The 72,089-nt window shown below is 30.0% G+C and overlaps 1 protein-coding gene across 1 annotated transcript; it reads left to right on the top strand.

Moving 5' to 3' along the window:
• Window positions 1-24,880: 24,880 nt before the first annotated feature.
• LOC142326595 (jouberin-like) lies at window positions 24,881-67,751 on the top strand. Its single transcript, XM_075369182.1, has 12 exons — window positions 24,881-25,597; window positions 30,636-30,805; window positions 32,061-32,274; window positions 34,914-35,202; window positions 39,943-40,188; window positions 43,503-43,737; window positions 45,221-45,330; window positions 51,368-51,621; window positions 55,079-55,244; window positions 61,045-61,304; window positions 64,530-64,986; window positions 67,695-67,751. The coding sequence occupies exons 1-12, from the start codon at window positions 24,933-24,935 to the stop codon at window positions 67,749-67,751; spliced, it is 3,123 nt and encodes a 1,040-aa protein (XP_075225297.1). The 5' UTR covers window positions 24,881-24,932.
• The last annotated feature ends 4,338 nt before the right edge of the window (window positions 67,752-72,089 follow it).

Below are 72,089 nucleotides of genomic sequence, written 5' to 3'. Positions count from 1 at the left end.
AATTTAAGAGAGCATTAAAAGATTTAAATGGCAGAAAGGCTCCTGGAATAGACGGAATACCTGTAGAATTACTGCGCAGTGCAGGTGAGGAAGCGATTGATAGATTATACAAACTGGTGTGTAATATTTATGAAAATGGGGAATTTCCATCAGACTTCAAAAAAAGTGTTATAGTTATGATACCAAAGAAAGCAGGGGCAGATAAATGTGAAGAATACAGAACAATTAGTTTAACTAGTCATGCATCAAAAATCTTAACTAGAATTTTATACAGAAGAATTGAGAGGAGAGTGGAAGAAGTGTTAGGAGAAGACCAATTTGGTTTCAGGAAAAGTATAGGGACAAGGGAAGCAATTTTAGGCCTCAGATTAATAGTAGAAGGAAGATTAAAGAAAAACAAACCAACATACTTGGCGTTTATAGACCTAGAAAAGGCTTTCGATAACGTAGACTGGAATAAAATGTTCAGCATTTTAAAAAAATTAGGGTTCAAATACAGAGATAGAAGAACAATTGCTAACATGTACAGGAACCAAACAGCAACAATAACAATTCAAGAACATAAGAAAGAAGCCCTAATAAGAAAGGGAGTCCGACAAGGATGTTCCCTATCTCCGTTACTTTTTAATCTTTACATGGAACTAGCAGTTAATGATGTTAAAGAACAATTTAGATTCGGAGTAACAGTACAAGGTGAAAAGATAAAGATGCTACGATTTGCTGATGATATAGTAATTCTAGCCGAGAGTAAAAAGGATTTGGAAGAAACAATGAACGGCATAGATGAAGTCCTACGCAAGAACTATCACATGAAAATAAACAAGAACAAAACAAAAGTAATGAAATGTAGTAGAAATAACAAAGGTGGACCGCTGAATGTGAAAATAGGAGGAGAAAAGATTATGGAGGTAGAAGAATTTTGTTATTTGGGAAGTAAAATTACTAAAGATGGACGAAGCAGGAGCGATATAAAATGCCGAATAGCACAAGCTAAACGAGCCTTCAGTAAGAAATATAATTTGTTTACATCAAAAATTAATTTAAATGTCAGGAAAAGATTTTTGAAAGTGTATGTTTGGAGTGTCGCTTTATATGGAAGTGAAACTTGGACAATCGGAGTATCTGAGAAGAAAAGATTAGAAGCTTTTGAAATGTGGTGCTATAGGAGAATGTTAAAAATCAGATGGGTGGATAAAGTGACAAATGAAGAGGTATTGCGGCAAATAGATGAAGAAAGAAGCATTTGGAAAAATATAGTTAAAAGAAGAGACAGACTTATAGGCCACATACTAAGGCATCCTGGAATAGTCGCTTTAATATTGGAAGGACAGGTAGAAGGGAAAAATTGTGTAGGCAGGCCACGTTTGGAGTATGTAAAACAAATTGTTGGGGATGTAGGATGTAGAGGGTATACTGAAATGAAACGACTAGCACTAGATAGGGAATCTTGGAGAGCTGCATCAAACCAGTCAAATGACTGAAGACAAAAAAAAAAAAGACAGGAGGATGGTTTAAATTCAAAACATTGAAATAAAAAAAAATATTTATACAAGTGATTCAATGTTATTTCCATTTGTAAGAATTTTGTTTACAGATTTTTCATACAAAAGTAAGTAAAAATAAATATTTCTAATAAATTAAAATATTTATCTATATATATAAAAATCAATGTTTGTTTGTCTGTCTGTTCCAACTTAACTCGAGATTTACCGGATAGATTTGTCTAAAATTTTGCACTCCTACACTTTGATGCCCTGCAGTGAACATAGGCTAATGTTTTTGGTCCTCCAACATAACGGTTGCGAGTTACTGGCGTTAAAGTTACTTTTTTCCATTTTAACAACATTGGATTCATTTGTTTGCATGCTTTAAAAGTTACATTTCATGTGATTTTAGTTTGTAACATCAATTTTCCAAATTAAGTTATTTAAATTAAATGTAAAATTATAAAAGCGTTTAAATTGAGTCCCCATGTTTTCAGTTACAAAATCTAGGTTGAAAATTTATTACAAAGAATAGCTGAGTAAAAATGAACCCTAACTAAGAAAAGTATTGTATTTATTTAAAAGTGATTCATGTAAAAAAGTTGAAGTTATTTTTCCAGACTGTATGCAAACATTAGAAGGTGGGGGGTTGAGAGGGGTTTCCCCCTCAGTTAAAAAAAAATTAACTTGGAGTAAAGTTGATAACATCAAAAATTTTCCAGTTGAATAAAGAACTTTGGAAACCTGGAAAGCCAAAGCGCCGAGCGAAGCGAGGCCTGGCTGGGAGGTCCGGCAAGGCCGGACCGAGCGGATAGTTTATAATAAATTTTATTTTATAATTTATTATTTAAACAAATTTTATTTTATTTATACAATAAATATTTTAGAAAACCTTGGGGAAATTTTGAACCCCTTCAAAAATCAATATTTTTTAGTTTTTTTAAGTCTCTTACAGCAGAACATGTTTTGAAATAGATCCATTAAAATATTGCAATATTTAACTTTTTTTCTCGTTTTTATCTTGGAGTGGTAAACAGAATTTCGGGGCTATTTTAAAATCTAGTAATGTCTACCCCTTAACCCAAAAAATCAAATCCTAAACTTTCATAGGCTGTTTTATTACAATTATATTTTATTATTTTTATATTATTATAAAGCGATATGAAACGGAGGAGAGATACGTGGAGTAATGTAATTTGGATATAGCCGATTAAACTCAGGGAGAAGCAAGTTTTTGAACAGTGAAACATCAGTAAAGTACTTGCCGAAATTATTAGGGATAGATCAACAAATAATTCTATGTCGGTATAATAATATATAGATTTCTTTTATTAAGACAGGAGACATGAAAAATATTTTAATCTGTAAAATTAACTTATAAGAAATAAGACCACTTCACTATGTCATTATCTACATAAAAAATCATCAGATGTTTTCAAAAGTTTAATACAATCAATCCTCCAAAGATGCAAATAACCTAATTTCATGATTTTAAGCTAATTAATTTCTAAAATATAACGCTAAGTTTATGCTAAATTTTTATATTGTTTACTACTTAAAACTGAATAGCTATACAAAAGTATTAGATATTAATAAAGCCAATAGTGAAAGATAATTTAATTCTGTACAACAGTATTCATAAGTAGTGTAGAGATAGTCAATGACCTTTAAAAGTATTATAATGGACATGTAACGACAATTTAAACCTGACATTAAAAACAAAACATAATGTCATAAGAAATAAAAAGACAAAAAATTATTTAAGCGTCTTGAATGCTTTTTACTACGGCTCATGATCACTATTTTATCTACCCGTAATGATTTCTAGTAAAAAATTCTAAATCACTGAGCATAGCTTCATCACTTCTACACATAATTAACAAGATCAATTTCACGTATAGTATAAATCTTAAAAAAAAATTTTAACATATATTATACAGAAAAATTTACATATCCGTATGAAAAATGTAGACATATTGAAAAGTACTTACTTGAAAAACCGTTGGTGTATTTTTAATAAACAGATCACATCACAATATAATACAAACAACACAAAAAAATGACAAACCAGCACAGTGTCAGACAGCACGTGAAGGGATGACGGTTCAACTGTAGTAATAACAATATCAAAGTAGTGTCTATTTTTTCCTCTTCTTTTTTTTTATTTAATGTAATCAAAAAAATATTTTCAAAAACTCTTATATAAATATATATTTTTAATTTATTAAATATGTAAATATATTAATTGTTTTATTTTATATGTAAAAATATTATTAAACAGATATTTATTTGATTACTTAGTACCTATTTGAAAAAAATATTCTCCACAAAATTCGGTAGGAAGAAGCTACATGTTTACTTGTAATGAAAGTAAACAAGTAAACTGCGTAGCGTATAGCATGTACATTATTAGGTTATACAGAGGGGGGAGTTTATTTATTTATTTGTCCGCTGTAATCTCAAACACTTCTCAATCAACATAAAATATTATTAACTGCTTAAAAATAAATTTCATCCTGAGTGACATAATGTAATTAATTATTTTGTCATCCCATTTGCATTTTCTAATTTTTTCTTTACCCTTTCTTGATAATATGATTAATTATAAATAAATAATTTAAACCTTGAAAATTAAAAAAACTCATTAGCCACATATGCAGCAAAATGTAGAATAATTTTTCAGGCCAATAAAAGCGAATCATTATTAGTTACGGTAGAATCCAAACAATCGTAAATCACCTTCAGAAGCTCCGAGATTAACAAGAGAAAAAATGAAGTAACACAATATTTGAACCAGTCTTTTTCAAATTATTTATAATTTAAGAGACAAGTAAAATACATTTTACCTCCAAATGGTTCAGGCGTTCCGTTCTCAAGCTCTCTAGTCGCTTCAATAAAAACAAAAAACACTAACTATTGTGACTCGCAATAATTATTTTAAGAGTAAAAAAAAAAACTGTATGTCAGGACCCGATTGTTTTTCCAGGCTCGATAAACCTAGATCCCAATTTCCCCTTAATTTAACAAATTAAAATATTGTGAAGTTCAGACTGTCCTTCAAAAGATAATCTGAACGGGCTAAAGCCAGGGACTAGCCATTCCCGCAGATAACAGAAGTTAAAATAATTCTAATTTTGGTTTCACTGCATGCTGCTAGCATTTATTAAATAAATACCATAGCAATCGATGTTACTTTTAGAGAAAAAATTTTAATTTTTATTAATTTTTTAAACTTCTTAAAAGACAATTTTTTTTTTTAAATTTTTATATAAGAAAAAATTAATTCCATATCTTTGATAAAGGCTGAAAAATATTTCCAACCTGATAAAGTTTCCATTTTGAACAAAATTTTTAAAAATATTGCAAGTTTATCAGTCGTAGCAATCAATTTTTGTAAAACTTTATAAAGTTCAATTATTTAATGTTTTCTGTATTAATTACGGTTGAACCATAAAACATGTATCCGTAATATTTTCATTATGTTCATCAGTCTTCAATATCCCTACCATCTTATTACAATCTTTTTCAAACATACAACACAATCTATCTCGCTAACATTCAAACTGTCCCGCTGGCCTCCGTGGCGGAAGTGGCAGCATCTCGGCCTTTCATCCGGAAGTCCCGGGTTCGAATCCCGGTCATGCATGGGATTTTCACACGCTACAAAATTTCCATCTTATTCTCTGAAGCAATACGTATCCGTGGTTCCGGAGGCTATAAAATACATTAAAAAAAAATCAATCCCACACTAAATTTCATGAATTTTAAACCGTCTCTGAATTTCTTGAATGAATTTTAAATCATTCCTAAGGTAAAAAGCTTAATATACGCCAATCTACTTGTTGTGTGGTCGAAGCATATCGTGTAGCCGGAACGGAGGAATATAAACAATATATTGCATGCCATTTAATTCGTTATACTCCTCTCCTTGTCTATCAAACACATTTACATACTAGTATATACGGAATTTTACAATAAAAATATTACTATTTTAAGATTTATCGGAGCTTAAAAAATGTTGAGAATCGTAAAAAATGGAACATTTTATTTTTTGACCGTTGCAATGAAACTCAGAATAAATTATAACTTGATGTATGAGTTACAAAGCAATAAGGTACAACGTACAAGATATGTATTTAGTAATTTTTATGCTACAGATACATTTTTATACAAAAAGATACACAAAGTAAATTACCTGTTTGGTTATTTGTTAGGATAACATTTTAATTTGGTTTTCGGCCTTTCTGAATGAAATTTCTGTTTGAAAAAATTCTTAGTACAGTATTATGAAAAAACTACATTCTATAACATTAAATATTTGTTTTACAAATACTGAAACTAAAAGAAACCATGGTGAATTTATGTTATTTTTTAAAAATAATTTTAAATATTAATGGCGTAAATAAGTCTTATGAATTATCTATCTCAAGAAAAAAGGTGCGAACACGATTTTGATTAAACAAAATCATGATTTACTTGCGTCACAAATCTAAAGATGACACACTAAAAGAAATTATGAGAGTATATCATTTTAAACATGAAGCATATAAGATTTGGGTGAAACTAATATTGTACCTCCCCCAACGTTCTTCATGCGCTTCATAAGTTACTCTTGGTTTTCATTATATTTCGCTATGTCACTTTTTAAACCAGAGATATGAGCAAATACGGTTGTTCGATTGCAATAAATTTTGCATCAAACTACAGGAAAACTGAAAACTAAAAAACAAAAAAAAATATTGTGATATAAAATCCGTTTTGTGTAGTATTTTATAAAAAAGAGTGTTTTGGTTTCTCAGAATATCATGTCTACGCGACACTCAGAAATAAAGGAAACGTTCAGAGGAGAACAGATCACCAAACGAATCAAGCGACAAGTGCCGCTTCCTCAACTGAAGGAGTGTAAGAACGTTTGGTTGGAGAAAGAAACTGCGCGCCATCGAGCGTCCGAATTTGAACGCTTGGCGAGATACCCTTCATTTCATACCGATGTCAGTTGACATCGAACACAGAAATTATGTAAAAATATTAAATTTGTCTGTACTAGTCAATGAGAGAATAATTGATCATGAATTTAATATTAAATATAATAGGAATTCCTAAAATGTGTCCTTGTATAAAGATTTGGCCAGACAAGTAATGGTTGTGATCGTGTATGGCTTCCCAGACATTTATTTATTTCTTATGAATATTCCAGAAGTCTCCAGATATTTCATGTAGTATTCTGGATTCAGAACACGTAGACAGCCATGTCCCTTGTTCGTGACATGCGAGTGAGGTGTAGTCTTGCACAGATATACCTGAGACGTGTAGTTAATTGAAAAAAAAAACCACCAAAGAACAACGGAATCCACGATCTAGTATTCAAATCCGAATAAAAGCAACTACATTTATTAAGATTCGAATCTAAAAAACGTTTGACTACGAAATCAACTGATTTACGATGACGAGTTTTAGCAATAGACCAACCTCTCGGGTTTGTCTCGGAGATGGAAAACCATTAACAACTTTATCTGCGTTGATTTTACCAGAAATATTTCTAAATCTGGAAATATAGCAGGGAAAAATTCATAATTGACTTTTAACTTTTGTTTTAATTCAACAACATTCATGCATTCAAACATCATACGTCATGCACAACGTATTCTCACAAATATTTGCGGCTATTCTCACAAATAGCCTATCTCTATTTTTCATTTACTTTCCCGTCTAGATAACGCTATAGCAGAACAATAGTTCTAGAAGTGAAAGTATTATAATCGGTTCAATGTGGGCATATGCGGTATTCACCGGATCTTTGATATTTTGACACCAAATAACCGGATGGAAATTGTCTGGATGTTAATTTACGTATGTACGTTTGTTCGGTGTTGGCCTCTAAATCACCTTGTACCTCTAGAACTGCTGGACCGATTTTTACCAAACTTGGTCAGATTACTTCTATATATGGGGCATTGATGCCATTAAATTTTCAACTTAAAAGGTCAAGGGGGTGAGGCAGTTGAGTAAAGTCCCCGTCAGTATCTCAAGATTTCGCCTAATTAAGGACATATTTTTCTTAGGCACGTTTGTTAACAATTAAAAAATAAAAATATTTATAAAAATAATTTTTGCAAAATCGCACCTCACCAGAAAAAATGCTACTGTAGTTGTCTGCTATATTGTGACGTCATAGGTGAGCTGTAGAATTAAATAAATGAATAATATTTATAATGTAAAAAAGTAATTCGGTCAGGCTAGGTGTGAAACTTGATCGCCTGGTTAACTCGGTACATGGTGCGTTAAGCCTCGAGGCTACACCAGCTGCCGATCGTACAAGAGAAATTTGTTCTACGTAAATTGTGAAATTACATTGGTTTAGTTAGTGTCGACCGTTACCGCTGGTACTGCACACCCACGCGAATTAAATACAATATGCACGCGCGCTTAATTTTAGAATCATTGAATTAAATAAACGAAAAATATTATATTTAAATAAGATGATAAATATTTTAAATTAAGTTGTGTGTGTAAGTCGTGCATCAGAAAGGCAACTGTGTTTTCAATTTTTTTCTAAGTAATATATTTACTTATTATATACCAGTATATTTATTGTTCGATATAGTTTAATAGTTAGATTTATCTGGATGTATACGGCAGGTAACGAGTTCTATTTTTAGGTTTTTATTGCTATTTTATACAACTATATTTTTTCACTTGAATGTCATTACATTAAAAATTATTTAAACTAATATTTGCATGCTTGCATAGATTTATTAGAATTTCAAAAATTCCTTTGCCAAAATATAAATAAAAATTATTCTTCATAGAAAAGAAATAAAATTAGAAACTGATTATTATCGAATTGCCGGAAAGGAATAATTTCAGTTAAGCAAATTTATTTAAATTATTAATGCATTGTAGTATGCATTAAAAAAATTTTAAATCTGTCCTTGAAGAGTTATATCTTAAGAACGTGACGTTTAACTATTTTAACAATTTTTTTGATGGTTGATTTTAAGATGACAGCCATTAAAAAAGGAATTATTATTTCGGCTCCAATGAAGATGGAAAATATTTTTTGCCAGTTTTAACAATATTATGAACATAGTTCCATAATTTAAATTTACTATGTAGTGGAAAAAGAACTACGTAAAAAAAACAATTGAAATACAATATAAAACAACTATTTTTCTGACGAGAGAAAACTAAGGAAGTAAAAAATAACTCTTCAGATAAGCTTTTTCTAACGTGACTCATACAATAACACTGTGATTGGATAAATTAAGACAGAATGTAAAACTAGACACAACATTAAAAAAAAAACACATTGAATAAAATGTTCACGTTTTTTTATCTTCTTCAGAAATAAATAACAGATTTATAATGAATTGTAAACTCAGCAATCTCTCTCTTATTTGCTACAAGGTTACTTACGCATTTTCTTGATGTATAAGGTTGTATTCTCTTTGATTTAGCGTACATACCGACTTTTGTATATGTAACTTTAGTTTGCATTGCTCTTGATTTAGTATGCTATTTTTCATTTCTTTTACACTACTTTATGTTTCTACTATCTGTAAATATAATGAACTAGTACTTCAGTGCTTACTAACGTACGCACTTATAAAACTGAATAGAATAAAGGGTATCATTTCTGTATCTATTTCTATTGTTTATCGAATTGTATGATTTCACTTCTTTTTTTTCACCGCACCAACTATACGATTCGTAATAAAAAATAATTATGAGATTTTTACTCCATATCATTAGCTCTTATTTTCTACCCATAAATTTTTTTTCAATTCAGGATCTTTTATGAATACAAAAATGAGTTCTTTTTGGAGTTAGATTCGACTTCGTTCATTTTTATCAATTACTTTAAAAAAAATATAAATCTCCTCTTTCGTGGATTTCAGAATTGGATTGCGTTAAAAGTATTAGTGGGTCAAATATGATAGCCGATTTAAATTTTCAGTTTGAGAGTGGATTTTGTAAAAATTTTAATAGATTGTACCCAAAGATTTTGAACCTACAGGTTTAATTGGGCCAACGTTTTTTTTAAAAGGTATGTCATTTCGTAAAGAAATTCGTTTTTAGAAAAAGTTAGCCTAACTCTAAGATTCTTGGCAAGCAGTATTAAAAAAAAAAAAAAACTAAACTTTGTTCACACTTCTCTTCAAACTTTACTTTTAACATGTTGCCAACATATTATTTTCATCTACTGACCCTTCCTATTTATTAACCCACCTTTTCCACTTCCATACTTTTTTCCAACTTCATTCTTTTATTCCTTAGAGCCGATAGAAGATCTTTCAAACTTTCAGATCTTTCTTTCAACAAGATCTTTCTTTCAAAGATCTTTTTTTTCAACAACTCTCCACTGTTCCTTTTTTGTTTCAGTTTCGGAGCATATCTCCCTCCAAACATCTGATAAAAAATTTATTGAGATGATTTTGATGTTTTAGATTCTAAAGTAGTTATTTTCTTTTATAACATTTAATTAAACTGATTACTTTTTCTTTGGTCCAGACCATAATTTTGCAGTAAGGTGATACAAAACAATAATTATAAACAAAAGGAAAAAGTCGAGTCACAAGAAACAAAAAATTAAACTCTCAAGCAATAAGACACACTCATTTTATTGTATCACAATGTCACAGAGAATTATAAGATGAAAATACAGATTTAATTATTTCACGTTTTTTTAAGGTCTTTTCCGTTGTGGATGCTTTAAAATTAATTTTTTTAAATTTATTTATTACTTTTTAAAGATTAGTAGGCCTGTGCTCAACAGTGGGATGTTTATAGGTTGAGATGATGATGATGAAAGTTCAGTATACTTGACCAGCGCAAATTATTTAATAATCCACAAAATAATGTAACCTTGCTGGAGTTAGAAAGACTTCGAAACAATTAAAAGCGTTTTAGAGAAACACATCTACTGCAGCGGTCCCTGATGGCCTATAACCGTAAAACATGTCTGTGAACCTTCCCTGAAGTGATACCAATGTAATACAAACAACCGCGTCGAAATCGGTTCAGTAGTTTTTGAGGAAAATGGTAACAGACATACACACATACAACCTCTTAACCAAACGCATATACCATCTCCGTTCCGTCGTGGTTAAAAATGTCACCAAAGAAAATCAAAACTGGTTTTTGCGCGATATCCTCCCACCTCCTTAACGAATTTTGAAAAATGTATGATCAATGCCCCATACGAGTATAAAGAAATATTTGAACCAAATATGAAAAAAATTGGTTTGGTTAATCTAGATATATAAGGCCAAAAGTAGTACGACACAATATATACAACATACATACATGCTTTTTTTGTCTAGATGAACCAGTTGGACCCTAAAACGTAAATTAAAAAAAAAAAAAAAAAAAATTGATACCCGATTATGATCAACATATTTTCCCCTTTAATGTTATATTGTATAATAGCAGATTACCCGTCGCGGCCTCGCCCACGCGATACTTGAATTTTAAACATACTCGTATATATTGAATGTTTTGAAGTGATGCTTTTGCTTATTATGTCGCTATATTTAAAAGATGCTGTCAGAAATAGATAATAGAACTTCTGTTCTTATCACTCATAATCATCATTCATCATCATAGTTACTTGCAGGTTCCCAAAAAAATAAGGCTACCCTTTTTTCTATCCGAGCCCTCACTAAAAACTTCTAAATACTAAAAATACTTCTAATATTAAATATTAAAAACTTCTTAATCGCATGTTATTTACAAAATTTATTTTAATAAATATTTAAATAAATTCTATAAATAATATGCACTTTTTACGGGCAATTGTCAGTACCAAATTTCCAATAAAGATTGCAGTTGTAATAAACTTCAAATAAAAATGGAAAAAGCTTACCAGCTGCAACTAATTCGCGATAATCACCGTAGACTGAATGAATTGACATTTCGCGTACATATTCCTCACAAGTTGGAAAGATGTCACCATTTGAAGATTTGTAAGACATATGAGCAAAGTCAATCCAATGATCAGCCACGTACTAAACGACTGTGTTTCGTACCTTCTGGCATCGTTCTTCATCACTGAATAAGTGAAAAGCAAGTGCTCGGAACAGGCATGCACCATCTCCTTTGATAGGTTTAACTGTTTGGGTTATTAACGTGTCGTTGACAGTTATCTTTTCAATCGACATGTTTATTCACTTTTTGAAACACTACACTAACCTTTTGACTCATAAAAAATCATATGACTTCTTTTTTCTTCAACGTTTATAAACGATCGGTAGGAAGATGCAATACCAACAAATAAAGAGCCAGAAGAAAGAACATGCTTACATGATGATAGATGCCCGTCAAAAATCATAAGATTTATTTTTAAATGTTTATAAACAATAAATAACAGCAAAAACATATTTTTTTTTTTTAAATAAATAAACATTTAAAAATAAATTTAAATTAAATTATTAATAAATTTTACTACCGTAATCCATTCATTCAATATCGATTGATCTTAAAACACAAATATTTTTGACACAAATAAATCGATATTGAAAATACTATCGTTTATACATTAGAACCCTTTTTTTTTGTTTAACCTCCGGGTCCGCAGTTAAGCATTTTTTCCACAGAGGATGAGATGAATGTTTTGTAGCGTGTGTTAAATGTCATGCCTGACCGAGATTCGAACCCAGGACCTCTGGGTGAAAGGCCTAGACGGTACCACTTGCGCCACGGAGGCCGGCGTGAATCCCTTAATTTTAGTGTTAATCGAGAGCGATTTTTTGTTGTAAATATTTTTGGTTACTTGTAGCACTTTAAATAATTTATTAAGTCTTTCAATCCAATTTTGTTTTTCGTTACAATTACAAGTAATGATCTCTCCAAGATATTTAAATTTTTCTACAAGTTCTACTTTGTTTCCATTAATATTCATAGAATTAGTAACTAAAGGATCTATAGCCATCATTTTAGTCTTTACATTCTCTTTTATATATATAGATTATACATGCATTTTATTGATTAGAAATTATTAAATAGATTTGCATTTTGTATATTCACCGGGAAAGTAAAATGAAGTGAGATACAGCATTTGTCTGTACGAAGTTTTTTTTTTTATTTTAATGTCTTGAATGACCTAAGTCTGACTAACACCTTTCGGGACTCTATATATTTATTATTGTACGTACTTGAAATCAACTTAAGATGCTTTACATTTAGCGTAAATTGAAAACACCCACTATTTTTTATCCAAATTAATATATAAATTTAAAAAAATTATTTTTACTAGTAAGGTATCAACATATTTATTTAAGTCTTCTGAATAATATCGGGTAATTACAATCTAAATAACTTATTACTTCACAATGTAAATAACTTACTGTTATAAAAAAATTTTAAAAGTGTTTAATGTAGCAGAAGATTCTGTAGTAATTTTCCAGGCTAATGATTCCTACGATCAGAACGGCAATTTTATTTTTCTTCTTGTTCTTATTAGAAAAAATATATTTATTTACTCTTTGTTTCAGCCTACCAGATTGGTCTATTGGTTAACGCGTCGTCGCAAATCAGTTGTTTAATAGCTGACTTTCTAAGTCGAAGGTTCTGAAGTTCAAATCTTAATAAAAGTTCCGTTTTTATTAGGATTTGAATACTAGACAGTGGATACCGGTGAACTTTAATGGTCGGGGTTCCTTAAATCACACGCCTCAGGAATGGTCGGCCTGGAACTGTACTGACTACACCTCATTTACATACCATACATATCATCTCATTGTGCCGTGGAGGAGGAGTTATTTATTGTTAAGTAATTGAACAGATTGCAGCGTAAACGATAAGAAAATAAAAATATTTACTCTTCTAATAATGCGTTATCATATTCGTAATTCAATTAGGACGGATTGTAATGTTTATGTTTGAGTTAATTATCATTTTACTACATAAAAATTAACATTTTATCGTTAAAATATGTTTATAAAAAGCACATCTAACATCATAGTATTCTATTTATTTATATATATCAGTTACAAACAATGTACCGTCATCAGTATTTTAGACAAAACAGCTGTTACGCCTTCGGTAACTGTTTCGACCTTGTCGATAATACTACTATGTTCTCGATTATTTTATACGTTCGATTCAGTTAATTATGTTATGCGAATCGATACAAAATATATTTTTTTTGTTTTCTTTTTTCGACTGATTATAATTATCTTTTCATTATTATGTAGGCTGTACAATGATATTAGTGCATTATAAGAGTTATGATCGATGCTTAATAAAGTCCAAATTCTTTGCAAATCGAATAAAATTCGTCTTTTTATTGTAAATCTCATCCTTTGTATTTTTACCGACTTTTCAAAGAAAGAATGGTGTTAGTTTCGGTCGCATGGTGGGATTGGGAGATGTAATTGAATTTTCTTAATGTTATGAGGTATGAGGAGAGCACAAATACGATTCACTAAAAATGTAATATACGACGGACGATCAGAAATTAACTTACATCCCCTCTATGAAACAAATACATATTTATAAGACAATTTTTTTTATTGAACAAAAAACTAAATATTTTTATCTATTTTTCGACATATCATCAAATTTCTCTAAACACGTTTCATACCTTGTGACAAGTTTTTTAGTTCCACTCTCATAAAAATTTCGTCCAATTTCCTTCAACCAATTAAGAACCGCTTCCTTCAGTTCATCCTCATTAGCGAAACGCTCCCTTCCCAGGTCTCGCTTGAGAGAACCAAAGAGGTGGTAGTAGCAGGGTGCTAGATCAGGGCTGTAAGTGTGTGTTTCACGTGTTTAGCATACGACAAGCCCAAATACAATTCCAGTAACATTTTGGTCATCCCTTGCCGTAAGGTTAGTAATATCAAAAATTATTGAAGACAAAGGTTTTAGGTAATGTTTAGAGGACTAACTACCACTTTAAACCGACTCGATATTGTGCCTATTAAGGGAGGTATGATTCTTTTTTATCTTCAAAACCCCATTTTTCACCCCGCTGGGTCAATGGTTGGTGATATTAAAAAACTTTACTTAAATAAGTTTTAGACCCTTATCCAAAGAATAGTAGGAACGTTAAACGAATTACGATATTTTTCTTAATAAGAAAGTTATAGCGATTTTTTTTTTTCGAAAAAGCCCCCCATTTTCACCTCCATGGTCCGATTTTGGCCGTTAAAGAACTCGATTGAGATTTTGAAACGATTTATTTTTAAGCAACAATTTGAAAGTGATTAGCGCAAAATTACGGCATTTATCGTGTCCACAAGAAAGTGAAATTATATATATATATATATATATATATTAAACTTTTGAGCTGACGGAGGTTTTGAGGTCTGGGGATGTGAAATGCGAAGATATGTCGAAATTTTCCGGAAGTCGAATCATAGTACTCATTATAATTGGTAACTTTTTTTATGAAATCTATCTAAGAGAAGATAAACGAAATACGGTCATCTCCTTCCTCATGGTGTTGGGTAACGCTAACAACCATGCAAAATACTTTTTTATCCGTACGAAGAGCGGGTAAACAGCTGCAACTACTACTTTTAAGATGGGAGGACTATTTCGAGTTCTGTGCTAACCAAATTGTTCCTCTGATGAAATTACATTACACTGATAGTTTTTATAAATCGAACAGGCTTTAATTATTATTTATCAGTTTTATTCTCACAAGTATGCGGTTAATGAATGCAGTGAGAGGTACTGATCTCTATGTAACTGGATAGGGGACATATGGTTTAAAATACATTTAAGCGTTCAATGTTGAAGCATACTCCAGCGCCGCAGAATGAGCGGCCGGGAACTAAATAAAACCATTGCACACTTGCGCAACTATAATCGTGGTGGTAGGGATGTTTATTTTACTCAAGTCAGATAACCGAATTGGAACTCACCGGGTTGCTCTAATGGTAACCGCGTCTTCCGAAATCAGCTGATTTGGAAGTCGAGAGTTCCAGTGTTCAAGTCCTAATAAAGGCAGTTTCTTTTATTGGGTTTTGAATACTAGAACGTGGATACCGGTGTTCTTTGGTGGTTGGGTTTCAATTAACCACACATCTCGGGAATAGTCGAACTGAGACTGTACAAGACTACACTTCATTTATACTCATACATACCATCCTCTGAAGTAATACCTGAACGGTAATTCCCGGAGACTAAACAGGAAAAAGAAAGAAAGATAACCGAATTGGCAATAGTTTTACGTCTGCTGTATATATATAATACATTTTTTTTATTATTTATGTAAAACGACTTATTATGAATTCATAATAATTACGCAAGTTTTGCAATTCATACATTGTTATAACCTCAAATCTTACGTTGTAGTTACTTAAAGAAAGATACATTGTCCAATTTCGTAGCTTTTGTTTTACAAAACACACACTTCCGTTTGATTTTTACTCAAAAATTTATTTTCAATTTACAAGCACATTACAATCACAATCAATTGTTTTTTAATGCAATAAAAAGAGGTCACTGTACTCAGAATACAAAATCAGAACACATCTACTGTGTCGGTTTAAAAGTGGTTTTATCCCTACTCTAACAATTATCTCTGCGCATGCGCTGTTTCATTTTATTTAGTTCTACCACTCATTTAGTGGCGCTAGTTTATGCTTCAAATTTTACCAGTTCCAATACATGGGGATCCCCTTTCCAGTTATATAGAGTTATCTTTTTTTTTTCATTAAGTTTCCGAAGCTAATGAAAGCTGAAAATTTTTCTTTAAAGTTGTCAGTTTTGAGTTCGAAGAACAAACATAACTTGCCTGAAGAAGGTTTTGCTGTTCTGAAAAGTTCTATGGAATAAAATATTCCAGTATTCTGCGAAAAATATTTAACTATTTAAAGTTTAACACTTTTAATAAATACAGATATTTATACCTGTATAAATAAAATAGATACAGTGAATCATTTTTTATCTGAAGTCACCAATATCATTTTCTTAAGATTTTAGCATACGAATTTTATTTTTCGAAAAAAAAAGCCATTTTTAATGAAATCATTTAGCGGTTTCTCATATCCCTAACAAAACTAGCAATGATCACCTTCTCCAACTTATTGCAATGAGTTTAACAGATTTTTCTAAACGTCGCTGGACACATTAATGAACAGACAAATGAATTTAATATTTTTGTATATTATTAATATTTTATATTATTTAATAGGCGGGCCTCCGGGGCGCGAGTGGTAGGGTCTAGGTCTTTCATCTGGAGGTCCCGGATTCGAATCCCGGTCAGGCATGGCATTTTTACACGCTACAAAAATCGTCATTCGTCTCATTCATCCTCTGAAGAAATACTTAAACGTGGCCCCGGAGGGAAAAAATGAATTTAATATAATAACGTAATAATATATCTTGCTCAAATTTTTTCATAGTTATATAATGTTTTTTCATTTATAATATACTAAATAAAAAATATTTATCAAAAAGTATAGATTTAAAAAAAATTACTTTCCTTTTACTTTTAGTAATTTTTTGATTAAATATTATTTCCAATATTATGGGTGATAAAAATCCACTAAAAACAGAAAATGGTATTAAAAAAAAATTTAAGTCCAAAAAAAATTATTAGTTAAAAAAATAAATTCCGACGATTAAAACCGCTCATTTAATTTATTACTATAATTCCTTTGCGGTGATGGTAACAGCTGAAGAAAGAACTACTGTTTGTCATTGGACTAGAGTTGTCATGACAACCGTATTAACACGCGATGTTGAACGTTGGTACTGTTTATTTACTACTATATACAGTACTAAGCGCAGAATGTTTTGTTTTTTAACGTCAATGTTGTTGCTAATTTGTATGCAACCTTGTTTTTAAATGTTAATTACTTTATTTTAAGATCATTTTAACTTGTTTATTTTATACTAAGATAATATTAATTATATTTTAAACTTACACGTATAATATATTTAATTTTGTACATATATAATTTTAAAATGGGAAAACGAAATGAGGAGGAAATACCATTGACTCAGGAAGGACCTAGTATTACGCAAGAAACTAAAGCAAAATTTGAATTGTTGCTTAATGCAGCTTTAAAAAATGAAGTTTTTAAAGATCCAGTGAGTAATATATTTAATTAATTTTTACTATTATTGTGTGAGCGCCCGGGTGTGTATATATAAAAATAATTATTATTTACTAGGAAGTAAACAAGTTTGTTTATGTTGTAAAAAGAGCCTAAATACTTAAATTTAGAGAATGTATGTGAGAATTTTATAGTACATGATATTAAAAGTGTGACTATTTTGTATACTCCTGACTGTCACAAAAAGTAAATCTAACCTATTATGTTTATACTTATCGCTTGACAAAAATATCTATTTTGTTCTTTGAACAATTCGAGAGTTATATCTACTTGATATTTTAATAAGTTTCAATTTAAAAATAAAATCTTCTTACTCATACAAATATACCAATGTACTTTATTTCTCAACAGAATGTCAAAAGCCTATTTGTACTGCTTGTTTATTTAGAGTATATTTTTGTTTCAATGAAACTGCAGTGGTGACATTTGTATATCTTCAATTATGCAACAAAAAAATTATGGCAGAACACAAAAAAAAAATATTTTTTTTTCTATTATCATCAAAAATGAATGTTTAAAATTTTTTGATATAAAGATTTTTATGTGACTATAACTGATCTCATAATTGTGTGATCTTGACCAAGTTTAAATCCGATAAAAGGTTACTTTTAATTAAATTTCAAACTCCATATTACCAGTGTACCTTAATAATTGGATCATTAGGGAATATAAAACAGCTCTGTCTTTAGTATGATTAATATAAAATAGCATGAGATCACATAGAAGACTAATTTTGAAACTTTTTATTAGGAAGCAGAATAGAAGTAAAAGAAATCTGTTTCAATTTACATATATTTTATTTATTTATATTTAGTATGTTTTGGTTTTAGCTACTAAGGATATTAACCAGAAAAAATAATAACGTTTTTTTCATTAACTAAGTTAAGAGTTCATTAACTAAGTGCAGTCTGATAAAAAAGTAACAATGAAACATCTTCAGTCATTGTATAAATTAAATTTTCACTTGCCAACAATTTAAAAAGTGTAAATCTAGTACATTCAGAGCTGTTCTAATAGTCTGTCATCAAGAATAAAATTAATTTGTACATCAATAAGACAGTAACGTCTATAAATATACAGTAACATCTATAAAATATTTATTATATAATTTGTTTATAAAGAATATCATTATCAAATCTGACCTGTTCATTCATTAATTTATTATTATTTAAATGTATGATAAATATAGATTGTATCTAAGATATTAGTTTTACCAGTATCTTAGAAAATTTTCATATATATTTAAATAATAATAATTTGAATTAATTATTAATAGTTTGGTATAATTTCATCTAATATTAAATCTTATTTTATAATAGTCGCAAACATCTTACAAACATGACGTTACTGTCTTATTTATGTACAAATTAATTTTATTCTTGACAACTGATTATTATAAACATAACAGTTTAATTTTATTAATGATTATTGATTTAAATTTAAATTAACATCGCTGAAAATCCCTGAAGATGGAGTTACAGCTCTGAAAGAACTAGGATTTACACTCTTTAAATTGTTGCTAAGTAGAAATTTAATTTATACAATTGTATTAATACCAACTGTGCCAAATGCTTAGTAAATTAAATCTTTAGTCATATTTTACTTTTTTTAAATAAATAATCTATTATACATTTTCATCTCAATACTGAGGTTTTTAATTGTGATCTGAAAACCTTTTATTTTTATTGCGATATTATAAATAAACAACCAATTTTATTCAGATTTGTACAGTGTATGTTATATAGATCAAGTAAGGAATGTGCTTGTGTGTTACATAATAGATAACAGGAATTACAACTGTGGGAAACTGTGGTAAAACCTTGATCAGAGTAGTGTTAAAATATATAAAAAATTATCTAATTTCATACAAATATTGAAAAATAATACAGATATGAAATATTGGTAAAGTAAATACTAGAAAGCAAAAAATAAATAAAAAAGTGCAACAAAATAAGAATTTAGAAGCCGTTAATAAAAGTTATTAAATCACATACTTCTTAAACCAAGTTGTAGAAAATTTGAGGGTTTCTTAAAATTTGTTTAAAACAAATCAACAAAATAACAATGGTTATATAAAATTAAATCTTTTAGTTTTATTTAAAATAAAATGGTAGAGCCATTTTTTAGTTTTTAAATGAAATAGTAATTTTTTAAAGATGGCAACAGAACTTTTATAAGGGCCTTTCTTGTACACCAAAGTATTCTATTGACTTGAAAAGTAGAAACATGGGGAAGTAAGTTTTCATCAGTTATCAATAAGTGATGTCTAGTATCCGTTACACATGCTAATACACGTAAAGATTATTTCTGCATTGGATAAACCTTTCACAATCAATTAATTATGACTACAAATTCTACTTTGTATTCAATTTCAATTTTCACTGTTTTAAGTCTGTTTTCTTGTAGTTCAAGCTCATAAATTAAGCCCAATTTGAGGAAGGTTCTACTGTTCATAGAACTATTCATGAAATATTAATTTAAAAACATTGTCTTCGATCAGAACAGCTACAAAAATATACTATTTACAGTTTAATGATATATTATGATTAATTTTTTTTTTATCCTTCATCCTAACAATTGTTGATTTTATTCTAAATCATCTCTGATTATTTGTTTATTTTTTCACAACTTATAATTTCTCAAAAATATTTCAGATTCCAGCTTGTTTGCCAACTTTTTAACATTTTTCTTTATCTACATCATTACTAAACTTGATTTTAATTAATTTACATTAACTTGTGAACTTATAAAAACCTACAGATTAACTAAAAATCTGGTGATGTAACTCTTTATCAGAAGAAGCTAAAACTAGATTACATTTTTGATTGAGTGTTATTAATATTTTTTTCTTCTGTTGAAGTTAAGAATAGATGACTAGATTAATGGGTGAGAATAATGTACTGAGTAGTATAAATGAAAGAATTGTTCTGAATTTTCATTAGGCCAGTAAAAATTGTGAAATAGTAATTTCTTTATGGAATAAAGAAGTAGTATAATTTGAATTTGGTTTTGAATGATATTACTTCATAGTAGCTGTAAAATTTAGTCTATGTATCAGACACAACTTATCATATTTTTTATCTCAGGAAAGTCATTCTTGAAGGTATATTTATTAGTTCCAATAGCGAAACTGCCAATTATATTTATAATTTTATCTGAATTTCTATGCTTAAACTGTTTTTTATGTGTTGTAGAATTGTAGATTGATGATTACACTATTTAACATAATGATGTTTTAAACAGTTGTGCAGTAAAATTGTACACTTAAGTTTTTTCTTATAATGTGCTTAGTTTTGTGATTTATATATTTTTGATAGGATTTTAAACATGTGCTGATGTTTTTGTGTGGTCTGCTACTTTTGTACTGCTGCATTATCAAACCTTATATTTATAACATGCTTATTTCTTTTTTCTTTTTTTTTATTAACATATATTGTTTTTATTTCATAACTTTTACATTTAACCATCTTTAGATATTCTTCATATCACTTAAAGATCTTTCTTTACTCCATTTGGTCAAACTAACTTTGGGTTTTCCTACCAGGTGATTGTTTTTGGTATCCCCTTAAACTTTCCTACAATCCTTTTTCATGAATCATTTCTTACATAAAATATATATCCAAATATTGCTTTAATGAATGTTCCTGTTTGTTCTACCATTCTGCATTTCCATACATATTTTAAACATTTTACATATCTCCATCACTCTTTGTTCCACAAAATTATACATACAGTTGACTTTGAAATAATATGAAACCAGCTGTTTCAGTTGTGGATATACAATGTGTTTCCAATGAATTAGGATAAATTTTTTCCATAGAAGGAAAAATTCTGACTGATTAACTGTACAAATGTAACAGCAATTTTCTCACTAGATAATAAATCCCAAATTTTGAGTTTTAGAAGAATTTACTAAAGATAAATCAGATAATTAGCTGCTCTATCTGTATTGTAATATATATTGTCAATTGTAAATTGTTATAAATTGAAAGATAAGGTTAATTAATTTGGAATAGAAAATATACAACAATCATGGAAGAAGACTAATTAAGAGTTGCATGCTGCATTACATAGTACAAACTTCAATCCCTGTTGTTATTTCCAGTTCAGTATTGATATTTTAATAGCCCATTAAGTGAGGTATTTCACTGCAGATCTTGATTTTGAAATTAGCACCCATTTTGTAAAATTTATTACAAAATTAAATGACCTTATGCTAATGGATATGTACGAAAAAGGAAAAGATGTGCAAAAGGAATTGACCATACTCTATAATTCTGCAATAACTCTATCTAATGTTATCATGGTTTTGTAAGGAAAGCCTTGACAATATTAGTCTCGAGTTAAATCAAACAAGTTTTTAAGAAGAAATTTAAACATATATATCATAATTAAAAGATTTTGCATTAAATTTTGTTTTGTTATTACAGACTCAAGCACGTTTACCAAGACCTAGGACTAAGAAAATGAAAAGGAAGAAATTGACACATATCTCTGGTAATATAACGCCAAGCGAAGATGAATCACAGTCAACAAAGTCAACCACATCTGAAGATTTTAGCCAATCTTCTCTTAATAAACATCGGTAAATATAAACATTTGATATTTGTTTGTTCAATCATATGGTTTTTGTTGTTTCATATGTACATGATTACATTGAAGGATTTATTTTTTTTTATTTTTTAACTTTTGGAATGTTTCTCTACTTCATCTGAATTGTTAAAAAAAATTAAATGAGTAATGAAATTTACAGGTTGATTTTATTTTTTTTTAAGACCTTCTGCCCTTCTTGGTGAAAAATAGCAGGTTTTAGTATATTTTCTCACTAAGAATGAGCTTTAAAGAACAATCTTTTGAGAGCAATAATTAAAGCTCAACATTTGAAACTACTTATCTAAACCTTACTTTAAAATTCTAAATGGAGTTCAGTCTATAAAAAATACAAAGAGCAACATTCATGAACAATGCAACCTTCTCTTGAAATATAAACTGAACATAAAATACTACAGTTTCCTTTAAATGTTTTATTTAAATCTATTAGTAATTCTCACATAGAAAAACAACTATATCTATGTGTAATTGTTACATGTGTGTAAGAGATACATGCATACAGTACTTCTTTCCATCTTTCAAATTAATAAAATCAACTGTTTTGATCAAAAATTTTTGTTTTTCCCAAAAAATGTTATTCATTGATCAATATTGATTTTGTCACCATCAAATTATTCCTTTTCAGATATAATATATTTGCTCTAGTGCTACCTTTGAAGCATCTCTTGAACGCAATTTCTGGTATGTCATTTAGCTGCTTCAGCAGTTCTGTCTTTATCTCTTCAATGTTAGCAAAACTTCATCTTTCATGGTTCTTTCCAACTTGGAGAAAAGAAAGAAGTCACAGGGGGCAATTTCCAGCGAATACGAAGGCTGTGGAATCATAACGGTGTTGTTTTTGGCCAAAAATTCACAAACAGGCAGTGAAGTGTGAACAGGTGCATTATCATGGTGCAATTGCCATGAATTATTTTGTCAAAAATCCGGGCATTTTCTTCAGATTGCTTCATGCAAATGATGTAGAACTTCCAGTTAGTAATCCTTATTGACTTTGTGATAGTGATACAGCAATTTTCCCTAATCATTTTCTTTACTTTTTTAACGTTGTCATCAGATGTTGATGTGTTGGGATGTTCAGGTACTCATCATCTTCAATGTCTTCACAGTCCTCTTAGAAATGTTTGTACCATGCTTATTATTTGCCCATTAACACTTGTTTTATTTATAGAAGAATCATCAAAAGAATTACCAATGGAGAGCTGCACTTTATTCCATTCTTAAAGAAAAATTTAATTCAAATTCTTTGATCCATTTTTTCCACAAGTTAAAAATCACTGACCATATCAAAACGTGTGTAACATTTTCGACAGCCAACAATAAACTAAGCTATCAATATGAGTTACCAATGTAAACATATGTCAGGGAAAAGTGTACCAACATAACAAAAAAAATTGTGATAGTTGGATTTATACAGCCTGGGAAATTTAAAGATTCCGTGTATTTTTTATAAAACCTAATATATGAGATGTAGGTGTCTGTATCTTGACTTTTTGACTTGTTTAATGTTTTATTCATGAGAATCACAAAATACAAACCTGTCTAAAATAGAATCATATCTATGTTTAGGCTTATATAAAAGAGCATTACATCCATGACCAAACAAATTTTTGTTGAAAAAAGAAGCTCTAAAATCAGTATGTTAAATGTTTACTATGTTAAATGTCATATAGCCATTAGACTTATTTTAGCCATTGAACAAGAAACACAGCTGCCAGAAAGGGTCCACAGGGAACCAGGTCACACCCAGGATGCACTAGCTTTATAAGTTCCTATATGCACCTAATAACATCTCTTACCTACAAATACTGAATCAGATCCCCAATCTGAAAAGGAATCAAGAATAAATAAATGGATGGATGGTGAGAAAGATCATTTATTCATGGAAAAACTGAAATATTAGACCAAAAACTCCCTCAGATGATTTTTTTGTCCAGCTTGATTGCTTGATCTCCAGAATCTAAAGCCAGATGAAATCAGGCCTAACCTTTCTAAAGGAGCAATTTTGTTTATTTTTAGAGATGCATAGCATATGGAAAACAACTTTTGGGGATAATTCTTAATAAATTCAAAGTTGTAATTATGGTAATCATGTGAAAACTTTTATTTTAATATAGCCTCTCTATTCCAAACATTCTTCTTTAAAAATGTTCTCTGCATATTTTGCCAGGTATCATTTCCAAAATTCTACTCTAATGGAGATCATCAGAATTGAGAGCATGAACTGATATGAGAATAATAAATTTCTAATTGAAATTTGTTATTCCAATTAGTATTCTAATTTGTTGTTGAAATGTTTGGTTCTCAAATTTATGTAGCAGTGAATTGACAACATGAAATTGAGTTTGCTTTGTTGCAATATTTGCTCCTCAAATTCCTGTTGTTTAAGTCCTTCTTGAAGACTGATGATAAGTTTTGAGCATCTTATTACTCTTTAGAGAATTTTATAGTCTCCTGGAATGATTTACATAAATGACTTAAAACGTTCTATGTCCAACTTTCACTAATGGTCAATTACATTGATAGATTGTTTTGAAATTTCCTTTCAAACAGTCATTGATCATCATTTATGTTTTTAAATTTCCATTATAACTTTAGTACCCTTTATCTCATGTTCCTTACAGAAAATTTAAAAATTTAGAAATATTTTGTGAATATCTAAATAATTAGTCTTTTTTTATGTTGATTTTACAGGAATCAGATAGTATTTTCAGCAGAAGTACATAACACAAATAATAGTAATAATAAAAATGACATTAATGATAATATGAATTCATCAAAACAGTGTTTGATTGATGCTGATAATGATGAATTACAGAATATTGGTACAACAAGTGAAGATGATGTATTGACTGTCAAAAGTAAAGTTAAACCTCCTGTCATAATACCTAGAAAAATGAAAAATAATAATGTAAAAAGTGAACTTAGCTCAGGTAGTGAATTAAATATTTCAGATGATAATAATGCTGATGCTGACAAAATTATGACTATCAGTGACATTAGTTCTAGTGGCAGTAATAATAATGAAAAAAATAAACGATCATTATCACAATTCATGCCTGCTGAAGTCATCCGTGAACTCAAAGATAAATTTGCAAATAACAAAAATAGTGATGCTGTTAAAACACCAGTACCTTTACCAAGAAGAAGTAAAAGTAAAACTACATCTCCAGTATCTGAATTATTAAGTTCTCCAAATTCTGAACGTTCTGATACTACAAAATTAGAAGTGCCGACTGAAAACATTGTCATACCAACAACAAGTGTGGAAGTAATTGATGAGGTAAGAAAAAGGAAAAAATTAGCTGATGTGTATAATGATGAAAAGAATAAACCTAGCAGTCACTTTTCACAAGAAAAAACTAATATATTTAGTTCATCAAATGAAATCGATAATGACCAAGACAGTGATATTTTATCAAAGAAAAAGAGGTAAATATAACTAAAATTTTATAAATACATTAAGTATTAAAAAATAATATGTAATATAATTAAAATTATAATTATTGTTTCATAGTCATATTCAAGATACTTTCATTGCTAAAAAAACTTTTACCCACAAAAAAAAGACAATATCTTTCTAATTATATTACAAGTTTTAATGCCAATATTCACCTCCCAAAAAAAAAAATTGAGAATCCTCTGATATATTTTATACAGGGAGATTTAATTTATATTATTGTAAAACTGAAAAAAAGTTTCATAAAATAACTTTTTAAATATTTTATAACAGCCGGCTGATCTAGTGGTTGTGCAAATCAAATGTCTAACAGCTGATTTTTGAAGTTGAAGGTCTGTGAGGTTCAAATCCTAGTAAAGGTTACTTGGTTTTATATGATACCAATACTAAATAGTGGATACCAGTCTACTTTGGTGGTTGGGGTTCAATTAATCATATGCTTCAGGAATGGTCTGCCTGAGTCTGTACTAGACTATACATACCATCCTCATCTCACTGGGTCGTGGAGTAGGATATTTGTTGTTCAATAGTTGAACAGATTGCATCATCATATTAGGAAAATAAAACCAAATATTTTAATTCATTACATACTCTGTTAAATTGATCAGTTCATTTCTAGCAACAAACCTTGATTATTATTATTTTTGTTAACAAAACAAAAATAAACATCTGTTTATTTTTAGAATTTATATAATTTTTTAGAGTTGAACTTGTATCTATTGGTAATGCATTGCATGCCCCAGAAAACTTTACATTAAATTATTGCTTTATATTATCAACTGTCCTAATCCTTCTTATGGTGGCTGTGATGTATGTAAAGCATCCAAGATTCCAGTAATAGTAATCAAGGTCTCTGAGGATGATGTTAACTTAAGAGCCAAACCCTGAGATGGATTGCGTGAACATATCAATTGTACTGCTGAAAATCTCTTACCTTTTATTGGGCTTGATATTGTGATATGTGATTTTATATTTGACTTAATGAAGATGGCGATTGAAAGTATCTTTATTCCCCACTTTCCCTAGTAATCCTGACATGTTATACTTGATATCCTTGGAAATGTTTGTATTATTTTTGAGAGCATTTGATATGTATTTAAATTAATAAAAAGCAATTGCTGTATTTTCTTGTTAATGAATATTTACTCTGGTATTTAACAGTCTATTTCTTGATTAATAAGAGAAGAGTAGCATAAAACAAGAATATATCTAGAATTTTTGGAGAAAGAGAAGGAAAATAGTTTGGAGGAATATTCAAACATGTTTTAGAATCTAGTGATTTATTATAGGCTCATAGGATGTGTAATTTGAGTTATAGCTGCTTGTTAAAAATATTAAGTCTGTCTTCTCCTTTCACCAATGTGTTTTAGTTCTTTATATACTATATATAAGATCTTTAAATTTGTGTATACGTTATTGGCATTTGTATGAAGGAGGAAACTACTGTATATTGCAATAGTTTGAAATATACACTACTCACTTACAGTCTACTATATCTATAATGATGAGGTACAATTCAAATCATTCATTCTTCTGAAACTTCCTTCTCAAATCTTACCTAAGATACCCCTCATCGCTTGCGCACTTCCAGCTTTATTTTAGAGCTACTATAGATCCTTGTAGTTACTGTAAACTGTTATAGAGAGTATTGAGTATTGTGAGCACTAGAACAAACCATATTTGTTTATCAAGGGCCTTATCAATAACTATTTTTATAAATCAAACTATTTTAGAATTGTATATGTTTTCTGATAAACTTCCTATTTATAGAACTTTTTCAAGGGCAAACATCTATTTTTTTTAAAAGGTGAGCATTCTCAGTAATTTTATAAACAAATTTATTAGAGTATTCTTTCCTTAAAACTAATAATCATCATCAAACATGACCTTGTAAATTGTTTTAAGGTGTTTTGTAGTTAGTATCCCAATTTCTACATCAGACAGGTAGTTTGTTACAACATGATTCAAAGAACATAACACTAATGTAATAGATTCTTAGTCCATGAGAGGCAGAATTAGATTTATATTTGTAATCAGTTAAATCCTTTACAATATCAATAAAATATACCTTGTTAATCTTTCTAAAAATTTTGAGAATGTGTAAAATTATGCAAGTCAAGTTTAACAGCCACCAATTTCTTTTCTTTAAATTCTGGACAGTGGTTTCTTTTAAGTGAGGATAGATCTAAATAGATCTAATAGCCACTTACAAATCTAGTAACCCACTTCTAAAAGTCAGGTTTTTAATTTTTCTCATTTCTAGTATGCAATAGTCTTGATTTATAAAATTAGTTTTTTTTAATGAAATTTCATCAGAGTAGAAATATTTTTCAAACTTTAACACAGTGGTGGGGGTAACGTATAGTTTTTTCAATCAAGATGTTTGAAAGAAAATTGCACGAGAATAATAAAGGATGATCAAATTTTTCCCCAGAAATGTTTTCATTTAGATGCTGAGAACTGAGTGATGCCTGCAAACTTGGAACTCAAGACTTATACACCATTCACTCTGTTTATATTCATTTCTAAGCAAAATTTGCATTCTTGTAAATATTTACTATACGTAATGAACCTTTAATGGCCTTTTAAAAGTTTAAAATAAATGACAAAGTTAGTAATTGATGAATGTTATATTTGTTAATAGTACAATTAACATTGCTAGTAAATGATAATTTATTATAAATGTAATGTTGTGCAGTAATTATTTAAAGTTTAATATACGACAATTAACGTGCTGTACAAGTTTGTCAAGGCTACGTTTTCATTTTTCTCTGTATCATTCTAGTCAATAATTTTTTATTTTTATCATGCTAATCCTACTCTACAGATGAGTTGACAGTTCCAAAAGTTTGTTTTGTTTCTTCATTGACCATATTTACTCTTACAGTTTTATAAAATCTGAAAATTATTTATAAACTTCATATCAATTGTTGCTTTTTTTGTAAACAAACTGTTTACAGATTAGTTGACAATAGATTAGAACAGCATTAGCATCCCTCTTGTAGCTGAAGAAAATAATAAATTTTAGTGTTCAATAAATAAACATAAGAGTAATTCTATATTGCAAAATGAGTTTTATGTATTTTATTATTATTATTAAAAATTGTCAAAAATAATGTAGAATAAGTATTTATCTTAAAGTAATAAATAATAATCCAGTAAGTTCTATTAGATTTGTATTAATGATTCTTTTTTATCACTGTATTTTATAGTATCTTATAATTCTGCTGACAAGCTGTATACAGATTCCTCTGCCCTAGGCGATTGCCTCATTTACTTAAATGGTTGCACCAGCCCTGCTAATTCTCCTCTACTTCTCTTGGTTGAAAAACAAGGCTCTATTTAATCTTTTGACTTTTGATTTATTTTATAAAAACTAAAGCCTATATCCTTTACAAGAATTGTTTTTAATTTTAAGAATGACCTTTTGATTTATAATTAAATTATCATTTCTTGCATCTTTTAATCTTAGAAATATTGTGTAGGTAATAAAAGATAATGATTATATTAAAAGTTAATTTTAAAACATAAATTAAATCAAGTGAAATATTGTATAGTATTCTTCTACTTTGGAATGGTTCCAAGTTTCTAGTTTGTAATGGAGGCATCTTGAAAAAAATTAATTCATCAAAAGTCTTAGTCAATTAAAAACAACCAATTGCTGTTTCTTTTCCCAGGCCAATGTTGTGTCTGTATCCCTTATTACCTCAATCAATTCCATAAAAATAAAGATCTTTTTCATATAAAGTCTTTTCATATTATTTACCTTGTTTTTATAAATAGTTGAAGTTTCATATGGTGACTTTGTACTAAGTATAGGTTGAATCAGAAGTTACAATTGAATTATACTATCTATATTTTGGAGGGAGTAAGGAAATCTTAAGATCTTCTTCATGGTCAAATTTTTTCATATGTATAACGCTTTTGAGTGGATATCTGAAAGCCTATCTATTCAGTTCATTTATTTTAATTGTTAATAATTTTTTTTTAATCTGACAACCTATAATTAATTATTATTATTATTTTTGTATTCTATTATTTAAGAAGTTTCTAAATATTTTAAAGGGTCGTAACTAAAAGTCTGAGGGTGATGAAGAAAAACTGATTTCATTTTAAGATTCAACATAAAAAATACATTGTAATTCATCTACTTTTATTTCTGTTTCAAATTATTTTTTTTTTGTTGGTCTGTGTTATTATTTATTAAATAAAGACTGAAGGAGTGACCCATCATCAATAGCAAATCTTTTAAAAATAATCTTTTGATTATTCATATATCCTTTTATCTTATATCATATGTAGGCTTTTATAGGAATCCCTCTCTAAATTTTATTTAGATATTAATCTGTAAAATAATATTCAAAGTATCATAATTAGATTGGCTAGATAACTAGATCTCTTTTTTTCATCATCATCATCATCATTATTATTATATTTAAGTTACCGGTACAATGGACAGCTCCAGTCTTACCCTAAATGATCCCTACTGTATTTAGCTTATTGGCACTCTTTCTACAGACATCTTATTCCACGAAAAAACAGTTATCAGGTTAACCTTATCTAGTTGTAAATAAATGTATTAGCGTCTAAAAATTGTATTACATCTAAATTCTATTTGTTAGTCTGTAATACAAAACATATCGATATTTTATTTTAAAACAGCTTATTCTTAGGTACACAGTATATTTTTTGTATTATAATAGATAATGACGACGTAAAGATTTACGGTTAAGGAGATGGCAACTCGGAAGTACCGAGCAGTCTGCTGTAACGACCGTATTCGGCCCGTTGAATCTCGTTATAACCAAGTTTTACTGTATTTTTATTTATTTTGTATCTGTCTTAATACCTACCTGCACTTTTCAAAGTTGTTGATTTTAAGCATTATTGATCTAACTGGCTTAAGTTAAAAACCTTGTTATGATATTATGTAAAATTCTACAGGACGTATTTGTGTTCTGCATTATGGTTTCTTTATAACTATTAGTTTTTTTTTTTAATAATTTTCAGAGTTAAAAAGAAAAAGAAATTCAGGAAACGTGGTTCTCGAGATGCTGATGAAATGGAGTTAGCTGAAATGGGAAAAAGTAGTAGTGCAACAACAGTTTCATCAGTACACTCTACAAAAAAGAAAACTGATGTTACTGAAGAAACTTATAGTAGAAAGCACAGTGTACCAGGTGTTTACTACTTTCATTTCATCTATTATTAATACATAATAATAATAATTAATGATTACTTTTCTGAAGCAAATTATTACATTTGTGGTCTGGACAATCTCATTCTGATTATCTCATTCAACAATGACATCATATACTTCCTTTTATTCTTTTTATTTCTTTTAACTCATACTGGTTTTCACTAAAAGTTAATAAAACTTAATGTGTATATTTTTTTTCTTTTTGATTAGCTACTCCATTCTCAAATACTTTCTACAGTTAATTATTGCTTCTTGTAAAACCAAATTGAAAATCTACAGGAATAGATTATGCAAATTTTATTCTTTCCTTAAATTGAAATTTGCTTTTTTTATCTTCTGCCATATTTTATATTAATTATTTGTTTAAAATATTCTTTGTTCATATTTTTAAATTTGTTTTATCACTATTATTTGATTTTGATTGTGTTCTTTCTTTTAATTTTACCTTAATATCTTTTAATGTTTATTAATCTAAGAAACACCTTTCCTTACTTAAATGGGTTGACCGATGAACTGTGTGATTGTGTATATTTATTTCCTTTGTCCCTTTATTATCTTTTACATTTGTTTCTTACATGTTGCTGGTTTGAAAAATTTCTTTTGTGAGTATGTTTTCACCTATTATCTTTGCTTATTATGTAAATCTAAATACTTGTCTATTTATTAAATTATGCCGTTACAGTCTTGTTTTTGGGTGCTGGGGATGTTTGCCCTGTGAAAAAATAGATGTTATACAAACACAGCTCTTTTTTATGAATTTCAACTTGATTTTTATCAATATATTATGCATTTTATTTAATTTCCCAATAAGAATCTTCCTTATACCAGCAATAAGCCTTCTAGCATTGTTTTCCTTCAGTCTGTTTTGTACAAGTATTTCAAGGACCCAAGGACCACAATTACCTCATTTCTTCCCATGGTCTTTCTGATAGCCGGGCTTTCTGTTCAATACATCTTTCAATGACAGACCTTCTTAATGTCTTTTTTATTCAATTGTACATTGTGTGGGCACTTCTCCAGAACCATAAATTCTCCACACTAACTGTATAATTGGTCTATAATCACTTCATTTTAATATATCTTCAAGTTTTTACACTGTTTTAATTATTTAGTCTTCGAAACTTAAAAGAAGATTAAAGTGATGTATATATTTCTAAAAAGTACATATTTGACTTTTACGTTTTTGTTTACATTTACTATGACCTAATAAGTAACGCTTTTTTTGATATCTTCAGATACTGGATTGCTTGGAATTACAGTTCATGGTACAGACATGTTACAACCTCATGCATTGTTACGTCATCCAATGGTTAGAGTATACATCATTAATGTCACCACTGGTCAGTATCTTGAAAAATCAGATCCTACCAGACCAGCAAGCTTTTGTGATGAAAATGTCAATTACATATTACCTATAATTACTCATCCTTATGACTTTAAACAACATCAGTAAGTTGGAATTTATTTATTTATTTTTGAAATACTTACATTACAAATATTTTAATGATCTTTGTACAAAAGTAAAGTGAATTTATCTTGATTTTTGTATAGACATTTTATATCAGAATGGCTGAGGTAATTTTAATGAAATATGCAAAATGAAATTATCATAACCTAGATTAAAACCTTGGATATGTCTTAAAATATTCACAAAGCGCTTGCCTTCTTTGTGAAGAGATATTTTTTTCAGCATTTATTTGGATGTTATATTAATCATAATACAGTAGAAGTCCGATAATCTGGCACGTTCGGGACCGGACTACCGAAAATTCCGGTCTATCGAGCGGTAATTATAAGAACAATTAGGTTAATAATTAAACTACAAATACAGTATGCAAATACATACAACAAAGTTTATTTTACATTTCATATAATGTATGTACACGTACTGTAAAACATATTTCACTTAGATTTAAAAAAGTCACGAATGTCTTTTTGTTTTCTTGACTTTTGGCGTTTAGTATAAAATTTATTTCTAATGATATGGAAATCAATAATTTCTGAAGCACTGTAGCTAGTACCAGCCTTAGCAAAAGAGATAAAATTATTTAGTGATTCTGCAGCTTCTGCCCAGCTGATTTTTTCCTTTTCTTCCGTTTCGGCATCTGAGTCACTTTCTTCAAGATTTTGAGTAGGCTGAGGGTTTACTACAATGTTGATAATGTCAACTCCTAAATCTTGGCCGAATTTCTTTGCCTTTTCAACAATCATTGGCCCTGTTACCGGCTTTCCTTCAGAACGTACTGCACTAAACCATTTGAACAATACACTATCTAGCTGTTCTAGTTTTGGTTTTTTTAATGTTTGTCTAGAAGCCAATTTTTAAGTTGTTACCGATTGAGAAGCAAACTTCATTAGTTCATCTTTTTGTTTTTTAATGTCATAAATAGTTGATGACCAATATTATACTCATTCATTAAAACATTTCTATTCTCGCCTTTTTCTAGCCGTTTGATGATTTCTAGTCAGTGTTACGTGTTTTCGTTTCTCTTCTTTTGAACTCGAAGGCTTAGGTTTTGAAAACATGGTCACTGTACAGTTAGAACGAAAATCACTTTTTTTATAAACAGATTCAAAAGTTACGTTTACTGCGATGTGAAAGGACACAAAACAACAACGCACAAAAAAATGGCGAAGACGCTTCGTGATTGATTAACGGAGCTGCACTGCACCTGAATTTGTTGTGACAGCTGAGACTAGCCGGCCGCTAATTGTTTCCGAACAATACCGAGCGCTTCCGGAAGATCCCGAACTACCCCGAAAACTTCCGAATAGCTCTCGAGCGTTTTTATTTGCTTTAAAGACACACTTTTGGAGAAAACCAAAATTTTTACAATTTTTCGGAGCGATGCCGGACTAATGGACTTCTACTGCAGTAATAATAGTCTAAAATTCTTCCAGCCTTCTCTTACCAACCAAGCGTTTGGATGATTTTTATGGTCAAGATAAAATTATTCAAGTGGTTTTGAAGGACAAAAATTAAATAAAATATAAAACTTCATGGGCAACAATTGTTGAAATAATAGTATTAGCCTGTTTATCTAGATATCTAGTTTACCTGGGTCAGTGTAACATTAGGGTATTTAAAACAAATATATTATTTATTTTTTTTATGAAATTTCAGAATTTCATTTATTTTTTTAATTTTGGACAAATTTTTAAATTTCAAGTTAATTTATTAAGTTTTTCAAGTCAGAAAAATAAGATTTTTTATTGTAATATCATCAAGTTGTCTGTAGATTGTAAACTTGTCAGTTAGATGGATGTGCTTTTATACAAGCCTAAACTGTTTTTATAACAATATTATAATTAATCCATCTTCCTTGTTCAAAGAAATGCATGTGGTATAGTTACTACATTGTGCTTCCTACTCTTTTACCCTTTTATTTTCTATTTCTTATTTTATAAACCTGTTTTCTTCAAATTGATCTTACTGTAAGCAAAATTTGAATTAATATAAAAATATACTCATTAAAAATGATTTCAAGTAGGTCTCTATAATTTATACTTCATACTTAATTTGATTTGATATGCTATTTGTTATCAGACTTCCATTCTGGTTGTGCTTAATTAAATATACTTTATAAAACAAATTATAAATTTCTTTTTATTAAAATGATATATGTTTCTTTTAATATTATAATAAGCACTTCCTTCTTAGTAAAAAGGCTCCTTTTGATATAAAAATGAAACTCTACTCTTAGAAAAACTGTTTTTTTGGAGTTTTTACTTGCTCAGGATGTTCAGAAACAAATATTTTATGGATTGCTGTTCAAAGGAAAAAATAAAAATAAACTTCATACCATGCTTTTTTTTTTCAAATTTTTCTAATGAATTCCAGTTAGTTTAAATGAACCATTTTTTTGTGATTTTCTTGTAATGAAATTATGACAAAAATTTGAATTTTTTTATTAAACTTTTATTTTAAATTTTAAATGAGGAATGGTATTAGAAAAAAAGAACAGAAAAGACAACCATTTCAGTTAATAAAGAAAATTATGTCTATATATGTATTTTACAATTATTCAGCTTCTGCAGTATATCTGTTTTAAATAGAAATTTTATCATGTGTTTTTTTTTTTTTTTAGAAGTTTGGTTCCATCTTGGGAAGAAGTATTAGTATTTAATGAAAATATGTCACATGTCATTAAACAAGATACTGTGATATTTTTTGAAGTAGTTGATTTCGTTAATCTAACATTAGGAGGAATGAGATATCAACGATTGGGATCTGAGGGAGGATGGCACCATGTTGCTTGGGCTTTTGTCAAACTAGTTGCTGCTAATGGTGAATTAAACACTGAGAAGAAGTTACGTTTACAATTGTACAAACCGAAAAATAAAATAATCACTTCTAGAAAACCAACCGTTCCTCTTGTAAGTGTTTTTATAAGGTTTTTTTCTTTTTAATTCTTAAGTTTAAAATAGATTATATCAAATTATAAATTTCATAACGAGATATTTTAACATTTTAAAATGCCATAATATACACAATTTAATCATTCACTGGATTCATTCTTTTTTTTTTTAATTCAAATAGAATTTATTGTGTTTTTTCTGAACTGAAAATTCACGTTTTGAATTTATTAAAAAATTATATTTACTTTGTGACTGTATGTTTTGTACATCTGTGTTATTTGTTTATGTACTTAAATACATATAAATATATTTTATAGACTTTATATTTTAAAGACTGTTGATTTATGTTCCTTTGAGTGAATGTGGAATTTTAAGTTTTTGTAAATGTTACTATAATTATTTTTTGCTGATTCTACAAGGTGTCTAGCAAACATACAATTATTATTATCACTGTAGAATTCTTTAATGTTTACGCTGGTGATGTATACAAGATAATAATTAGCTTGTAAATGAATTTAACATGATGGGTTTTTTGTCTTATTCTTTGTTCTGTAAACCATTTTAAAATTTCCTATTTTAATTTTGCTGGTTATTTTTATTTATAAATTGCAAATGATATATTTCTCTAGTTTTGACTGTCTTCGTCTTAATTTCTATTTTACTTGTATATTGTAGCAAGCAATTTCTTTCACCTACCTTTTTACTTTAAATTGTCTTTAATCAACTAGCCTCCAACTATCTTATTTAACCTCTGTACTCAACCATCCATCTCATATCCTCTATGGATCGTTTCTAGTTCTTTTTAACTCCTTAATAAATCTCATATCAGAATCCAAAATGAAGTAGGTATATCCAATAAGGTAGGAAAAAGAAAAAGATAATGTGAATGAGTAATCTACCCTTTCAGGGTTCCCAAAATGAGATCCTGCCCATGCAATTTCTGGAAAGTTGGCTAGTTTCATTCCGATGAGATCAGTGTATTACTGATTAATAATTTTGTTTTTAACGATTTAAATATGAGGGCTACTCGGAAAGTAACTTCTGATTTGTTATTAAAAAGACACCGATTGATAAAAAACAATTTATTATATACATCTTATAGCTACTTTTCTACATAACTGCTATCCAAATTCATTACAGCATTTTGAAAATGATGAGGAGTTGTAAAACAGTCATTTTTTGTGAGATGTGTTAAAATAAATAGATTTTCAGAGCTATAAGCTGTGATAGCTCCTTCACCATTACGCACTGCAAAATCTATAATTTTTTCTCCAGCATCATCTAATATTGATTTTCTGTTTCTTACTATTACTCCAGTCTCTGAATTTTAAAGAATTTGTAAACATATGACTGTTAAATTTTTATAAATATTACAAGCAATTTAAATCCAAACAATTAGTATGCTAAAGTAATATTGCATTTACATCAAAAAATCACATTTAGCTATTAAAACATTTATACATTAAGTTATAAGTTTGTTTAAATTTAAGACAGGATCTGCAACATAATATAACAGGTAATCTGCAACAGTAATGATTACTAATTTAGTTTGAAATGTTTATTATACATGGTTTTGTTAACGAAATGTATTACTTCCTCTTTCACGTTCCCTCAGGTTGGCTGTTCAGTCCTTCTCATCTTCTACTGTCCAGTTTAGACTTCATTCTAGTCACACCTTGCTAGTCTCACTTTCATAGTTCTTTCTACCTTATATATTTTCATTCTTTACTTCTCTTCTTTCTTTTATGTCTTCTATGTCCCTTTTATTGGAGTTAGCTGGATCCTATTTTTTATCTTATTTGAGTGTTTCTTTGGTTTCTTCTCTTCTTTCACATTTATAAGGCTATACAACCTCAGACTGCTCCTTCCAACCATCCCAAACAACTTCTTTAAATAATCCAGTTGTTCCATTCTCATTTCTTACTTTCTCTCTTTAGTGCAGACCAACTTTTCTTCTTTTTCATTTTATTTCTGAAGCCTTAAGTCTGTTTCCAATTTTGTGATCCATCAGTTGTGTTTCTACTAAATACATACATCTTGATGTATTTCTTAATATCTTGTAACTCCTCGTTTATATCTTTATTTTGTAACACAATCCTCACTATCTTAAAAAATTTTTCTATAATCTCCAACCCTGCACTATTCCTTATTTCAATCTTGTCACTTTATATAAACATCTATAAACACTATTATCAAATATGTAAATTATGAAAACTTTTCAAGTTAATTTATTGTTTAATTTTATTTAGTATGTTCCCATTTTTATATATAATAAAAAATATGTAAGTTATAAATTCCGCTTCCATCTTCAGGAACACTGAAGATGGAAAAATAACTTCTGAAAGTGCTAGGACATAAATAATTAATTACATCGGTTGGTAAGCGGAATCTATAATTTATATATTTTTATAATTTATTGTTATAACTACCCCTTTCAACTTCCATTGATTTTGATTAATATTTAATTTATATTCACTAGTAGTGGGTATATTTTACAGAAAGGAGTTAAAGAAGGGATTATGATTGGGAGTCCTCCTATCGCAACTCTCTAATCTCTCCTTCAATATGTCAGATAGATTCCACTCATGGTTATTTGTAAAAGGAATTAACATGTAAAATTAGTTTATTTACCTCAGTTTTGGTTATATAGAATTTTGCTTGTTAGCTAATAAGTAGGTTTTTAAATATTTGTATAAATATCATAAGTCAAATTTAAGTATTGGATTTATATTTCTAAAATTATATTTTACAATGGATGAAAATAAAAACACTCATTTATTTATCTACATCTCTTTCTTTCTCCCTACATCACAATATCTGCAAATAATAGTATTTTTTTTTAAATAGACATTTGTGTCAGCCATTACAAATAAAAATAAAATGAAGATTATTCAATTTTATTTATCTCTTAATCTGTAGATCAAAGAAGAAAATAATCCTAAAAATATTTTAAGTAAATCAATCCAAATCAAACCGAACCTACGTTATGATTCTCTAGACAATGTCTTCAAAGAATTAATTTTTTTTATTCAGGGACTTCTAACCATGTAGATATGATGTAGGAGGAAGGATATTTTCCTTGCAAAAATATTGAATATATTTTGCATATGAAATGTAAAGTTTAAAAAACCTTTTTAAAATTGGCAAATTAATAAAATATATAATATTGTAATTTGTACAAGTTAGTATATAATAAGAATCATTATTCATTGTCATAATCAAGGTAGGAGGTCAGTAATAAATGAAGTAAAAATCGTGTAAAACGCAAACATTGTATAACCTGTAAAATGACCTCTAGAATTTTATTGGCCATATGATCATAAATTTAAATGTATGGTTGTTTGTTTATCTTTCATTACCCCCACTATCATCATATATTTTATGTAAAATTCAAGGTTATAATATTTATATTGATATTTATTACATGACATTATATTGAGCGTCTAAATTGGATGACACAAATTTGGATAAAATTATATATTGGAACAGGAAATGGTTATTATATGGACCAAACAGTTGTAACTGATGTTTTTGTGATTTATACATTACTTTTTTCTTCAGAAAGGAGATTTTATGGTTAATATTATATAAATATTAACTACAGATAATTTTTTATTGAGGTAATCCTTTTATTGTTGGGTTATTAATTTTTTTATGAATTTAAAAATTTTAGTTAAATTAAGTTAGGTTTTTCAACTTTTATAACATGATTTTTTAATATTTTTATTTTGGTATTATTTTGTAAGTTTGTATTAACCCTTATATTGAACCTACCTGTAAATGGTAATATTTTTTATATAATCCTTTTCTATTGGTTTTATTACAAAGTTACCTTATTATTATTCTGCTTATCAGTACTTAAATATTTTTTCAAAAATCTGATGTGGGCCCCACATGACTTCCTTGTATGCCTATTAAATTACATATACACTTTTTTAAAATGAATAGTACATAAAATTTTATTTCATTAATAACTTCCTACATTTCTTTCTTCATTATTATTGAATATTATTTATAAAATTTTTTTTTTTACAATTAGAGGTTAATAATTATTAATAGATCAATATATTTAAATAAAAAAAAATTAAAAGAAAAGGAGATGAAGTCTGATGATTTGAACTGATGTGCCCCTTCCCCTTGTAAGAACAAAATATTTCATTAATTAAAATTTCATTTGGTTATAACTTTGGAACCAGTGAAAAGAAGTACTACTTATGATATATCGTTGAAAAGCTCTCAATGAGGGCTTATTACTGCAGTTAAAAAAAACCCAAAATCAAATTTTTTTGATTTTGGGTTTTTTGGACACTTTTGGTTTAATAAATTGCAATCAATAAAGGAGATGCACAACTAGATGTTAGAACAGTCCTAAATCCAAAAATTCAACATCCTACGCCTAATCATTTTTGAGTTATGCAAGATACTAGACAAAATGGATGCTGTTAAAATGGATATTTCCATCCATCGTTGAAATCTGATTCGTTTTATCATTGAAATCTGAAAACCGAAATTTTTCACGATCACAATACTTTTTTTACTTAGTACTAGGAAGTAAAAAAAGTATTCTACATAAATGAAAATTATCTGGATGATAAATTACTCTGTAACATAGGTCACATGTTGCTCACAACTACCTCTTTCCAGAGATTTTTTATACCTCTTAAAGTCAAAACATATTTCATTATTATATTGATTTTGTAGGGAGATAACCCTTATGAAAAAAATGAGTTTTTTAATTTAATTTTAGTTTTTTTCTAGGTTTATGAGTGGTGGAAAGAAGGCTTACCTAGTTATTCTAAATATCCCAGTACGCTATATATAACTGTTGGACGAGTGACACCACCTGCAGCACCACTGACACCAAATTTAAGATCAAGAGTTGTATTACAGAATGAACAGGGTTCAGCAGCAAGTATTGCCTCCACATCTGCTGCACAAACTGACATAGATGATAATGATGAAGATGCAGATAATAATGAAGATAATGAAACTGTATCTTCACAGGTGATTATGAGTTGTGTAAAACAGGTTGAATAGAGGCAGAAATTATCTTATCTTACCTTATAACTAAAATAATGAATCGTTTTAGCACATATTGAAATATTTGTGAATGAAAAACATTCTTTAAATGAATATGAAAGTTTTCAGATATTTTTAGGAAGATTTTAATATTAATGTTGAAACCTTTATGATAACATAATCTGTTGGTGAGGGACTGGCTGAATTGTTTATAATTCAGTTGGGTACTCATATACACCACAAAATTTTAGGAATGAATGAAGTTGTTTGTTTAGGAATTGTTTACCTATTCTCAAATAGCTCTTAAATTTTTGCAAAAAAACACCTTTCATCACAGTATATATTTTATAATCCTAGGGGATTACAAAGTGGTGTAGACACCAGCTACCTAGAGGGGATCTTTAGCTTTCCTTGGGCATGGGATATTTTAGTACTTCTCTGAGAGAAGATATCCTTCATCACCACCTATCTGTTGATATCACCTATGCTGGGATCCCAAAACCTATAGAGCCAGAAAGTGCATCCTTGATAAAATCTAGTGACAGGTTGTGTTTGGAATGACCCAAGGAGTCTGTTTCCAGTCAATGGAAACACAATAAGCCTAAGAGCTGAAGTACCCTCTTGCATAAAGTGTTGGGCATTCTAATTACTTTTAAATTACAGAATACAAACAAAGTGTCTGTCATTCATCTTCCTTCACAAAAATAACAGTTCAACTACTGACTAACAATTTGAAATTTGACCTTCAAGTGGTTATTTTCTTTACATGCAGTAAAAGTATTGCTGTTTCAATATTTGACATATTTTTGAAAACCATATTCTAAGTCATGTCATTAAATACAAATTAAATTTGTTATTCGATAAATTTATTAAATACTTTTTTCTACAGAATATCAATTAATATTTACATATCAATTTCAAAAAACTTCATGCTGTTTCCTCATTCTACCAATATCAGTAGTAAGTTATTGTGAATACCAAAACAAAAAAGATAAATACCGTAATAGAAGTTTTTGATGTAAAGTTTTTGATCTTCCTAATGGAACTTTTCATGTTTGATCTTTAACATTTGAATTATGCTTGTAGTTATTTATTTCATAAAAATAGGCAAACCCATACTTAACCAGAGTTATATTACATTCTTTCAGATGAAATGATTGTAAACTTTAAAAAAAAATGTTGGACTCTTCTTGTTGAGACTTGAACCTTGTTGAGACTGTGAAAGAAGAGCAAGTGAGTTGACTCACTCAGTGAGTCCGATTTACTCACTATAATTTTAAAATTTTAAGTTTGCTAAAACTCACAAGTAAAATTTAAAGTCAGTAAATAAGTTTTTTATTACTAGGTTTTGATTAGTTATTGCTTAGTTTAAATCTTTTAACAGAGGCGATCTCAATCCATTACTATTTACACTACAGTTCATATTCCATTGAGTATATGAAATAGTTTTCATTTGTGTTCAGCTTTGCATACCAATGACTGCTGTTTCTTTATTTTTTTCTTTGTTTTTATAGTTGGATGTTTACTACTTTTAATAAAACCTATAAAATATATGAAGTAGGATTCTTAATAAAAAGTTACATCTGGTGAAATATATTAAACAATGGTGAAGCAGACTTAGCTAATTTCCTATTGAAAAATGATTTCATGATTTTAAAACATGGTAAAATAATTTGTTCAGAATCAACTATACAACCAAGCTAATCAGCACCTTTTGCTTACTTATAAATTTAAATATCAAAGTAAGTACTTATATTTGGTCTAATGTATATTTTTAAAGGGAATGAGTTTTAAATTTTTTACTTCAATATTGTATCACTTAATAATATAAAAGATGAATATATACTTCTAAGAAGTAATTATTTATTTATAATGTTGCAGTCATCGAAACTGGAAATATTTATTATTGTATTGAATCAATGTAGTACACAAATAGCAATAAATGCAACAAGATTAAAAATAAATTAGCTTTGCTAAAAGAATTTGCAAATTTAAGATAATATTAATTAAAAACTTTCTCTGAATTTGATTTTAATAACTATATGGTAACAAATTTATGAAAAAAGTGTTATTTGTATTTTTATTAATGTATTATTACAGAGTTCAAACATATAAATTCTATTTCTGTGACAGTGGCTATTTCTTTCACTATTTGCTGCAATTTTATATCTCTTTGGGCAAGTTTGGTTAGTTTTTGTTTGGTGGATTCTAATCAATGCCAGGATTGTGGGACTGATGATACAGTAGACCACGACCTCTATGTCTGTCCCCGATACAAGGTCGAACATTCACGAGCTGTTAGGAAACTTGAGAAAATACATTCCTTTTTGGATCAACGTATTAACTGGATGATCTGCAAGGAGCGGTCTATAGTGGCTGGTTTCCTTCGCACCATTGCGGTATGTAGGTCTGCAGAGGGAGTTTAATCAAGGTATTTGATCGTGGTAGGATCCAGGGTGGCTAGGGTACTGGTCTAGGCATTGGATTGGTTGGAGGTAGGTGCATTGGCATCATGCCACGGTTATATTGGTGTTGTTTGTGATTCGATTTGGGGCTCCTACTGGTGGGGGTACCGCACTGCTGCGGTATGGTAGCTGGTGTGATGGGGGACATGGCTTCCTTCCACCAGTGGTGGTCCTGGTTGTGATTTGGTGCTGTGCGAGACTCCGTGATGGGACCGGGTGGGGGTGCAGGGTTTGTCCCCGGCTCCTGCGACCGGAATGAGGTTACATTCCCCTTGTTAGGTAATTTAAATTGGTCAACTTGTTTGGGTGTAGGTCTGAATTTCTATGTTGCGTAAAACATAATTCTGATTGGTATGAGTGTAACACTGATTTAACTTTCAGCTCGTTTGTTTTCTGAGCCATTCACAGTCATGAACGGTGCTGTCAAATCTGGACTAGACACGGGTTCGCGCTTCTGTAGTTTCAGTCAGTTAGTTAGTTTGAATGAATCATGTTAGGTTGGTTGTGAAGATGGCCATTTGAGGTCTATGTGAAAGGAAATTTTGATTTGTATTTACTGATGCAAATGTCTGCCGAGGCATTTACATCGGTGGTATCCCAAATGTAATCAATTAGAGGGTCTAAAGACAACCTGTGGTAAAGCCCTTCTGGACTCGGAATGGAGGGTGTGATATGGCGACCGGTAACATCAACAGGTCTTCCCCCTATGGGATTGGGATGCAGTTATATAAATTGTGTTTTTTTATTTAGAAAAGGTACAAAAAAATTTATTTATTTTGTTATTTCTTATTCACAGGAATTTATAATTCAAATTTAGTTTTTTTTCTATCACAGATAAAGTCATCAATGAAGAAACATCCGTCTTCCATGATAGCTTGGACACGTCTTCCGACTCAGAGTTGTAAAATAACCAACAATAAATGCTTCACAATACCTGTTCTTCCATCTGGTGGCTTTTCAATTCGATTTTCACATAGTGGTTTACATCTTGCTTGTGGTACTGCTTCCAGTTTATTGATATTTAGTGTGCCACAGTTTAAAAAGTTGCTGACGTTAGGTGGACATCAAGGTATTATTATTGTTTAGTATATAAACTTGTTTGTTTCTTTTTTATTTACAATTATTTTTTTGGAACACACTTGCCTTACGTTTTAGGATTATGAGCTCTGAGAAATGGCCAATCAAAATCTTTACTATGTAGTCAAATTGAACTGTACCTGATGTATAAAATAGCATTATTTTTGGTGTCTAACGCATTACTTGTATTATCTCATTATTCTACAGATAATTTTATAAATTTATTTAGGTTAAATTTTTTATAGTCCATTTTTTCTTTTTTCTTCTGCATGTAAATATCTATATATACAATATAATATTCTTTCAGCCTCCGCAAAGCACAGAATTAGAGAAACACTCTTACCTTTAATTTTTTTACTTAATCAAAACCCTTTTGGGCCTAAGCCTCAGTGATTTTTTTTTTTATAAATTCTTTATAGTTGTTTACAATTTATGCAATAACTCTTTTAGCTTTTTACATTTTGTAAAAATTATTTATTTAAAATAAAATAAATTATGAAATTTTTAAAAACATTTAAAATAAATTTAAAATAATTGTTTTAAATTGTTTTGTAAACAGTTTTTACACAATTTCGACAACAATCAAAAACATCAGGTCATTCAAAAATGTGCAGTGTTCCTTTCAAATTTTCATGTAAATTTAAAATTGCTATTATAATTGATTATATATAAACAAAGTAGTTGTAGTTTTGGTTATTTTTTTAAACATGTACTTTAAAATATTGATTATGTGTTCGAAAAATTAAAATATTATTTCATATACTATATTACATACTTGCCAGAAAAACTAAACAAAATTCAAAACCTACTTCTTCACAATTAAATATCTTTCATTCACTTGTGTTATGTAAAAATAACTGAACAGTATCCCATTGATTGGACAATCAAGACTGAAAGACGGTCAATAAAATCTACTGATGATGGGTGTTATGAAAAGAAAAATGAATTTAAAAAAAGTAACTATAATCAGACATCAGAGGTGTGGGACAAAGCAGGATTATCAATTGACAATATCATATTTAAATGATTTTTGCAGCGATAACCAGCTGAACAATAACAGATCCCCTTCCAGGTATTGTAAGGTGGGATGATTCTGTTCAGTTATTTTTACATGACTCAAGTGAATGAAAGATATTTTAATCGTTGTTTTCTTACATTTTATCATAATGCAGGTTATTAAAACCTTTTTCGCTATTTCCTCCTTTATAGTTTTTAATATTACATACCAGTATTTTTTAAACATAATACTCTCCTTAAAATTAATCTCATAAACTTGTAATGTTGTGCTTTTAATTACATGTTCTATATAAGAAAATTTACATTTTTTTTTGAACTCATTAACTAAACTATTTTCACTATCAAATCTTAGTTTTGTTCTTCATTTAGAGTAAAAGCTATCCTAGACTTCGGTAGAATCTTTACAGTTTTCATTTAAAATTATTGTACTCTTAGACAATTTTTTTCTTTTTTTTCAGGATTAATTTATAATTTGAGATGGTCCGTTGATGATGCACACCTAGTATCATCAAGTGCTGATTGTACTGCTTGTGTTTGGGATTTAAGAAAGAAACATCCCACTCCACAAGTAATAAAACTTTTGTAATTATACGTTCACATTGTAATGTACTGAAATTTTCTAACTTTTGTTGATGTAGAAATAAGTACACATATTTACCCAATGTTAAGAAAGAGAAGAGAAAATTGCAACTGGTAGCTCTCTAATAAAATTTCAATGCTTAAAATTTAACATCAAACAGTAATGCATTAATTACATTGATGTTAATTTTTAAAAAAAATTAAATTCTAATTAATAAAAACCTTTTATACAAAAAAGAATTGGAAAAATCAATCAATCTCATTCAAATGTGTAGTTGCTGACTCAAATATACCTTTTAATATCAATTCCCATAAATTTAATGTATTTTTTCCCCTGAAAAATAGTAACATTTTATATTAAGGATTTGGTAAAGTTATTTTATATAATAATTTTTCTTACACAAAATATTTTTGTAAATTTTGATGTCAGCATAAAGATGATATTTCAGTGAAAATTTATTCTGTTGATGATATATGAAAAATAAAGAAAACTGAAATCAGAAAAATTTTCAACTAAGTTGTTCTTAGTAAATATCTCACTAAATACGTCTAATTCCCTATCTATGTCCATCTATCATAACTTTATTATGGTGTTAACTGCTGCTGTAATTTATTTATTTAACTCGCTGCAGGGCGTGCCTACGGCACCCTCGGCAGCTAGGTCCTCCGGGTGGGTTGCCCTGCTGGGCGGCTTGTCGGAATTGGGATTATTAGTTGTCCAAAACTGATTACCTCTTGTGTAAAAGTATTTCTTTTGAATGATGAAAATTGATATAACGAAAGTTAAATTAGAAATTTAACTCTAAAAATTCATACTAACGAATCGGTTTTTTCTGCTAGTGATCGGTACATATTGATGCCTACTTTTTGGTTATAGTTCATTATTTTATGAAGAAAAACTATCACATAAATAAATAAAACAAATTTTAAAACGCCACTCTTAAATTAAACTCACTAAGATGTAAAAAAATTATTTTACAACGGTATCTCAGAATGGAATTGACACAAATTTTGATGGCGATATGTAAGATTATGTGAAAGTCATAGCTTCAAATTAAAAATTTGATGTTTTTGCCAATTTTTGTTATGCATGTTTGCACTCCACTTTTAGGCCATTCATCACGCATAAGAAAAATTTGGCAAAAATATCAAATTTTTAATTTGAAGCTGTAATTTTCACATAATCTTACATATATCAAAGAGTGGTCTTTAAAAAGCTTTTTTTATATTTTTTATTTTCTATTATTTAGTCTTCATAAGTTTATGCTTTACAGCTGCGCTAGCGCACAGGTTTGAGCGTATTTAGCGAAAGATTGGATCGTACGTTTTACGATGGGAGAGTGCAATCAAAACATAGTGCTAAACGATTTAATTTCCGGATAATAAAGATCCGGTCGATCAAGAGTGTATCCGATGCGTTAAACAGTTAGAGCTCAACGGGCTGATAAATATTCCGTTTGAATCGTGAAAATCGGACAGTGGTTGCCGAGATGTTACTGTGACACCCCATCGCACCCCCTTCCCAAATTCCGAACGTCGCCCCGGGGGGCACTTGAAAATATTATCATCCGACGCGTACCACTGGGAGCGAATGACAAATCTTTTGTAACTAGTATCGAAGAGGGGGGGGGGTCGAAAAAATTTTCAGAGCCCTAGGAACCGACCGTTTTCGAGATATTTGCGATTTTCGTCCGAAAATTCGGATCCGGTTAAAAGCATTAAATTTTTCCTAATTTTTTTTTGACATGTAAACCCTTTACCGATTTTCTGATTTCTGGAATCTCACGACTGCAACTGTGAGTGATATTTGCTCATATTTAAATATTTTAATTATAATTTTTATTTAGTTGTTTTTATATTAATGGTAAGTTGAGTTTCAGTTAATAAATTGTATTAATGGTGAACGTGTATGATAATTAAGTGTAGATTAATATATATGAAATACTAAACACGTAAACACAAATCTAGGATTGCAATACCCTGTTGTCACAATACATCTCACATGTGAAATAGCTTGAATATTTAGAAAAATAATATTGCATTCATTAACTTAATTTAAGATTAATTCATACAAACAAAAACGATACTAAACAGTTATGATTTAAAATAGAACTATGTTCAAAAACTTTAAAAACTAAATAGAATCTAAAACTAGATGTCTATTTCAATTGTTGAACAGTAAAATACTCATAATACTAAATACTTTAATACTTTGTTACTGTAATACTAAGTATAAATACTTTAATACTAATTATTAGTAAATTCTGATTTATTGTCAGTAAAATACTAAGAAATCAGAAAAAAATATTTAATATACAAAAATAAAAAATTACAGTGGTAAAATAATTATTAATAATAATTAAATAAACAATCATTTTAGCCTGCTGGGTTAGACTAGTGATTAAACTCTTCATCGCAAAATCAGAGATTTTCAAAGTCAATTTTATCCTGCTGCGTTAGTCTAGTGATTAAACTCATCACAAAATCAGTGATTTTCAAAGTCAAGGGTTCTTAGGTTCTCCTTGTAAAGGCAGTTGCTTTTATGTGGAATTGAATGCTAGACTGTGGATACTGGTGTTTTTTGGTGGTTGGGTTTCAATTAACTGCACACCTCAGGAGTGGTCGACTTGGGTCTGTCCCAGACTACATGTTTACCAGTATATTTACAGTTACATTGCCCTATATCAAGCCTGGCAAACTTTGGGAATTATTGAAATTCATATTTAGCTTTCATTTTTAGGTTTCCCATGAAAAGATAAGTTAGAATCTAAAGATAGGTTACTCATTACTCTTTTATTTGTATGTAAAAACTATTATTAAATTGAGAACTATTTTGTTTTGTACATGACAGTAAGAGAGTGTACTTATATAATCTATGGTCATAAGTAAAATCCCTATTAATGACTGCATATTGATAGTGGTAGACTCGTTTCTGTTTATCCCTCCTTACTTCCTACAGCTTAAAACTACTAATAAAAACATGTTTGTAATATCTATTAAAAATGAGGTTTTAGAATCTAAATGACCATGTGTAAAGTAAAGTGATGAAACAACAATGTATAGATATAGATAAACTGATATGTTCCCTGTGTTTGGTACAAATGTTTATAGATTTCTGATTTTCTGAGCTTCACTGATTGTAATATTTAAAAAATCATTTCAAATATCTTTTGTTTTTTCCCTTTTATAAATATGAATAATATATATTTTACAATATGAATGCTACATTTTTTCAAATATATGTAGGTCATAAAGAAAAAGGGTTTTTCGAAGAGTGCAATTAAAAAATTACTGATTTAATTCAAGAAACAAGATTAGGTTTGATTGTGTTATTTTCTATTTATTTAAAGTTGAATAAAATGTTCATTAATTAGATAGGAAATTGTATTATTGAATTCTGTGTATTTATTGTTTAATCTTTTTCTTGGAATAGTTACTGAAAGATTAGTGTATATAATTATCAAATATGCAGTGACAATATATGAAACCTTCTGCTTTCATAGTAATTTGATTGTGGTTCTAAATGTAATCAATAAAATAATAGCTTATTCATTTTATAATAATAATTTGTTCTGCTTTCAAGGTTTAAATTCAGTAATGAAATAATTTTCTGATGTACTAAATGTTCAAATAAAGTCATACACGTCATAACTACTGACAGATTTTTTGGAATAATGTTTTATTTTTCATTTTATCTTTTTACTTATTGATATTATGATAAATATTTAACAATTTAAACATTTATAATTTTACTGAAACACTGTAAGAAGAAAAAAATAAAAATACGTTGGAAATTTCCACATTAATTAAATAAAAATTTGTAAGCTGCTTTGGTAGAAAATGTTATTTTAGATTGAAATATTTTTAAAATCATCAACCTGAAATTCATACATACATCAGATAATTTTTTTAAAATAAAAATATATTTATAAAATATTCTTCAATTTTTTTTAAATACATGATTTAAAAAAAATATATTGAATGTTGAAGATGTGGTTTCCAATCATCCATATTCATTTGTTCCTCAGATAATTTTTTAATATGACATTAAAAATGTTGTGTTATTACTACCAACACATCTTTTCAGAGATAACCATGCCATCTCAATTGGATTTAAATCAGGATGGTAAGGTGGAAAAGGTGGAACCTTGATGCAATTTAATAATATTGTTTGAGAGTGTTCTCAAACAATCTGTTGTAAGTAAACCCTCCCCCCCCCCCCCCATTAATGACTGTGCATTGACAGTGGTAGACTTGTTTCTGTTTTGGAAACTGATGCTGTGTTTTTTTTTAATAGTTCATCAAAGTGCTACTTTATTTTTGATCTATGTAATTAAATTATGTCATACAGCTGTGGTTTTAACTGTGGCTTTATTAAACGGAATATTTCTCTTTTCAAACCATTAATCTAACTGATCACCTTTATTAATCAGCACTTTTACTCCTGCACCACTATCATTCGACTATGATTGTGTCATTGAATGGAACGTTAAATTATAAAATTTTTCCAAATAAACAAGGAATTTTCTTTTCTACAATCAGTAATTTTTCTTAAATAATTTTCCTCTTCCACCAGATGTCTTCTTTCTCAATCAAAAGTTTCCTATTATTATCAGTTTTACACCACTTAAACCCTAACTCTTTCAGGATACTTGCTAGTGTAGTTTTAGAACTTTTAAAGTGAATACTGTTTTGAAGTGCTTCACGTGATTTATTTAATGTAGGTAGTTCAATTATGTTTTGCATGAAATTCGTTAACTATTCTTCTTATAATGCCTTGATCAAAACTGTATAATTGGATTATACAGTTATTGATAACTGGTTTTAAACAATGTTTATATGTTTTGTGTGCTGAATGAGTACGACTGCGATTTAGATTTAAGAAGTTCCCACTTTTCTTTTCAGAGTTTTTGAAGTTGTGATCTTGGAAACCCATGAGTTCTTTCTTAACAATTTTGCATGTATTATATGTTTGTCATCTAATTTTCCTAACTTTATAGCTTCTTTCTTCATAAAATTGTATTTTTATTATCTATTTCACAAACTTGACTATGGAGCTTTTTATTCTTAACTGTGGATTTAAATTCTGTCATAGAAAAATAAAAATTCACTAACAAAAACATATGAATTCAATAATACACACAAAACATTAACTAACACACCACACATTACAGAAGGAAACTACGAAAGGAAACATTACTATACTGTTTGTACAGAGACATGCCAAGAATTGAACTAAATCTGTTTATTGAAAGTGAAAAGTAAACAATAATACTGAATATTTGTGAAAAATACAATAGAAATTTACTTAGCTCTTTGAACATATGAATATATATAAAATGACTAAATTATTGTTATTTGTAGGATTTAGGCCTATTATTTAGTGATGACGTTTATTTACTATATCAACAGTACTAATACCCATTACAAGTGCATATATAAGTACAACTCAAATGAAATATTTTGATATTTATTATTCCTATAAAGTGGTCATTCATATTATGACTTGCTTGATGGAGAGAATGTAATAACAATCTATTAATACAACTATAAACTATTCATGTTTGTACTGTATACAGTAAGCAATATTTATAAGTATGCTAAATATTTTTAAATAAATTATTGTTTGAAATTAAACAAAATGATAGTAAATTAAAATTGTGGAAAGAATTTTGATTATTTATGAAAATAGTTAACACTCTGTACTGCAGAATATTCGGTTTCTAAATGAGCCTAATGTTACGAGAAAAGAGTAATATAATGCCCTGGACAGAGACTCGTACAATAATGACTCTTATAATGCCTCGTACAAGCAAGCTTTTATATTCATCGTACGCACTATACATATCAATTTACTAACTAACCATTAACTGGAGTATTTCAATATTATTTAGCAACAGTTCTGATTGTAATAAATTTTATACTCTTTTTATTCCACAATAATGCTTCCAAGTAAAGCTAACAAATTCTTTATTATTATGAATATAAAAATATATTTTTTTATATAATAAATGTACATTTTGCAGGTATTGGCACATCCATCTTTTGTATATTGTGCTGATTTTGTACCACACTTTATCCGCCGCAACATTGTAACTGGTTGTTGTGATGGTACAGTTCGTGTCTGGACTCGTAATAAACCAGCTCCTTATCATTTAGAACAGGAAATGACTGGACATACTGGTTTTGTAAATACACTGTGTTTCAGCAGTGATGGTACAACGTTTTATTCAGGTGATAGTGTAGGTCAAATTAAAATGTGGCAGTACGATCATGATTGGTAAGTCATTGCATATGTTCGAATTAAATAAATGTAATACTGTAATTGTTTTCATTTTAATCTATTAATCATGTTTCATTTTTTATATAACCACAAACACACCAATATTTACAACAACTTAGACAATCTACAAACACACAAAAAATGACTTCATCTTAACACCACCAGAATATTATCAACACTGCCGACTTGTGTATAGACACTGTGGAACTGCAGCACTCCCTATTTCCACTTGATATTATTTAATATAATGAGTCCTTTTTTCTTTAATTATTTCTTTATACTTGTACAATGTATAATCCTAAGCTTAATGTCAGTAGCCATCCTCCAGTTATGAAAAAGATACAAAAACCTTTATATGGAACTATGAGCTTCACAGTTCTAGCGGCTTGGTATTTAGCTGTTGTGCGCATAGGAAACTACATGCGAGGCTGCAAGGGAGAGAGAGCATTTTTACTTCTGCAGTGCCGACCCCGGCGTGCTGGTGGAAGGTAGTTTTTTTTACTGTGTGTGTATGGAACGTTCCTTGTTCGTTTCCTTTTCTATTTTAGCTGGTGGAAGGAATATGAAAATAGTTTAGTTGTTTTTTCAGTAGTAATCAGTAGATGGCAAAAAGCAAGGGCTCTTTGATTGCCAAATCTGTCCAAAAACATGCTGGAAGTGCTAATTAGAAAAGGTAATTAGTAAAAACTAATTATGTATTTGTTTCTGTGTACATAATTAAGAACCATTGGACTATGGTGTTTTTACACGGAAATTTTATTAAGTTATCTAATAATACTAAAAAATATTATCGGTATTGACATTTTATTATTTATTTGGTTAAACCAAATATAGTTTTTAAGTTCAATGATTAAGTGTGATAACGTGTAGAATTAGATTATTATTCTGCTTCCAGTTATTCTATTTAATCCATTTTTTTTTGGTACTTTTATTTTACAGAAAACTGTAACCATGGCCTTGGAAAGCCCAGAAAAAAATTTTCTGGAGCAGCACCCCCACTAATTTTAGCGACGAGCCGCCACTGATTACCAAATCTATAAACATACTTAATATTTGATTAAAATTTACATTAGATTTGAATCGGTTGAATTCATTTATTCTATTGTTGTTGTATGTAGAGCAAGAACCAATGTATGTGAAAGTAAGAACTGATTGATGTTAATGAAAATAAATCTTTACCAGTACTGATACTTGGATTTTTTTTTTTTTTTTTTTTTGTCTTCAGTCATTTGACTGGTTTGATGCAGCTCTCCAAGATTCCCTGTCTAGTGCTAGTCGTTTCATTTCAGTATACCCTCTACATCCTACATCCCTAACAATTTGTTTTACATATTCCAAACGTGGCCTGCCTACACAATTTTTCCCTTCTACCTGTCCTTCCAAAATTAAAGCGACTATTCCAGGATGCCTTAGTATGTGGCCTCTAAGTCTGTCTCTTCTTTTAACTATATTTTTCCAAATGCTTCTTTCTTCATCTATTTGCCGCAATACCTCCTCATTTGTCACTTTATCCACCCATCTGATTTTTAACATTCTCCTATAGCACCACATTTCAAAAGCTTCTAACCTTTTCTTCTCAGATACTCCGATTGTCCAGATACTTGGATAAAGTATCAATAATCAGAACAAATTCACGCTATACAAATTATTCACTACTACACAAAATTCACTTCATCACTATTTTCAAAGAAGTAGAAACATGCTTGAATAAACATGCTTAACATTTAAAATGCATGTAACATTTTAATAAGCATGTCAATTCATTGAACATAACATTGCTAACTTTCTCTTTCTTTTCTAATCTTTCAACAATTTATCATTTTATTAAGAGCTTATTAAGCAATTTATTGTTGCAATTTTTGGACAAAGTGGAAAATAAGTACAAATATGTGGTACAATATTACAGAAATTCAACAATACCTTATACTTGAGTTTGTCCAGTAACACCTTAGATAAACTGACCCTTATGCGCTGCTAATGAAACTTAATAGATGATGGCTGGCCACTGTAGGGCAAATGATTGTGTCTTGGCCTTTTATCTGGAGGTCCCGGGTTTGAATCCCGGTCAGGTATGGCATTTTCACACGCTAAAAAAATTGTCATTTATGTCATCCTCTGAAGTAATACCTAACGGTGGTCCTACAGGTAAAAAAAAAAAAATAGATGGTAAATGTATAAAGTATCAGGTCTCCAGGCCACATTATATATATATATATACTTGTGAATTTTTCTTCAACATCGCAAAAGAAATCTTTTCTTACTTGCATAATCATCTCCAAAATGTTTTGGTATTTTATCTCTACATTAGTGTAGTCCGGTGTCCTATAACTATAGTAATTTTGAAATGTTTATAATTACTTTTCTTGTCCTTGATAAACATCTTCCCAACTTTTAAGAAAGTGCTTCCACTCTGTGGCTCAACCATTAAACTTTTTTAGCACATAATTAAAAAAACGCCTTGCCTGTATTTTTACTATCAACTCTCAAAGTCTTCAGATAACCCAGATCGCTGAGATAACACAAAAAAATCATTTTCAATCCAGAAAGTAAGGTACAATCCTTTGTTTTGTTATTTTTTGGTAAAAATGTTTACTCTAAGATTGTATTACAATTGATTTTCAAAATTAAGTATATGTTTACTGGGACTAAGTGCCATTTTTTTCCTGTAAATGTCTGAATACATGTATTCATAAAACCTGCATTCTTTTTCTGTAAAAAATGTTCAGGTAGCTCAATGCCAGACTGGAATTACTAACTTGATTACAGTTGGATTCTTACAGATTTTAAATATCTATCTGTTCTCTACAATAGGAACAATCTGTTCCTAAGTAGATAAGAATGAGTAGTGGTAATGTAAGATTTAGTAATTATAGTATTTTATATTATGTTCCTACAGAATTATCATTGATGATACTGATATTCTTTCTAATTATTGTAAGTGTGACATTTTTATTCACTATCAATTTTTGTTACAAACTTAATTTGAGCTAATAATTAGCTACAGGAGATTTCATGAGCATTCCATCCAGTTTCTTTTCTGAATGAAAGGTATTACATCATAATACCATTTTGTAACACAAATGTTATTAACTTTCTGAAAAATCAACTATTTCATCAACATACTGACCACTGAGCTAAATAACCTTAAATAACAACAAAAACAACCACCAAACAAAGTAACAGAACTTAGAAAACTGATACCAGTACTATACTCAATACAAATGGTATTATGGTTACAATTTTGTAAAAAAATTATTTGATTAGTTCATGATTTTTGTTGCAAATGTAAATTCTGTTTTTTGTAGTGAAAAACTTATTTGAAATTAATGTGATTTTATATAATAAATGCTTTTAAATACATTTTTGAAATGGAACAATTTCTATAAATTGAATACTATTACATAGGTTTGTAATATATTTTTTTTTTACGTATGACACCTATTTTTTTTAACAGTGGTGAATGGTCATGCGTAAGAAATATTAATATAAGAGAAATAAGAGGCACTGTGATCAATAATCTATTGGTACATTCTGGTGGTAACAGAATGCTTGTACACACACGTGATAGCATTTTACGTATGATTGATATACCTACATATGCAGTCATACAGTGGTTTCATGTAAGTAGAAAATTATCACTTTTTTACAATAGTTTTTTATAAATATTTGTTTAATTAACATAACGCCTTGACCAATTTTGAAATGAATATGAATTAAATAATAAATAAATATTATTTCATAAATTACATTAATTAGATATTACAATCTAAAAATGATACAAATCTGAAATCAGAAAAAAGTACCTAAATATGAGAGGGCTATTCCAAAATTGAATTCTGATTAGTTGTTGAAAGTAAACCAGTTGCCATGGCAACTGGCATGTATGTGTTTTCTATCAGCTCTATATCTTGTTACATACCCACCTGTTTTTTAATTTATTCAATGTTGATAAAATAGCAGTTGATGAATACAGAAAATGACAGTTTTGGAATAGCCCTTATAAATTAAGTGCAAATAAATGATATTTATTGTATTACCAAATGCATAAATAAATAAGTTGGTTGGTAGGCTAGAAAATTTAAAAAGGGAAATGGGTAGGACAAATGTGGATATAGTAGGAATTAGTGAGGTTCGGTGGGAAGAGGAAGGCGACTTTTGGTCAGGTGATTTTAGAGTAATTAACTCAGCGTCAAATAATGGGCAGGCAGGAGTAGGTTTCGTGATGAACAAGAAGATAGGGAGGAGAGTGGAGTATTTCAAAACGCATAGCGATAGAATCATTGTAATAAGGATAAAATCAAAACCTAAACCGACAACGATTGTTAACGTCTATATGCCTACAAGCGCCCATGATGATGATGAGGTAGAGTGTGTATACGAAGAGATTGATGAAGCAATTAAACACGTAAAAGGAGATGAAAATTTAATAATAGTTGGAGATTGGAATGCAAGCATTGGAAAAGGCAAGGAAGGAAATATAGTGGGTGAATACGGGCTGGGCAAAAGGAATGAAAGAGGGGACCGACTTATAGAATTTTGCACGAAGTATAATTTAGTAATTGCCAACACCCAATTTAAAAATCATAATAGAAGAATATACACTTGGAAAAAGCCAGGCGATACTGGAAGGTATCAGATAGATTATATCATGGTTAAGCAAAGATTTAGAAATCAACTCGTTGACTGCAAAACTTACCCTGGAGCAGACATTGATAGCGACCATAATTTGGTGATAATGAAATGTAGATTGGGGTTTAAAAACCTGAAGAAAAGGTGTCAGATGAATCGGTGGAATTTAGAGAAGCTTGAGGAAGAGGAGGTAAAGAAGATTTTTGAGGAGGACATCGCAAGAGGTCTGAGTAAAAAAGATAAGGTAGAAAATGTAGAAGAAGAATGGGAGAATGTTAAAAAGGAAATTCTTAAATCAGCAGAAGCAAACTTAGGCGGAATAAAGAGAACCGGTAGAAAACCTTGGGTTTCAGACGATATATTACAGCTGATGGATGAACGTAGAAAATATAAGAATGCTAGTGATGAAGAAAGTAAAAGGAACTATCGGAAATTAAGAAATGCTATAAACAGGAAGTGCAAACTGGTGAAAGAAGAGTGGATTAAAGAAAAGTGTTCAGAAGTGGAAAGAGAAATGAACATTGGTAAAATAGACGGAGCATACAGGAAAGTTAAGGAAAATTTTGGGGTACATAAATTAAAATCTAATAATGTGTTAAACAAAGATGGTACACCAATATATAATACGAAAGGTAAAGTCGATAGATGGGTGGAATATATTGAAGAGTTATACGGAGGAAATGAATTAGAAAATGGTGTTATAGAGGAAGAAGAGGAAGTTGAGGAGGATGAAATGGGAGAAACAATACTGAAATCTGAATTTAAGAGAGCATTAAAAGATTTAAATGGCAGAAAGGCTCCTGGAATAGACGGAATACCTGTAGAATTACTGCGCAGTGCAGGTGAGGAAGCGATTGATAGATTATACAAACTGGTGTGTAATATTTATGAAAATGGGGAATTTCCATCAGACTTCAAAAAAAGTGTTATAGTTATGATACCAAAGAAAGCAGGGGCAGATAAATGTGAAGAATACAGAACAATTAGTTTAACTAGTCATGCATCAAAAATCTTAACTAGAATTTTATACAGAAGAATTGAGAGGAGAGTGGAAGAAGTGTTAGGAGAAGACCAATTTGGTTTCAGGAAAAGTATAGGGACAAGGGAAGCAATTTTAGGCCTCAGATTAATAGTAGAAGGAAGATTAAAGAAAAACAAACCAACATACTTGGCGTTTATAGACCTAGAAAAGGCTTTCGATAACGTAGACTGGAATAAAATGTTCAGCATTTTAAAAAAATTAGGGTTCAAATACAGAGATAGAAGAACAATTGCTAACATGTACAGGAACCAAACAGCAACAATAACAATTGAAGAACATAGGAAAGAAGCCCTAATAAGAAAGGGAGTCCGACAAGGATGTTCCCTATCTCCGTTACTTTTTAATCTTTACATGGAACTAGCAGTTAATGATGTTAAAGAACAATTTAGATTCGGAGTAACAGTACAAGGTGAAAAGATAAAGATGCTACGATTTGCTGATGATATAGTAATTCTAGCCGAGAGTAAAAAGGATTTAGAAGAAACAATGAACGGCATAGATGAAGTCCTACGCAAGAACTATCACATGAAAATAAACAAGAACAAAACAAAAGTAATGAAATGTAGTAGAAATAACAAAGATGGACCGCTGAATGTGAAAATAGGAGGAGAAAAGATAATGGAGGTAGAAGAATTTTGTTATTTGGGAAGTAAAATTACTAAAGATGGACGAAGCAGGAGCGATATAAAATGCCGAATAGCACAAGCTAAACGAGCCTTCAGTAAGAAATATAATTTGTTTACATCAAAAATTAATTTAAATGTCAGGAAAAGATTTTTGAAAGTGTATGTTTGGAGTGTTGCTTTATATGGAAGTGAAACTTGGACAATCGGAGTATCTGAGAAGAAAAGATTAGACGCTTTTGAAATGTGGTGCTATAGGAGAATGTTAAAAATCAGATGGGTGGATAAAGTGACAAATGAAGAGGTATTGCGGCAAATAGATGAAGAAAGAAGCATTTGGAAAAATATAGTTAAAAGAAGAGACAGACTTATAGGCCACATACTAAGGCATCCTGGAATAGTCGCTTTCATATTGGAAGGACAGGTAGAAGGGAAAAATTGTGTAGGCAGGCCACGTTTGGAGTATATAAAACAAATTGTTGGGGATGTAGGATGTAGAGGGTATACTGAAATGAAACGACTAGCCCTAGATAGGGAATCTTGGAGAGCTGCATCAAACCAGTCAAATGACTGAAGACAAAAAAAAAAAAAAAAAAAAAAAAAATAAGTATAAATTAATCGATAATAAATTAAATTCAAAATTAATTAATTAATCATATTAGTGAAACGCTACCAAATAATATTGGTTTTTATTAATCTTATTCCAATATATATCTTTGTCAGAATTGGGAACATTACATGTTGATTATGCTAACTGATAATTTAATGCTGATGTAATAATATTTTGAAAGCATCCTTTTATCTATTAGTGTTCTTATCTATGAAATTGAAAATTTACATCAAAATCATCATAATATAGTTGTTAAAGAACTTCATTCTTAAAAACTTATAAAAAGAAAATTGATAAGTCTAACCAATGCTTCACCTTTTCTATATAGTAGTACATTTTTCTTTAATCTCAAGACTCCCCTTAGGTGAGAAATTATTTTTTTTATTTCTTTCCATTTCTGGTGTTCCAATTTTTAAGTTTACATATATATTCAGAGTATGTATACGTATATACATATACATATTTTTTCTTTTACTTTCCTGTCTAGATAGTTCTATAACAGAGCTGTAGAAATTGGTCCAATTTGGGCATATGCACCCAAATAACCTTATACGGCTGAAACCTTATAATATTTGCAGAAAAAAAATTCTGCAAAATCACATTCCCACTCCAAAAAATGCTCTTAAACTAGTGGCTAAGTGGGCATACTGCATCAATAGTACCTCTTGTCACCACAAGGAGTACTAATGTAGCGCTGACATATGGTATGTGCACGTGGATACCGTAAAATAAATGTTTAATAAATAAATAAATAATTTTGTATAAATAAACGAAAAAATATTATATTATAAAAAATGATAAATATTTTTAATTAAGTTTTGTGTGAGTGTGTGAGTGTGTGTGTGTGTGTGTTGTGTTCCTGAAGCCATGCATCAGGAACAACCCACAGCTGCATGACTCTCCTGGAAAGCAGCTTTAGTTGTGTGATGGGAAAGTCCTACAACTGTGTTGTCAGCTTTTTAATAATTCTTTCAGCTGAGAGATTAATAAATAATTAATCTCACAAATACTTTCTTAATACCAATTTTATAACCGTTTTGTAAATATTGTTATAATTTGAATGATAATATTCCATTTTTCTTATATGGCTATTCTTTCCATGATTATGTAGATTTGAGCATTCACTGCCAATCCTGGAAAGCCAATTAAACGAGCTAGTTATGAACTACAAACTCTTTGTTTCACTGTTCATGAGGTTGTTCATAAGTGGCTCTATTTGCGAGCGTATAAATTACAACTCCTTCATCACATTAAACCAAATGATTGCCTATGATATCAGTTTGCTGCAGAGGTACTGCACCGTGTCAAACACTTTTTTACAAAGTCAGGGGTATGAACTGAAGTTGAGTTCACTAAGGGAACTAGGAATAAATTTTGTTGCGAAAACATCTTTGGTAATTTTTGTTTTGAACAACATCTTTTATGATAACATATCATGTTATCATCCAACTGCACAAAAATGGTGTCATCATCTGTTTTTTTTTCATGAAGCCTCTGTGACAGGACACACATACATCAACATGTTTGAGAACTTTGCTGTTCCTCAGATTCCTGCAGGCTTCAGTTTCCAACATGGAAGGATGTTGCTCCACTAGACTTTTATTGAGACATTACCATGTTCTTGAACAACACTTTCCTTGGATGTTGGCCATCTAGATCTTCAGATATCATTCCCTCAGACTGTTCTCCTTGGGGCTTTATTAAAAGTTGTGTGAGCCAAAGAAAATTTTCAGATTTGAATGATTTAAAACAGAGAATTCTTGAAGCTGTTGATCTAACAACGCCAGAGAGGCTCCTAAACCTGCCAAGAATTATATAGACATTTGCTGAGCAACTAAAGGTGCACACATTGAACTTGGGTAACTTACATTAAAACTTGGCGAGTTGCAATGTTTATTCAACAAAAAAAAAATTATTTTATTCACTAGTTCTCTTAATATAAGCTGTTACTTTTGAATACCTTTAGCCCGGACACTGTATCTCAGTATGCCAAATTGCAGGTAATGTTCAAGTTTATAGCAACACGTTGACTATATTCACCAAAGGACTGGCTGGATAATGAGTAGATTTACTTGTATCTCTTAAATTGCTCTTATCTAAGAGATACACATAGCAATAAAAAGATAAGTAAATTGTCCAGAGCAACAAATTAACTGTACTTCTTTCTATGAGAAACAGCATATTTTATACAGTCTCCAGTTAGTAGTGAAAACTGAATAGTAGTAGCAGTATCAGCAGTAGCAGTAGTAGCAGTAGTAGCAGCAGCAGCAGCAGCAATAGTAGTAGTAGCAGTAGCAGTAGCAGTAGTAGTTTTATAATAATATAATAAAAATAAAATATTACATTAAAATATTCTTGCTTTTTAAATGCTAAGAATTGTTTAAATTAAAAAAGTCAAAATATGTGATTAAAAAAAGAGTTCTTTACATAAGCCAATAAATTTGTACTGTGTTGAATCAAGGAAATATGAACACTCACTTGCATGTGACTAATTTAAATGACTTTTGCTTTGGTAGGGTTGTTGTAATGAACGTATACAAATGAGCAGTTGTTTAACACCATGTGGTAGTATGGTGTTATCGTGCAGTGAGGATGGATTATTATGCATTTGGGATTGTAATACTGGTACACAGCTCGGTTTGTATAATGGTTTAATAAAACCTTCATCTTCAGCTGCTGTTGCTTATCATCCGCATGATCACTTGATGGCTGTCGTATCTTATCATCCTGATTCAAATATGCAGTCACAACCATTATACATATGTAATTATGATAAGTAAGTTTTTATATTTATTTTACATATATTTGTAGCATTATAAATCACTACTTATATTCAAAAAAAAAAACTTCTAGGTATATTTTAAAAATATTAATACAATTGTTTTCAGTTAGTTTCTTAAGATGAAGTTAAAAGTATAAACTGTTGTTTCAAATTGGAGTAGTTAGGCTATATTGCCTGTAATGTTGAAGTGCTTTTTTCTGTTTTAAATAACATTATTTTTAGATCAGTTCTACTTTCTGTTTTTCTTGAACCAGTTGATTGATTTCTTTGATTTCATGGAAATCTTCTGATATATAGTGCAGCTTTCTTGATTCAAGGCTAAAGACAGTATACTCATTTCATTCATGAAATGAGTATACCTGATTGCTATTAAAAACTCATTTGTGTTGAAATATAAATGTTGAGGCCAAGCCTAATCAGTATCAACCTCTTGCACAGGAACACCATCCAAAATTACTATTGCAGTTGCTGTTCCAGTGATTTTCATCAATCTTCCTGCTGTTATACAACATTGCATTAATCCTTACCTAAATTAAGATGGTGTTAAAAATTACGTGATACTATTAAAATTGTTCATCAGGAGAACTCAGATATAACTAGAATAATATTTCTGAATGTATCACAGCAACTATTTCTCAAACATCTACTAGACCTTCTTGGGACATGAATTAAAATCAGTTATGTTTTTTTTTTATACTATAAATATGATTTTAAATGTGTCATCTGTCATTTCATGAGTTTCAGTTTGTCTTTTGGTGTCAAACATTAATCACCAGGATCAGGTTTTTTTTATTGGAATATAATTGCATGAAATGAGTTATTGTTGCACTAGGATGTTGCAATATTAACTTAGCTAAGTAACTTTTGATACGCTGATAGCCTGACTCAATATTAAATAAAAGACTTAAACAAATATAGTGAATCTGCTATTCAGTATTAAATAATATAACACCCTGCTGTATTACAGCATTCTTGAACAATATTACTAAATTATGCAGAAATAGTATGTAGTATTTGCATTATAATCTGGGACTGCATTGAAAACATATACTTGCTGTAAAATCCTTTTTCAAAATTGTATGTTTGTGATGGCTCAATGTGAATTTTGAATATAGTTAGGTACTATTCTAATTAGGTAATGTATACAATTATATATATTCATCATAATTGCCTATTATATACTTAATGCCCTAACATGTCTGTTCAAAATGTTGAAACTACTGCATTAAATAAGAAAGCTGGCAGCAAAGGAGACCAGTGAACATGTTCCTAAATTTGTTTTAAAACAAAATTATTTATTAAACATGTTTGGTAACTTACATTTTATTTTAATAAATGTTTTAAATGTCTTACTTCTGTTGTTTGGCAGTGTACCAGTCACTTGTAAAAGGTTGATAGTGCATTTTAAATAACATTCAATGATTCTCTAGTGGTATTTTGTGCTGATTATCGAAATTTATTTTGTAAATCATTGATATTTTGGGACTTATTATGATAAACAATCATTTTTAAACGGCTCCATAAAAAACCACTTAAGGTTATTCACAGGTGTGAATAATATGATATTGATAAGTGATTTTCATCTTTGTAAAGGATATCTGTAGGCCTACTGTATGAAGCTTACCGGGTTGGTCTAGTGGTGAACGCGTCTTCCCAAATCAGCTGATTTGGAAGTTGAGAGTTCCAGCGTTCAAGTCCTAGTAAAGCCAGCTATTTTTACACGGATTTGAATACTAGATCATGGATACCGGTGTTCTTTGGTGGTTGAGTTTCAATTAACCACACATCTCAGGTATTGGTTGAACTGAGAATGTACAAGAGACTACACTTCATTCACATTCATAAACATCATCCTCATTTATCCTCTGAAGTATTATCTAAATGGTAGTTACTGGACGCTAAACAGGAAAAAGAAAAAAGGCCTGCTGTATGGAGTATTCACATTAACTTTTCTAGCTTGCTACTGTGTCTTTTTTTATTCAACTAAAAGAACCAGTTAGTCAACAAAGGGTAGGCTTTTATTTTGATGTTTCAGTTTTTGGATCTGATTTTAACACCCTTATCTGCCCACAAGGTTTTCATTATTTTGCCCAAAACCAAGTTGAATAAGATTGGTGATAGTCCATCACTTTGTCTCAACAAGGAAAGGTTTGATTATTTCTTCCTTAAATTTAATTTTAGAGATTGTGTTTGTTAGTGAGAGTTAAATGAAGTTAGAATTTTCTGATCAACTCATATTCTCTGAAAGTTTGAAAGAGTTCTTTCTGTTCACAAAATCATATTCATTCTGAAAGTTGATGAAAGTATGAAGATAAATATAATACCTTTCATATAATATGAAATAATTTTATTAAAGTTTTTTAAATTTATTTTTGTAGCATCATTAAAGATGTACATATGTAAAAGTTTACTATAATTTTCATATTTCTTTATTCCTATCCCAGACACGGATTTACGAATTGCCGCATATAGGCTGAACGATCGGCTGGCGCTGCCGCCGAGACGCCGCCGTGCGGCCCATTACCGAGAACTGAGTAGATAGATATGAAATTCGCTGAATTGATACTCCGTTTCTAGTGGCAGCGGAAAAAATTTTCGCCGTCGAAAATTTGCCGCCGAAGGCTATAGCCTTGCCAGCCTATTTAGAAATCCGTCACTGTCCTATCTTGTATACTGTTAGCAAAAATTTCTGTTATTTTCATTTAGATCATGATTACCAAAACAGTATTGCGTGTTACATATAAAAAATATTTTAAAATAATATATACAGTTCTTAACAATTTATCACAAAGACTAAATATTAATCTTTGAGCAAAGATGCGAGTACAAACTGTTATTTTAATTGTTATTTTTATTAATTATCTAATAAATTTTATGTTGTATTTTAATATTTTAATGATTCATTATTCTCTTTATTCTAGCATGTCATTAATTCTATTTCATTCGTTCGGTTGTAAGTAAGGATTTAAGTACTTTAAGTAGTACTTCATGTCATATATTGTTATATGTTTGTTGAAAGCAGTAAATATTCATTGAAAAAAAAAAATTCAGCTTTATAAGACAATCTCTTCCCCTTATAATGATGAGGTGTGGTACCATGACCCTGTTAGATAAAGTGTAATATTCTACATGTAGCTAGAATGTGAAATTTAAAAATATTAACTGATAAACTTGTATAATTAACAAAATTTATGTTTTCATTTGTTTTGTTTTATTCAGTTACTCATCTGGTGTTAATGTTGGGTTAAAAATGTTTAAGCCGGTTGAAAGAACATCAAATTTATATTTAAAAGAGAATGATAAATTTTTGAAGGCTAGTAAAAAAACAAACAGTGATTTATGGGAAAAATTAGAGTCACTTTCTACTCAACGATTTAATGAACTTCTTTCAGTACCACCGCATAACATTTATACATCTACACCTCAGGAAAAAATGAATGGAAATAATTTAAATACAAGTTCTATTGTAACATCTGATGATACAAAACATTCGATAAATTATAAGCATGATAAAAAACAGAAAAGAAAAAAACTATTATTAGATAGAAAAGATAATAGTTGGTCAAAATTATCAAAAGCGAGTGGATTTCTTGTACAAAAATCAATAACCACTGGTAGTGGTTACAATAGTAAAGGCGAAACAAATAGCGCTTTTGAAGATGATTTTCAGTCTTCTGTTAGGAATGGATCAGAACATAACAGACAGCAAAAACTGACTTCAAACGATATTTATTATAATAATAATAACAATAATAGTAAAAATAGTAACAATAATATTACATACAATATTATTTACAACAATAAATTATCTGAGATTATTAATCGAATGGATCAAGTTTTATTAACTGCTGCTAATAAGTTAGACGTAAACTCTTCATATATTACACAATAATAATTTATTTTAGATATCAAACCAATGCTAAATAAAAAGCTTGTTACAGATACTTATAATATGCACATTTATAACTGATTTGTTAAAATCAGTCATAGAATGAGTTGCCAAAAACTACAGCCTTTATTATTTGATTAATGTATAAACAGTTTATTCTATCAGGCAAGGTTCTTTGTTTATAAATAACAAAGAATTTTTTTATTTTAGCAAAATTAAAAATATTGCCCAGACATTAAATTAAATGACACTGATTTTTTTTTAAAGAATTATTTAGAAAGCTAGTTTTCCTTAAACTTTTCATTCAAATAATTTTATCACCTTATCTTAGCAAAGACATAGCATTTGTTCTTAACCTATTGTAATATCATTTTTATAAATTAGACATAAATTTTTTGTCTGTAAGACCTATCTTCTTGGACATGTCTTTTGAGCAATTTTCTATAATAAGCTTTTTGATTGTAGTAAATATAGTTTTTTTAATATCTGTAAATAAAGTAACAGTAAATTGTTGCAGTAAGTTTCATAAAATTGGAACTATGGATATATCAGGATGATGAAATTCTATCCAAAGAAATGCTGTTAAGTATTCCTTTAAAGTTATATTTATCACATAAATATCTAAAATTTATTTTGTCTACAGTTTTTTATTAGTAAAAGTACTCCTCATATTACTCATTTTATTCAATTTATTTGTTCCAAAAGAGAACATATTTTTAACATGAGTCAAGTGTGAATGTATGCGAGTAAATTCTATGAATCTGAATATTAGTAAAAAACTTAGAATAAATGAGCCTGTATTTTCACTGTTAACGACACAGCATTGTTTTTATCTTTTCCATTTTAATTTTATCCTTTACAGTGTAGTAATTTTTTAATTAATTTCCCTCCAAAAATAACTTTGGTTTATTGAGAGGTTCAGTTTAGAGGAATACAGATTGTAAGCATTGAACTAACTGCTTTTTAATGATATTATGTGTTCCAAATTGGTTGTGCATATTCATAAAAAGCATCTTTTGTGCTATCTTTTGTGTATATATTATACTTGTGCATGCTCATATATTTATTTATTATTATAGTGTTAATTACCTTACTGAGTCATAGAATATTATATTACTTTTTCTGTAAAAGCTGAATTATAATTTTTTCATTACTGTAAGAAGTCTTTGCTAATATTATTTTTTAATCTATATTGTAATGTCTTTAAAATACATTTTTTAAGTATCATTGAATAAAATTTTATTATTCTTTCTGTAATTTATTTATTATGTTTTGATTTCCTTTTCCAATTACCCTATGATTTATCTTCTGTACTATGATATATCCTCCATATACCACCCATTCAGAAAAAAATCATGAGTTTAAAGTTTTAAATTAAAAAGCCAATAGATAGATTTAATGAAATGCTGTTTGAATAGATAAAGACTGGAAAAATGGAGGTTTATAATAAGAAAGAAATTTAAGAACAAAGACAGAATAGGATGTAAAATAAATTTTTTCTGATTTATACATAACAAATCACATCAAGAGTGGGTAGTTATGTTATTACCCCACTCATAATGAAATAGCAACCGAATATTAGCTAGATGGATCAAGGGAAACGTGGTAAAAAAAAACCCTTAATCAGAGCAGCATGACAAAAAGAAAAGTATCTAATAAAATACAGATGTAGTTAAAAGTCAATACTAATTACTTAAATATTTAAAGACACAAAAACTGTTTTGTGAAGGCTAAACAGTTTATAAGAAGGTTATAATACTTTCAGAACAATAACTTAGTAACCGTGTGATGACTTTTGATCAGCCATTTGAGAAATTCTTTTGTTTATAATCTCATCACATTTTATGATTTGGATTTGTCTTGAAGTTTGCAAATTAGTGGAACAGTATGCAGTGATATGCTTTTTGGTTAAAATTGACTGTCCTACGACCAAACAATACAGCTAAAGTTGTATGAACAGCAGAAATCTTTACAAGCGGGTAGAAAAATATAAAGCAAATTGCACTTCAGTAACTGACTAGCACTGTTCTGTACATCCAATTGAAGTTTCAATTCCATCACTTGAAACTCATATACACTCTCATCCAAGAAGATCAATGGATTACAATTGAGGTTATAGATGAAAAATTACAACCGAATGTTGGTACAGATCATATCATTATCACCAACAAGCTCAAGTACTGTAAAACAAGTGTAAGATGGGTTCCAAGAGAGTAGGCAGATCACCATAAGGAGAAGACAGTGAAATCTTGTCTCCTTATGTGAAGAGAGCTGAAGCAATGGTATCGGCAGGAAGGTGAGCTATTTTGTACAGTATTCTATCCTGTGATGAGACATAGATTCACTATTATGAACCTGACTAACAAAGACAGAGCATAGAGTGGAAGCACATGAATTCATCTGTCAAGAAAAAATTCTGAACCCAACCATTAGCATGGAAAATCAAGATGACAATCTTTTAGGATGCAAAATGTACTTTTTTGTCAATTTTCTAGATCAGTGAACAAGAAGAAAGAGTGCATATAGCTGTGACATGCTTATCAACAAAGTGAAACCAGCAGTGTTGAAAAAACACCCAAGATATCAGTGCAACGGCCTCATTCTACTTCACAGTAATGCCTGGCCTCAAACAGCTCAGGTAACTCAAGAAACCATGGATAAATTGCATTGGGAAGTACTATCTCACCCCAATACAGTCCTGGATTTCCACTTACTTGGTTCTCTCAATGGGGCGCTACATAGTAAGAAATTTAATTCCAATGACAATGTTAAAGAAAATAATGTCCTAAAAAATTTGCTCCAACATCAAGATAGATTTCTTTGCAGCATGTGCAAGTAATGTGAGAGATGGGAAAATATATTAATATTGCTGAGATTATGTTGAAAAGTGAAAATAAGTCACAATGGTTAAATAAACCATTTTAGCTCAAGAGGAATTTGTTTCTTTAATTATTGAATGACCCTCATATTAAAGTAAATGTGAGAAGATACTAAATATCTAAAATAACTACAAAATAATTTACAATTCAAAAGGTGTTAATGAAAACTATTTGAGAGCATATTTATTATGTGCACATGTAAGGGATGCAGAAAATTCAAAGTTTTTAAAATCTTTTAATTAATATTGTTTAAAAATTCATTGAAAATATAATCTTGTTTCTGTAAAAGAAGATCTTTTAATTATTAAATAATAATAATCTTTATATTTTAAATAAACTGGGGGGAATGAATACCTTTTAAATTATTTGGTAATCTATTAAAATTATGAAACCATAACTCTTTTCACATAAGTATTATGTTGAGCTACACAAATATTTAACCATGATATCAAGTTTATCACTTTTTTTAAATACTTCAAAGCAAAATATAACATGGTTTAATTTTGTTGCAAATGAAATCAATTCAATTTGATCATCCCAAGAAAATTTTTCACCTAAATTAAAACCCAGAAATTTCACTGAATGGGTAATCAAAATACAATTATTATCATTAAGGGGAATTCTATCCATGCGATTAGCAGCATTACATCTACCTTAAAAGCATATTAAATGGTTTTAAATATATTTAAAGTTGGATGGTTGCAAACCATCCAGTGAATTATTGTTCGTATTACAAATATAGAATTTTCACTTTTTTTACAATTAAATTCAATAATAGATACACTTTTGCCATCTTTGAAGATTGTAACAATGAGTTCAAGGTTTTGAGGAAGATCATTAATAAACAATAAATAAAATCAGTGGGTTGTGAGAATATTTCTTGAAACACTACACATTCTACTCCAAGAAGTGAAGGCCGATATTTTGCAATGTATTCTTAGCAAAAGAAAATAAATTTCAACTTCCTGTTTATGGTTGATAAAGCTTCACTTTAATCAATTGTTAGCAGCTCCTCTGGTACCATAACTACAAAGTTTTTCATAAATTAAAAAAGGAGGAATTAAATTTAATTGCTTTATTTATTACGGTCGAAAAAAAATTTAAAATAAATGTTTTTATTATCTATGCAATTTAAAAATTTTCCAAAAACTGTAAGACGACTGAGTCAGTAGGCAATTTTTGTTAAAACCAAATGAAAAGTTTATCAAAGTTTAAGTTTATGAAAAGTTGATGGGTTATACATTTACAAAAAATGTAAAACAAATATTTTTCATAATTTTTAGAAAATCTGGACAATAAAGAAATGTGCCTTAAATTTTGTAAATTAAGTGCTAAACCTTGTTTAAAGAAAGGAATTAAAACAGAAGTTTAAAGTAACTGGAAAGTACTATATTGTTTGTTGAAAGATTTGTTAATTAAAATTGTAAGAGGAACAATAATAGCATCTTTTTAAAGTACTGACATTCAAAACCATTTGAAGTGAACGCTTTGTTTGAAATGGATCAATATTCCTTTTAATTTGAAATAGTGAAAAAGAATTTATTATATTCCTCTGCTACAAGAACAGGGGATGAAATAAGAGAAGTTGAGTCCATTAAAGTTGGCTATTCAGCCCCCTCGCCAACCCCCATCATGTCACTGTGACACAGAAGATTTTTGCTGGAAATTTTAAGTCCTAGCACTTCAGGAACGGCATTCTCTAAGGCGATGATTAGCAGGCAAATGAGGGCTGAAACAAAACAGCTGACCAAGGCCCAGAAAAGGAGCAGACTGCCCTTATCAGAAGAGGAAGAGCCACCGGTGGCTCTGAGATTATACAGTCTGTCAATAGGCTCATAATACAAATTAGACGAACAAGTACTAAAGAGGTTCTAGAGGTATTGAGAGTTATGGAGACACCATAACTCTCAATACCTCCAGATTCAGGTGATTGAGCAGCTCAAGGAGTTAAGTGAATTGTTATCCCTCTTAGTCAAGGTGACACAGGGAACCCAGAAGCAGGAAGATCGGGACATAGGCGATATCTTAGACAGTAATCCGTCGGATAATGACTTAGTGCAGATACTGAAACGAAAATGGCTGGCGGACATACTCAAAAGTACTGTCCTAGTAGGCAGTATCTACGAATTTGAAGGAGATATTATTGATTTTTTCGATCTCGCTACTTGTGGTGGAGGTATAGCCGGCAAACGTAGAATTGGTCATGTGGTTGACCGGCTGTTGAAGAGTGGGAAGGTTAACGCTGGTAATGTGATTGAGGAAGAATCGGTGCTCATAGGAGGCGATACCACTTTTGACAGTGTGTATTCAGTGTTCTTTGAACAAATGAGGAAGGAATGAGTTTGTCGTTGATACAGGCTTCGAGAAAAATTATCTCTGAAGCGGATAACCCGGTCTTTAGTTTACCGGCGGAGAAAACTAGAGCTATTGTTAGACGCATCTTGTCATTCTTGGGCAGATCTGGAAATGCATTGATTAAAGTGTTAGCTCAAAAAGTATCAAGAGATAGATTCGGAGCGAGATGCCTCAGTAGAGGCAGAGAGTCATCGCCAGTGCCAGACAACCGAACTGTCTTGGTCAGGGCCGAAGGGAAGTCCTATGCTGCTGACCTCTTGAGGACCTTTAAGTTCAACGTAGCTAAAGAGGAGACTGCGGACATCCTTTCGCTCAGGAAAGGTTTAAATTAAGACTTAAACATATGGGTGAAAGGGGTCCGCCAGGCGGAACAGTTTAAGGTTACTTTCAAGGATAAAATTAGTTATTTTAATGAGGATCTTCGTACGAGAGATTCGAAGCGAACGATAGTACACATGAAGGACTTAGATGCAGACGCCACCACTGAGGACTTCAGAAAGGCAGTGATCCAGGTTATAGGGACAAGTAAGGACTTCAAGGTGACCGCGTTGCCGGTGTACGGGCTAACATTAGTTCGGGCTGACGTCACATTAGTGATGAGTCTTGGTTCGGCTAAGAAGTTGGTCGAAAAGCGGGTCCAGGTCGGGCGGGTGCAGTGCCAGGCCTAGATCTGAGAGCCTGAGGGCCGCTGTTATAGGAGTTAGTGGATGGGACATATCCCCCAGAACTGCAAAGGATCTGACATGACATTCTCGTGCTACCACTCTCCCAGCACAACGGTCCAGGAGTTTCAAGAGCTGTATTACAGGAAGAAGTTGCACGCCACCTAAGGAAGACCGTCATTCTTGCGGACGACTTCAATTAAAAGTCGACAGAGTTTACTGGTTCAAGGGGAGACGTGAGAGGTCTCCACTTGGCCAAGGTGATACACTCATTGGGGCTTACTTGTATCAATAACCAGAATTCAACTTTCAAAAGGGGCGAGATCGGTACTTGTATCGATTTCACCTTCATCACAGACTCCTCGGCGGATGGTGTTGTGGGATGGGAGGTTCTTGACTGTTAGATCCTTTCAGATCACAGGTTCATTATGTTCGAGATGACTAAAGTGGAAGTTTCCCCGCCGGCACGCACCATCGTACCTAAAGCTGGGATCCAATGCTTCTTTTGAAGAATTGGGAGTGCCATGTGTGGCATTCAAACTCCTGCACAGCTGATAGACATCGTCTTAGAAGAATGCGATCAAGCAGGTCTCTTCAAGGAAATTGAAGGGGCGATTCGTCACACATATTACTGGGAACCGTAGAAGCTGGTACTCTGAGATAACGCCTGGGCTACGAAGAGAGCCAGTCGCGGGCTAACAGGAGTGGTGATGAGGATAAAATTATTCAAGCTCGTGAAATTTATGTTCGAGCAAAAAACCTTCCGAACTGCGACCTTGAGAGCCAAACGTAAATCCTGGCAGCAGTTGTGTGAAGATGTAGACAGAGATCCTTGGCGGCGAGGATATGGAATTGCATCTGGAAGATTGGGTCGGAGACTTCCCTTTCTGATTCCTAGCCAGGTGAATGAAGCAGTGAGTCAGCTGTTCCACATGTGGAGGAGATAACAAGGCGAGAGCTGGTGGCTGAGGAGATAGCCCCTTTTATCCACGAA

The sequence above is a fragment of the Lycorma delicatula genome, chromosome 6 (genome assembly GCF_047948215.1).
Source record: "Lycorma delicatula isolate Av1 chromosome 6, ASM4794821v1, whole genome shotgun sequence".
Lineage (NCBI taxonomy): Eukaryota > Metazoa > Arthropoda > Insecta > Hemiptera > Fulgoridae > Lycorma > Lycorma delicatula.
Note: the sequence above shows the minus strand (reverse complement) of the source record. Positions and strands in the feature narration are given on the sequence as shown.

Excerpts from the sequence above, each read along its gene's own strand:
- LOC142326595 (XM_075369182.1), top strand. The coding sequence starts at position 24,933 with ATGAATTCATCAAAACAGTGTTTGATTGATGCTGATAATGATGAATTA. Across the intron at positions 32,275-34,913 it reads TATGACTTTAAACAACATCA|AAGTTTGGTTCCATCTTGGG; the intron begins GTAAGTTGGAAT and ends TTTTTTTTTTAG. Across the intron at positions 40,189-43,502 it reads ATGAAACTGTATCTTCACAG|ATAAAGTCATCAATGAAGAA; the intron begins GTGATTATGAGT and ends TTTCTATCACAG.